Here is a 72,089-nt window from a genome sequence, read left to right as displayed (position 1 = left end):
GTCCACAATCACATCAATAATTCATTAAGTCCACCAATAATTTATTTTATTAATTTCGTATTCAGATAATCTGTTTAAACTCAAATTTAGGGTTGTTACAACTGATATGGTATTTGATGATACCCATATCAATTACCCGAAACCATACGCCCGATTACCCAAACCATATAGCTAAGAAAAATATTTTTTGTTTTCCCTTGTAACTTATCTAGTAATAAACTTATTTTTTTAGAATTTATATTTTCATGAAATTGACAAATACATATATATATATATATATATATATATATATATATATATATATATATATATTTCAACTATTTTATGGTGATAATAATATGTATGTAATTTATCATATTTTACTTTAATGTCGTTAAGAACATAAAATTTTATAAAAATTGTAATGATAAGAAAAAGAAATTCACTTAGAAATCCAAAAGGCTACTTTTTAACAATATTTGAGATTGAGTATGACGTTAATTTTAGCTGTTAACATTCGTGATATGTGTTAAAAAATTATTTGAATTAGATCCATGTATAGCTAACTCTAAATTCTATAATTTAGCTTTTTTATCGGATAACTCACACACTTTCTAATACTACCCCTAAATATGTATCTACCATGAGATTTGAATCTTCAAACACTTAACGAAGAATACTTTTTCTATACACCTTGATACCACTAGATCACAAGCCATTAGCTTCTAGAATTTAGTTTCACTTGGTTTCAACATCATATGAGTTCATTTGGAGTCTCTAATGCACCACTGTAAGATTAAATATATTACGTATTAATATTTAATCTATAGCCATCATAATCATTTGCATTATAGAGATCAAAATATATTAGAACCTATTATTTAATTAGTTGGTAATTGTTGATGGACCATATTACCCTTAGTAACTAATTAGGTTTCCTCATGGGTGCTTATATAAGGAGAGTTATGTGGAGGTTTAGGGGTTACTCAGTTACACAATTACACCACCCCATTAGCCATAACATCATCACGAAACCTCCTCTCCTAACCGATACCCTTTTCGGTTTCTAAGTCCCCATCATCAGTTAGCACCCTAAGGAGGAACCTGATCAAGATGACAGGCATGTCGAACTCCCTCACAGGATTCTCCTCTGCACTATCTGCTGTGACAGGTATGATTTATATTGTTTTCCTTCATGTATAAACAGAACTGAACCAACATGTGGTATCAGAGCATATGTTGATTAGTTAGTTCTGTTTTCATATCCATAATTCTGGGATTGAAACTTGGAAAACGGAATTTTTTTGAAACCTTATGAACATAACAACCGATTTCGAGTCATGGAGATCGACTCGAGATCTCTGTTTTCGGGAAAAAGATTAATTATTTGTTCACCGAATTAACTGGATTATGTTTTAACCGAAATCTATTTAGAAAAACTAATAAAATTCAGGTTTCGGGTTCCAGAATTTATGTTTTATGTTTTAGGGTTCATCATGTTCTTGAGAAAATTCGAAGTATTCTGTTATGTTTTGGAATGATTTAGGATTAATGGGTGTTTTTCCATGTTTGATCTAATTTTTATCTTTTAATTTTTATTCGAAACTGTTATTAGATAAACAGTTATTATTTTCGAAATATGTTGATAAAATTAGATCACTTTAAAACAGGAAATAATATCCCATAATCCCTTAATTTCGAATTTTCGGTTATGATATCACAATTAACAGCTGTGACAGGAAGTTTCGAGATCATCAGGTTGCGACTCGAGACCGTAGTTGCGACTCGCAACCACAACGTCATTACTCGAGACCGTAGTTGCGACTCGCAACCATAACGTCATTACTCGAGACCGTAGTTGCGACTCGCAACCATAACGTCATTACTCGAGACCGTAGTTGCGACTCGCAACCATAACGTCATTACTCGAGACCGTGGTTGTGACTCAAAACCTCATTATTTTAGGCTGTTCGATCCGCGCTAACGGGTGGTTTGCTATTAAATAAATAGTTTTGTAATTTACTTAGTTAACTAATCAGAATCAGATAATGTTTTGCAAAACCAGAATAGCTTAACTTGAATGAGCTTTTGATATATCATTTCTGGCCAAAGCTGACTTGATACATCTACTTATCATTCAAGTATTACGAAAGCTATGCTAAGTGTGCATCATAAGCATGAATGTTTTAATATCTGGCCAAAGCTGATTTAATTCTTTCATAGATGGCATACTTAGCAAGTGCATAACTAAAGTGATTGTTTCAATTTCTGGCCAAAGCTGATTTGTTACAACCACTTTGCACATATGCTTAAATGATTACACTTCTGGCCAAAGCTGTTTTGTTTTCGTTTAAGTAGAATTTTTAGTTAAGTCTATTATTTTGATGTTAGTAATAGAAAAATATCACAGCTTCATTATGTAAAATGGTCATTATTTTGCCTGCCTTAGTTTAATGTGCCCTTAGATCACATTAGGATTTCTTCCTTAGTATCATAACTTGCTCATCTTATTTCCACTATCAGCACCCAACTGCGGGATTCCACCTTTGACTGGTGATAACTTTGCTGCATGGAAGGATGCTCTAATGCTTACTCTCGGCTTGCTTGATTTTGATTATGCTCTAAGAGAGAAAAAAACCAGCGGACCTTACCACTCAAAGTACTGCTGCTGAGCAGTTAACTCATGAAAAGTGGACTAGGTGTAACCGCATGTCTCTCATGTTTATGAAGCAGTCCATAAGCAATGCAATCAGGGGAGCTATTCCTGATTCTGAAGATGCTAAAACCTACTTGGAACATGTGGAGGCGCAGTTCAAAGGGACGTCTAAGGCGCACGCTAGTACTCTTATTCTCAAGCTGGTGACAACTAAGTATGATGGGAGGAGCGGCATTCGCGAGCACATCATGATGATGAATGACATGGCCAATAAGCTAAAGGGGCTGGAAATGGAAATCAGTGATGGTTTCCTTGTTCATTTCATCATTACTTCGCTTCCTTCATCCTTTGAAGCATTTAAGATCAACTACAACACTCAGAAGGAAAAATGGACGATGAGTGAGCTGGTCGCCATGTGCGTACAGGAGGAAGAGCGCATGAGGATGGATCGCACTACTGATGTTGCCAACTTCACCACCTCCAACTCTAAGAAAAGGAAGAACAATTATCATAGGAAGGATGCTTCAAAAGTCCAAAGGCCTAATCCCAACTCTAATACAAGTACACCTTCCAGCTCTAAGAACTCCTTAGGCAGTATCCGCTGCAAGTTCTGTAAAAAGACAGGACACATGCAGAAGGAATGCCCTGACTTTAAGGAGTGGCTGGCTAAGAAAGGTAACGATTATTTTATGATACTTGAGTCCTATAATTTAAGTGTTCCTGCTAATTCTTGGTGGTTTGATTCTGGTTCTATGGTTCATGTTACCAATTCTACTCAGGGATTCCTTTCAATCCGGAAGCTGGAAAGAAACCAAAGAATGCTTAAGGTTGGGGATGATCGAGAATTAGAAGTGAAGGCCATTGGAACATTACAATTAGTTATGAAAACTGGTTTATGTATTAAACTTTATGATACCTTATATGTTCCTGAGGTAACTCGGAACCTTGTATCAGGACCAAAGTTAGACATGGACGGTTTTATTGTTTCCCATGGTCATCGCCAACTCTCTATCCATTATGGTTCTGTTCTTTATGGTACTGGTGTTCTGGATGGAGGTCTCTATAGATTAGAACTAGATGATGGCTTTTCCAAATCTTTGTTGTCATATAACATTAATGAATCACTCACAAAGATGGAAGAGAAACGAGACTTAGAGACTTCATCCATGTTGTGGCATCAGCATTTAGGCCACATTTCAAAAGAACGATTAAATCGTCTTGTGAAGGATGAAGTCTTACCTCCTCTCGATTTCTCTGATTTTGGAACATGTGTCAAATGTCTTAAAGGTAAAATGACATTAGCGAATAAGAAAGGTGCCACTAGGAGCTCTAATTTATTAGAACTCATTCACACTGACATTAGTGGTCCCTACCAAATCACTGGCATAACAGGACATACTTCATTTATCACTTTTATTGATGATTATTCTCGTTACATGTACTTGTATCTTATTAAGGAGAAATCTGAATCTCTAACAACTTTTAAAGATTATAAGGCTGAAGTTGAAAAGCAATTAGATCGTCAGATTAAAGTTGTGAGATCAGATAGAGGCGGTGAGTATTATGGAAGACATACTGATGTGGGTCAAGCTCCTGGTCCATTTTATGAGTTTTGTAAGGGCCAGGGGATTGTGAACCAATACACCATGCCTGGTACACCTCAGCAGAACGGTGTCGCTGAAAGAAGAAACCGTACCGTTATGAACATGGTGCGCAGTATGTTAGCCAACACTAACTTACCATTATTCCTCTGGACTGAAGCGTTGAAAGCAGCTGTTCATATACTCAATAGAGTTCCTTCTAAGTCTGTCCCTAAAACTCCTTATGAACTTTGGACAGGAAGGAAACCGAGTCTTAAATATATGAAAGTATGGGGCTGCATTGCTGAAGCAAAACTTTACAATCCTTTCCTAAGGAAACTTGACCCTAAGACAGTTACCTGTTTCTTTATCGGGTATCCTGAGAACTCTAAGGGTTATCGTTTCTATTGCCCTTCCCATGTCACCCGTATTGTTGAAACCAAGCGTGCCGCGTTCCTGGAGGATTTCAAGGTCAGTGGGAGCAGTACCAACCCTTACGAAGAATTGCAAGAAGTACAAGACACGGGGGGGAGAGACTCGTCGCTTACCATTACTCCGATTACTCCTCTTGTACCCAATGCAACTATTGTTCCTGAAGCTACTGCACCAACTCCAAATTCACCTCTACAATCAGAACCCATTATACCTCATGACGAAGGCACATCAAACGCTCAAAACCAAGACAACGCTGAACCCGATAATCCACTCAGGAGGTCATCCAGGCAAAGAAGGCCTCCTAATTGGGATGATTATGTTACCTACCTGACTGAAATGGATCCCGGAAAGCTCAATGATCCTATCTCTTACAATGAAGCCATTAGCAGTGATCAGTCTTCTGAATGGAATAAAGCAATGATTGATGAGCTTGAATCCATGAAGAAAAATGACGTTTGGGATTTGGTAGAATTACCCAACGGAGTCAAACCCGTAGGATACAAATGGGTGTTCAAAACAAAACTGGATCCGAATGGGAACGTTGAACGCTACAAAGCGAGATTGGTTGCAAAGGGCTACACTCAGAAAGAGGGAATTGATTATCAAGAGACGTTTTCACCTGTCTCTCGTAAAGATTCATTAAGGATCGTCATGGCCCTAGTAGCTCATTTCGATTTAGAGCTGCATCAGATGGACGTTAAAACCACTTTCCTTAACGGAGACTTGGACGAAGATGTTTACATGAAGCAACCTGAAGGCTTTGAGCCTGAAGGTCAGGAGCATCTAGTCTGTAAGCTGAAGAAATCCATTTACGGGTTAAAACAAGCATCACGTCAGTGGTACCTCAAGTTTGATGAAGTCATGAAGAAGCAAGGTTTTATGAAGAATCAAGTGGATCAATGCACCTACCTCAAGATGAGTGGGAGTGACTTTACTATACTTGTCCTTTACGTAGATGACATTCTATTGGCAAGTAATAGTTTAGACATGTTGCATGAGTCGAAGCATTTACTCTCGCATAACTTCGACATGAAGGATCTCGGAGATGCATCTTACGTCATTGGCATCGAAATTCACCGAGATAGAAACAAAGGGATCTTAGGATTGTCCCAAAGGGCTTACATAGATCGTGTCCTCACACGGTATAACATGCAACACTGCAAACCCTCCGTCGCTCCAGTAGTTAAGGGAGATGTTTTCGGTTCATTCCAGTGTCCGACAACAGAGGTTGAGAAGGAGCAAATGAGCCAGATACCTTACGCGTCAGTAGTCGGGAGCTTGATGTATGCTCAAGTCTGTACTCGTCCAGATATCGCTTATATTGCTGGAATGCTAGGCCGTTATCAGACTAATCCTGGCTTAGATCATTGGAAAGCAGCTAAGAAGGTACTTCGATATCTGCAAGGGACGAAAGACTATAAGCTGACTTATAGAAGAAGTGATCATTTAGAAGTGGTGGGCTATTCTGATTCTGACTTTGCCAAATGCAAAGATGACAAGAAATCCACTTCGGGCTATATCTTTATGTTAGCAGGCGGCCCTATCTCTTGGAAGAGTCATAAACAACAGTTGACCACAACTTCCACAATGATGGCAGAATATATTGCTGTCTATAACACAACCTGTCATGGAATGTTGATTAGAAACCTGGTCACTGGACTCAAAATCGTTAATTCCATTTCTAGACCATTGAAGCTTTACTGTGATAATTCAGCTGCCGTTAGTTTCTCGAACAGTAACAGTTCGACTGGAGCTGGTTTATATCTCGATACGAAATATCTATTTGTACGTGAACGAGTTGAGGAAAATAATCTTTGTATCGAGTATATTAGTACTAAGGATATGCTTGCGGATCCGATGACTAAAGGTCTCCCTCCTAAGGTTTATGAAGAACATGTTCGGAATATGGGATTATGTAAAGACCTTATTTGAGCATATTGTACTAGCTTATGTTTTATGATTAATGAAATTTCCTCAAGTTTGATTTTGTATGTCTGTTAGAATATGTTCAACCGGTATAATGGCATATAGACAAATAAAAGTTACAAATCAAACAAAGGGCTTACGCGTATTTTGATCATGATGATTAGGTTTTAAATTAAGGCTATAGTATGATTAATGGGGGTCCTGAGTCGCATAATGATTCAACGGCTGTATTTTTCTGCTATAGTACTTGTTTAAGGCTAAAATGAGTGTTAACTCCTGATCAGGCTTATCTAATACTCATAGTAAATGATTACTCGGCTAAGTGGGAGAATGTAAGATTAAATATATTACGTATTAATATTTAATCTATAGCCATCATAATCATTTGCATTATAGAGATCAAAATATATTAGAACCTATTATTTAATTAGTTGGTAATTGTTGATGGACCATATTACCCTTAGTAACTAATTAGGTTTCCTCCTGGGTGCTTATATAAGGAGAGTTATGTGGAGGTTTAGGGGTTACTCAGTTACACAATTACACCACCCCATTAGCCATAACATCATCACGAAACCTCCTCTCCTAACCGATACCCTTTTCGGTTTCTAAGTCCCCATCATCAGTTAGCACCCTAAGGAGGAACCAGATCAAGATGACAGGCATGTCGAACTCCCTCACAGGATTCTCCTCTGCACTATCTGCTGTGACAGGTATGATTTATATTGTTTTCCTTCATGTATAAACAGAATTGAACCAACACTTAACGAAGAATACTTTTTCTATACACCTTGATACCACTAGATCACAAGCCATTAGCTTCTAGAATTTAGTTTCACTTGGTTTCAACATCATATGAGTTCATTTGGAGTCTCTAATGCACCACCACAAAGTTGAAAGAAAACCAAGCCCAAATTAAGTTTGAATTTATTACTGAACTTGATTGTCAATTATATGATGGATTAAATTCTAGTTTTTGCTAGGTCATGCATTATTGTGACACCATACCAATAAATCATGATTCTTCCAAATGTATATAGCTTTTAGCTTTAAAATTTGATTCTTTTATACCAAAATGTTAAAAGAGTGTATGATATATTGATATCTACATCATAGTTTTCTTGATTTAAAGAATTTATAAAAAAAAAGTTTTGTCCACGTGAATTGAACAAACTTTATTCTTTCTTAAGATATATTAAAACATGAAAACTATGATGGCATTTTAACGTATAAAATAGTATGAAACACCAATGAATATCAGAGGATCTAAAGTTTTAAACTATCTATAAGTGGAATGTATCAAAAAAGTATAAGAACTCCAGTTGTCACCCAAACCTAAGGGGACCAAAAAGAATATTGGAACTTAGGCATCACATTCATTTTTCTTTTTGTTACTAGGTAGGACCATCATCAGTTAATCATAAAAGCCTCAATCTAAACATGTAACATGGTATCAAATGGCACAACTCAAGTGAGGATCTTTCACATTGCAATCTCAGTAATATAATAATAGACTATAATATTTTTAGGAATGAACAACTGATGTATCTTTTGTAAATATGATAAGTAAGATGATTTAATACACTATAATAATAACGGAAGAAGAGGTCTAACATGAAAAGCAAGAGCTTTTCAAATGAGCCAAAGACAACTTCCTAAAAACCACTTCAATGAATGGTTGTACGAGTACAATTTACTACCCTAGATTTCTATATCATGGTATCAAATGGCATAACTCAAGTGGGGATCTTTAACATTGCAATCTCAGTAAAATAATGAGTATAATATTTTTAGGAATGAACAAAGTGATATACCTTTTGTAAATGTGATGAGTAAGATGATTTAATACACTTTAACAATAATGGAAGAAGAGGTCTAACATGAAAAACAAGAGCTTTTCAGATGAGCCAAGGACGACTTCCTAAAATACCACTTCAATGGTTGTCTAGTTGTACGAGTACAATTTACAACTCTAGATTTCTATGGATTTAGGCAAGTCATCCTTGGCTATCCAAATCGCTCTTTGGTCTCATATAAGACCTCCCTTCCGTGTTGATTACCCTTCCTCATTACACCTTTTAAAATAGTAGTTGAACTCTAAACCACAAGAGATGACTCAATGTTATAATGTGGCACATTGTACTCTTAGTTGACATACTTATAGTCACCAAATGACATCTATATATATAGGAGTCAAGAGTGAGGAGATATGAAGTATCAAGAAGCATCGTTTCTAACATGCAAGTCAAGATGTCCACTTGTGAAAAAAATGCTTCTTTTTTCCTTTACGAACATTTGAGAGAAATCAACAACCCATAAAAGAATATATTCTGGTCATCAATCTATTTGATATTATCCATCTAGAGACATCTATTTAGATTGGATGTTCACTGATTTACCTAATAGACAGTATATAACACAACTTTATGTACCTAATAATTTTGACTTGCGTACAAATATTGACCTCCTACTCAAAGACATTCCTTTATGCCTTTCTTTTCCCTGTTTTTCCAAATGCTTAAGACCGTGGGGTATGGGGCTTGGGTTGGGGCGTGGGTTGGGGGAAAACGCCCAAGGCACCACCCCGGGTGGGCTTGGGTTGGGGCGTGGCCCCTTGGGGCTTGGGTTTCAAGCCGGGCATGGGGTGGGGGACCAAGGTGACATGGCGGTTTGTGAATGGCCAAAAGAAAAGATCCGTTGGGCTAGCCGTTGGCCAACGGCTATATTTAAAAAAATATATATATATTTTTTCTTCCATTTTTTCACTATAAAACTCACATTTTACTTCCATTTTTTACCACATTCAACCACATCTTCTATACATCTTCAATTCTCCTACTACAAAACGAAAAAAATGCATCCTTACAACCGTCCTTTTGACCCAAGCAACCCGTATGGATTCCAAGAAAATAATCCTAGCCCACCACCCACTCGTCCAATAGCTCGTCCATTTTTCATACACTCTCTTATGCCCGACATTGCGGGTTATGCATCGTATATCGGGAATCGTTTATTTACTAACTTCCCAAACACCAAAGATTCAATACCTACCCCGTTTTCCCAATCGCCCATCAACCTTTCACCAACCTCCATCGACCTTTCACAAAACGAATCCGTTCCCGAAACTCAACTACCCAAAGAGGGTCCTTCCGCATCGAAACCCATCAAAAAAAGAAGTCATAAGAAAAAAACCGAGTAGGATAAAGTAGTTGAAACCGCCAAACGGAAACAACAAAAATGGGTCTATGCTGAAGAAGTTGCATTGGCGAGGGCTTGGTGTGAACAATCTCAACATTCAACTTTAGGTATTCTTAACCTTACTTTATATTAATGGAATGGTTATTTTTTTATATGAGTTTGTAATATATTAATTTTTTTTTATTAAAATAGAAAATTCGCAACATCGAACCGCCCTGTGGGAATCGGTTAGTAGGAAATTCCATGAAGAAATGGGTAAGGAGACTTATCGTGAAAACGATAGCTTATCCTCAAATTGGAGCGAGATAAGCTCCCAACTTACAAAATTTAGTGAGTTTTTAAATAAAGCAAAGCAAAACTATAAAGGTGGTGAAACCGAAGCCGACGTTTTGACAAATGCAGTGGTCGCATTCAAATCAAATATGAAGACCGACTTCCGTTTCATGCATTGTTGGGAGATTTGTAAATTTCATTCAAAGTGGGCGAATATCCCCATTGGTAGCGAAACTAACTCGTCTTCCAAAAGGTCAAGGGCCTCGTCCCAAGCCCAATCTGATGCACGAGATCAAGAGTTTGAGGACCTTTTGGATGATTCGCCAAGCCCAAACCGGCCCGAGCATGGAAGAAATGCCTCAAGAAGACGTGCTAAAAAACAAACGGCATCGCCTTCAGCTGGGAGTTCTGGCTCGCGTAGGGGAATATACAGCGACCAGTTGGATACATTCAACGTATTCCAACAACAAAGGGCCGAAATACGAAGGAGCAAAGAAGCTAGAGATGCCGCTAGAGATGCCCTGAAACAAAGACGGGATGATTTGAAAATTCTATCCCAGCCGATTGATCACCTACAGGGTGACGAGTTAGAAATAGTCTTGGCGTTGAGAGAAGAGATAAAAAACAAATATAAAAGTTAGGATTTTTTTTTGTAATTTTCTTTATTTAAAAATATTAAAAAAATTAAATTTGTGTTTTAAATCATTTTGGGTCTGCCCACCCAGCGGGTCAGCCCAGCCGGCCAGCCCACAAGTCCACCGAACCCACGCCACAAACCCCCGCCCCGGTCATACCGTGTTCAATATGGGTTTGGCCATGTTTGCCACCCTATTCCACATGTCAACCAATACCCAACCCAAGCCCCACCATACACCATGGCCTAAACATAACTCACATAAGAGGCCCAAAACGATGATTGGTGTAAAATGTGTGTAGGGTCGACTCTTAATTTGAAGTCAACTCTCATAAATTTGTTCTATTTTGACATTAAGATTTTGACTGGACATAGATTTTCTTTGCTTATATCAATTTATTCTGTTGTAAATTTATTCTATTGTAATAATGTAATATTCTGTTTAGATGTAAAAAAGAACCTAATAGAAAATATTCGTCGAAATAGTTTTATAAATAATAAAAATGTGTATTTGATATGAAAAATTCGTTTGTGTAGTAGCATTTACACCAAAAAATTGTAAGAAGTAAAGTCTATTTAAGTAAATAAATTGAAGTTTAAAGTAACTTATTCTAGAACAAGATATATTTAAGACATAAAATGAAGTTTAAACCGGCCCAATCGAAATATATTAATCTTAACAAATATATATATGAAAATATTCCAAGCTTCTTGAGTTCAAAAGTCATTCAAGTTGGGGACCCCCAATTCCATCGAATAATGAAGATGCAAAATCTTCTAGAAAAAAATAAAAAATGAGATATAATAATAGTTGCGTATACTTATATCAACTCGTTAGATGACGTGACTAAATGAAGGTTTCAGCTATTCACGGACGGAACCAAGAAGTTCAAGTGGGTTTCCTGACCCGGTGACCCCATATGTCATGGCCACTAGATATTGTAGGGTTTTTTATATAAAATATATGCTATTAGAAAAAAAATAAGTTGGGTCTAATAGGTGTATTCGCTAATGAAAAGAAATTTATGATCATGCCAGATTAATAAAATTTGGTATCCCAACCACATGCACTCGATATAAATAATACACTTTACAAGAAATTTGAATGGTTAATGTCGATCAGGTAATTAAAAAGTTCATTTTCTCGTTATATTCTCTTCACAAATTTATAGAATATAAAAGTGCTTTTAGCCTAGTGATATCAACTATCAAAAGTTCCACTCTTATAATGGACAATGATATAGAATTCTAAATACGATTAAAAGGTGTGTTAGCCATTTTAAGAAATCGAAAATGGATCTACAATAGAGAGAATTGAGATTGTAATGTATTAACTACTAACGTATGCTTTAAGCCTGTAAGCAAATATGGAATGGGCTACTTATTGGGTCTCGTTGTGGGTTAAATTAATTCTTGGAATAATTCTAAACATCATGATCATACTCAGTATATCCACCAATAGCAAAGCTAATGTAGGGTCTGAGGAGGGTAAGATGTAGATAGTCTTACCTCTACCCCATAGGAATAGAGAGGCTTCTTCCAGTGAGACCCCCGACTCAATAGTAGTTTTGCATCAAGCCTTGTACATAAGGCACATAACACTTAGCAATCGGGACACAGGCCGATTAGTGCATGTACCATTTTGTCTTTCAGCTATTAACGCCACCACATGATGCATGATTAACCATCCCCTCTTTTAACGTTATTTTCACGAAATTAGTAAAATAACGTTAAAATTAGAGCACTTTCACTTTTACCTCAGGGCGATCACACATATATACATTATATGAGCATACCGCAAACGGAGCGTAAATAATGAGTATGATGATGATGAATAATTCTAAACATATGAACTGATAACCATTTACAACTTAAGCATGTTCAAAATATAATAATAATTACCTTGTGATTTTTTTATGCAAAAACATGCAATGGATTATTTAATTTAGGTAAACTAGTTAGTAAATTAGTGTGCTCGTATGCCATTTTAGAGCAACGAGCACACAATATTCTTAGATAAAAGGCGAAAGAATAGTTCGTTTTTCTTCTGGTCATTTTTCTCATGTTAGGCAGTAATTTTTTTTACCTTTAATCTTCTTTTTGTGGGTGGGTGATAAAAAAAAATGAATTAACGGGTGGCAAAAAAATGAATTAACTGAACTATAAATAACCAAACCAACTGAGAAACCGATGGTTCGGTTATGAATATTCATTGAAACCAGGTTTACATTAAAACCAACTTTATGTGTTTTTAAAATAATTTTATATGACAAAATAATTGTTTGTAAATAAAATATACTCATTTATAAGTTAAAAGTATGGTTGATATTTCATTTGACTCGTTGATATAACTGGAATTATTAATTGAATTCAGCTCGAATCCACCCATGTCAAAAGCATGTGGTTACCCAAACTAATCTAGTTGTTTATAACTGAAACCGGTCGGTTATAAAAATATAACAACCGAAACATCAGTTATAAGTTTGTCCTCAAGATGTTTTATGCGAAAAAACAACTTTGTGAGGGTGTTTGCGGATCAAAAACCAATCCGCCCCGGAACAAAAACTGAGAAACCGAGGACCTGAGAAACCAAGGACCCCTAACTAAAGATTAGAACTGTGATTAGTTGGAGTTTTTTTGGAAAGAAAGAAGCTCTCCAAAAATAGGCATATGCTATTTGAAAGCAACGAGCACACAGTATTCTTTAGTAAAAGGCGAAAGAATAGTTCGCTTTGTGTTCATTGCATAGCTACATGTTTTTTTCAATTGCAGCTGGGCTGGTTATATACACACCTCCTCCTTTCTAACTTATTTAACCACCCTATGTGGGACAAACCCAGCCCCATTCTCACTTGTATTTGGTTGTTATTTTACCGTATTTTGTAAGTTTATTACTTTGTTGCTCTAATCTTTCACTCCTTAATTTGTTAATCATCCATAATGATAATGATAAGATGAAAGAACTCTAAGGGCATGTTTGGCGAAAAAGCCAATAAGTCAAAATAATGTTTGGATAAAGGAAAAAGACTTTTCAAAATAACTTTATGTCTAAGGTGGAAAAGTCATTTTAAAAAGCTAGAATATCCTGATTTTTCAAAACTTTTTGACTTACTGGTTTTTCCCACCACATAAGCTAATCCAAACACTTTTTTAAAAACTACTTTTCAAAAAGTCATAAGTCATTTTAACAAAAAGTCATTTTTGAGTTAAATAAGTTTGGCCAAACATGCCCTAAAGCTACATATACCCAACATATGAACGCTTTATTTCGAATATAGCGACTCATATCAATGTAAAACATCCACTCTTTCTTATATCTAGTTCGAGTAGGAGTCTAGTGGTTATTTAATCGAATCAAAGCTGGTCGGTACTTATTATTTACTTGTTTGATTTCATGACAAATATTTGTTTTTGAAGGTGTGATAGGAAAATCTTTCAAAGTTTCAATTATGTTACATCGATCAACAACTCTTCAAAGTACCTATTCATATAATCGTAGGATCAAAGTTTGACTTGAAGGCAACCAACTCTATATTAAGTACCTCGCTTATTAGCGGTATGAGTTAACCCATTTCCTTGCATATATTGGACACTTGTATGATTAGATATTGTTAAGTTTTTCATTCGAGACCCTAATGGAAATACATACAAAATTATCATTTCTTATAAAGACGAGCTAGCTCGTCAAACTCGTTGAACTATGAGTTAGCGTAAACCAGCAAGCAAAGTACTACCTCAATCGTTAGTTCAGTTGGATATAATAAAATATGGTTCACTCGGTGATCGGTGTAGAAGCCCCAATCAAAGATAAAGAGAGTTAAGAACTAATTCACCTTTAGACTAGTTAGGGGACATTTGATCTTTATTGACTTTAGGGGCAGGCGGGGTGGTCCGTGATGGCCACCCCATCATGCGTTATATCACCACGAACACCGTCGCCCCTGTATGTATCACGCGTTAATTTTAAAACGCGTTGAATTGTTAACGCGTTGAAAACTTGAAAAAGTTCGAACGTTGTTGTTTTTGACATGCAAACTTACTTCTATTTTATTATTAAAACAGTATATGGCCGACAATTTTTAAAGCATTCTATTTCTAATTGGACCTTTTTACTTCACAAATTTCAATATGCTCAATGTCAATTCACATGCAATCTTGATGTCAAACAATTTATTGACCGTTCAAAGTATGATCATACAAGACAAATTCCAATGGGGTAATCACGAAAATAGCCATTGACTGGTCAATTTTTCAAAAATGGCCAGTTGACACGGCTCCACGAGCCTTTTCACAAATTCCAACACGGCTTAAAAGAACTTTCTTCAACAGCCACTCACCTTTTGACACGTGTGCACCCACTTTTTGAAAAGTTTGTCTTCTGACACGAGTTCAGTCCTGTCTTTTGAAAAGTTGTGCACACCCACTTTTTGAAAATTGAAGGTTCACTTTTGGACTGATTAATTGACCGTTCAATTTTTTCTCTCACTATTTATAATTCATTCACTATTTATTTGTTTGACCGTTCATTGCTAAGATCTAACACAAACCCCATATCAAACTTGTTTGTTAATCGGCTGTTGACGGAAGTCAATCGGAGGTGAAGAACTAAGTTGTCGGCCGGAGAACGTTGGTGATGGAGGTTAATGTGATGATGAATGATGAAGTGGAGAAGACGATGTATGGCGACAGTGATGAGCGTTGGTTAAGATGATCGGACAAGAAAGTTGTGGTGGTGTAAGGTGGTTGCGAGTCGGAACAGTGTGAGTCGGAACCTCTGATATGTTGAAGGAACTCGAAACCTGTGACGGCTTGAGCACTTGTCGGAAATGGCTCGATGATGGTGGAGGTTAGTCTATTTGTGGGTGACGGTCGGTATGGTGGTCGATCGGAGGGTGGTGGTGCTCGGTGAGGGTGGTGGTTGGTTGCAGGGTGGTGGTGGTTTACGGTGGTGGTTGTGGTGGGTGGAGGGTCGTGGGTAGAGGGTGGTGGTGCTCGGTGAGGGCGGTGGTTGGTTGCAGGTGGTGGTGGTTTACGGTGGTGGTTGTGGTGGGTGGAGGGTGGTGGTGCTCGATGAGGGTGGTGGTTGCAGGTTTGGAACAGACAAGTTTGAATGAAGGTTTGGTGTCATGGTGTGTGCATTCTTTGGAAACATGGAGCCGTTTCCGGCAAGTGATCACCTGTGACGGCTTGATCACCTTTTTAGAACTAAAATTGATATTTATAGTTGACTAATTCAGCAGACAAGATGAGAGAGAGAGGGGCTAAGGAAACATGGTGATGACAGCCCAGCACACGTGGCAAAACATGATTGGTCAGGAGGAAAGTTCTTAACTTTTTATTTGAGCCGTCTGGGAATTCGTGAAAGCCCATAAAATGGGGTGTCAACTGGCTATTTTTGCAAATTTGACCAAATCTTGGCTATTCTCGTGATTAGCCCAAAAAAAGTTAAATAAGATCACAAAAAATTTTCTTAGAACGTCACTCATAGCACTTGAAACAGTCTTAAAACCAACCAATAATGGCTGACAAAAACAACGTATACTGCTCTCAACCAGTTAGTAAATCATCAACGTGGATTCTTAAGAAATGGAGAGCACCCAGACAGTCGGGTGAATCTTCTTCGTCTGAAACGATTGTGCCGGAAGAAAACAAGTTTATAAATAACCGTCAAAGCTTGCACTCAAACAGAGCCGGAAGATGGGCAATTCCAGACGACGAATCTGAGAATTGGTCAAAAGATGTTGCAACATTTTACAGTAATGGCGACGCCCCATTCTGTTATTCAGCTGTTTTCACTCGTTATGTGGAGTTGGACAAAACATTTTGGGGTACTTTGTTAGGCTATCGTTGTAATGGGTACCTAACAGCAACGATAATTTCATTATAAATTTTTTATTACCAAAATTTGTATTTTTTCGTGTTTATTAATATATAAATATTCATTAAACAGCATATTGAGGGATGGACTGGACGACTAATGGCTTGGAGAAAAAGAAATTTACAAAGGGATCCGACGTTAAATTTGCGGTGGACAATTCTCCCACCTCAATTCTATGACACGTTACTACAATCGGTTCCTAAAAGCGTGGTTGGTTATGGAAATGGTAAAGAAAACCCATTTCCTTCCTTTGTTGACGTGGATTTTGTGTTTTTCCCACTGTCGATTGACAATAACAAATGGATGTTAGTACGGTTAGAGTTGGCATCCCAGGAATTAGTTTTATACCCGTTTGAAAACTTTTGTGGACGAGGAGACAAATTTAGGGCAGTTATTATTCCACGGTTGACGAAGCTTAAGGTGTATTTAACTGGGTTTCTGGTGCATTTGAAGTATTGGAAAAAGACAGGAAAACCAGAATGCTGCATAACTCATGAGCTAAACGATAACTACGTGATTTCTAACAGGTCAATCGTAGGAAATGAAGCTGTCTATCTGTGTATGCTTATAGAGCATCTGGTTACAGACAAACCCATTAACATTACTGGAGACGTAAAGCAAATATGTTTGTCATATAGACGATTCATGGCTGATAAACTGTATTTTTGGCGGTGTTTACCACGGCCAAATGTTGTTAAATAAAATAACTCTTCTTTGTAATATATTTAATATTTAACATTAAATCTTCCCATTTTACCCTCTTCAAACCTATAAATACATACATTACTCCCTCCTATTAAACAACATTCTCATCCCAAAAGTTCACACTAAAAAAATGGATTCTTGGACCGACGAGGAAGATATTGCTGCTGTCGTTTCGTACATTGCCGCTCGTGAACTGGGCACTTATTCAGTTTCCGATCCTGCTTTCTGGGAGCAGGTTTTCAACAATTTCTGCATTCACCTACAAGAGACGTCCCGAAGCGTCCAGGCGTTGATGACTCGTCTTTCTTTTGTACGCTTTAAATGTACACGTTTTTTAGGAAGGTGCAAAAATGTGAAAAAAACAAATCCGAACATGGAAGAAAAAGAGATCGTAGAAGAGGCCCTGCTCGACTACGCAATACTTTACGACGAGGACTTTGAACACCTTTCAGTGTTTGAAATTTTAAAAATCTATCTGTAATTCACGAAATAAGTTTGTAATATTTTTAGATTGTATCGTGCAAGTTAATGTTTGGGCCAAAGAGCCGTTTGTCGATATGCAACGTGCAAAAATTAATTAATATTTTAATTAATTAAACTAATTAATTAAAATATAAATATAAATAAAAATAGTAAAAAACGGCCCAAAACAAGCTATAATGTTTGGGCCAAAGAACCCACAACGTTAACTTTATTGTTAACTTTATAACATGCAAAATTTTATAAGATCCAAAATATTTTTTATATAAATAAGAATAAAAACACTAAAGAAAAGATAATAAAAAACGGCCAAAACAGGGGCCTCAAGTGAAAATTTTAAAAAATGGATAAGAAGGGGGTTCTTTTTTAAAGAAACGGCCCCTTCGTGGATCGAACCTGCGCCCTTTGTGTGAAAGCCAAACATGTTAACCAGTTTATCCTTCTACTCGGAGCTGATAACATTGTTAACTATTTTATTTTTATACACTAGTTTAAAACGGCCCAGTTGACAATTCTTTGCAGTCCACATTTAGGCCAGGTTGGGCTTCACGTTGGGCTTCGTTGACAAAAATTGTTATACACAATTGGGCTTCACGTTGGGCTTAACGTTGACAAAATATTTTTTATATAAATAAGAATAAAAACACTAAAGAAAAGATAATAAAAAACGGCCAAAACAGGGGCCTAAAGTGAAAATTTTAAAAAATGGATAAAAAGGGGGTTCTTTTTTAAAGAAACGGCCCCTTCGTGGATCGAACCTGCGCCCTTTGTGTGAAAGCCAAACATGTTAACCAGTTTATCCTCCTACTCGGAGCTGATAACATTGTTAACTATTTTATTTTTATACACTAGTTTAAAACGGCCCAGTTGACAATTCTTTGCAGTCCACATTTAGGCCAGGTTGGGCTTCACGTTGGGCTTAACGTTGACAATTCGTTGTACTATTTTATTGTTAACTTTGTTAATGTTATACACTACCATTTTCGTGGCAGTTAACAAATCCCAACTTTATAACATGCAAAATTTTATAAGATCCAAAATATTTTTTATATAAATATTAAACATAAACATAAAAACACTAAAGAAAACATACTAAAAAAAACTAAAACCAAATCCTAATTGCCTCCCACTCCGAAACATGCTTGAACTCCTGTCCCTCGTCATGACGATAGTTGATCAGCGCCACCGCCTTCTGATCATCCTCATCAAGGTCCGGCATTTCTCTCTCCACCCTCTGGAAATACCGGTCAAACCTCTCGCATTCCAACCGGACCACACGAAACCTGGAAGATAAGGCGTCCACGCTTCGGTTATGGTCCGGACCACGAAGCTGGCCAAAAATCTGTTGAACACGAACCCAAAGGCCCCCCTGTCCCCGTGGTGGAGGATTGCTCACTGCCTCCTCCCAGGCTTCGCACAAGGCGATGTCGTCAACTTCAGTCCATGCATTTGCCATGTGAACGGATGAACGGATTGTATTCAGAAAATATGAAGACTGTTAACGGGGACGGCGTGGAGAAATGAGAACTTTGGGGGGGTTTATATAGTGGGTAATAGGTGTGGAGGTAATAATGGCAATGGTTGGCCGTTTACATGGGAAGATGGAAAGGCAACGGGTAAAAAGCCCGTTTAAAAAGCCCAAAACAGTTTATTTATTTATTTTTTTCCGTTAACTTGTTAGTGAAAAGCCCATATAAAAAGCCCAAAGCAGTTTCGTTAGCTTGTTAGTGCACAGCCCGTATACATAGCCCAAAACAGTTATGTATTTTTTTTCGTTAACTTGTTAGTGAACAGCCCGTATAAAAAGCCCAAAACATTTATGTATTTTTTTCGTTAACTTGTTAGTGAACAACCCATATAAAAAGCCCAAAACAGAATTAAAAGTGAACGGAACACATTAACAACCCAAACAAATTTAAAACACATAATTTTTATTATTAATTAATACAAATTACATAAAAGATATAACATGAATAAATTACAAACAAAACTTCGTCAAACCGCTAGTAAAGTGATTCAATTTGATCCATAACATGTAAAAATTACAAACAAAATTTCTCATCGGGACCCTTTCTCATAACCGCAGAAACGGGTAGTAGAGAAAAAAGCTCGGTCTCCAAGAAAGCAGTCTTCAGATAACTTCACCAAACCACTGCTTAGAACTTAGAACCTCCCCGAGAACAAATTCAAAGTTAGGAGTGAATCAAATCCCTTCTTCTGGAATTCGAGTCAAAACGCTTGTAGGAATGATAAAGATGCGTCTTTTGCTCGATAGTTCCATCCGCACTAACTGGGTAACTAGATACGGCATTTCTGAAGAGTAAGACACTCCAATATGATAAGCAATATCAAAACCGAATTTGATAACTAAAGCCAAGGAACACGTCACTAGCAGATACGTGTGATTTCATAAATATTTCTAGCATTTGATACACAAAAACATCTATGATAATCACATAAAGAAAGCAAGAAGATAACATTTTATTTGAGATTTAAGTATGTTAGAGGGATTCGTTAAACAAGCAAACCAAAAAACAAGTGGGTAAATATATAGTGAGAACATAAGGTCAAACGGCTTGAACAACACTTTGACCCGGCTTGAACAACACGTTGACCCGGCCTTAGACAGCTGTACCGGCTTCAATTCAGTTCAAACGGCCTGAGCCAGCTGAAACGGCTCGAACCGTATGTTGAAACGGCCCGGACCATCTGTAACGGCTTGGAGCCAGCTAAAACGGCTTGGAGCCAGCTAAAACGGCACAAGCAGTTTACGGAAACGGCTCGGATGACAGTTGTAACGGCTTGGCTAGATCGTACGGTAACGGCTTGGCTACCTCGTAAGAACGTGGCTTGGCTCGTTGAAGGAACATGGCTAAGATCTTTCCACATGAGCCGGTTGTAACGGCTTGGCTAAGATCTTTCCACATTACCAGCCACGTGTCGCTCACTGATTGCTTCTCAAGCCGTTACATGGATTGTCGGACACGTGTCAAACGGAGAGTGGATGGCCGTTAAAAAAAATCCTGTGCCGTTTCAGGATATTGAAACGGCTCGGCAAGGGGTGTCCGGTGGCCATTTTCGCAAAGACGGCGTTGCAGTGGCCAATTTGATGATTTTTCCAATTCCAATTCTTGTGATGTTATTAATGAGTCTGACAATCTTTTAAATCACATGCAAACATCATGAATTAACTTTTATCCTAAATGGAATTTAAAATAAAAAATTACAAAAATTAGTGAGTGATGGAATTGTATCACTAGTGACCACCCCCACTACAATTCTATCACTAGTGATAGAATATTGGGTGATGACATGACATGAGTTGATTGGATATTGGGAGTGATAGAATTCTATCACTCACAAACACCAATCAAGTTCCGCCATGTCATCAACCATTTTTCCATCACTCACAACTTTTTTTAGTGGGGGTGGTCATCACTCACCATCACACCCAACAATTTTCCCCCAACCAACAACTACCCTCACAAAATAAAACATAACGGTGTGAAGAAAATAACAAAAATTTGATTTCTTGATATTATCACGCGTTGAACTTTGTTGTAGGGGTGGAAAAAATATTCCATCACGTGTTATAAGTGCTTTTCGTGATAGAATCACGTACCGCCCCCTCGGCCCTTATAAAGTAGAAATGCATGAAACGATCATGAGCAACTTGCTTATACACATATGTCAAACACATGAATCTACTCAAGTCATCAACTAGTTAAACATTAAAAGAACAATCATGTCCAGTACAAATTTAAAAGTCATATTGAACATATTTGTAGAACAAAACCTACACTCGATGGTGACCAAAGGTAATTAAGTTATTGATGATTTAAAAGTCATATGTACATTGTATTTTATACACTTAATTGCAGCATGTTATCTATTTGTAAAATGTATTGATATTAGTACCATTGCAAAGATTAAATACAAATAGGTTTTAACATACAAAATACCCTTAATATAAGAAGTGAAGATTTTTTCCCTACTACTTAGGGGACTAGGGGTGGTTCACTAGTGATGGATTCTATCACTCCCACTCTCCAATCAAATCATGACATGTCATCAACCAAATTTCTATCACTAGTGATAGAAATGTAGGAGGGGTGGAATCACTAGTGATGGAATTCTATCACTCCCAATTTTTTTAATTTTCATTTTAAAATTAGAAATTAAAAATAAAACACTAAATTATAAATTCCATTAAACTTTAAAAATAAATTACATAACCAAATAAAAAAAAACAACTAAACCGGTGGCATCTCCCAACCCCACTTTGCGCAAATCGCGCGCTTTTGTTCAATGACAACTGACTTGAACGGTTCGTCGAGATGGGCGTGGTTTTCACACAAGATTTTTAAATCATTTTGTCTTTCAATCGTTTTCAAGTGTTCCTTGTACGCCTGCTCCCGTTCAACTTTTAGGGACATCATTGTTTCTTTTCTTTGTTCGGCCTTCTTGAATTGGGTCATTTTCTCCTCTTCGATTCTAAAGATCGACTCCGCCACCGCCTCCTTCCCTTTGCTTGACGATTCACCACCTCGTCTGCGTCGTGGCCTTGTGGGTGTATCTTCCTCAACGGGCTCGTTAAGGGGTTGATCGGGTTCGTCAAGAGGGTCGTCGTTTAAGTTCATTTGGGGCAAGTTATCCGACGCGGAAGTCGTGTAGTTCCCCGACTCGGATGTCTTTGATCTTTTCGAACCGCCTCGTTTTTTTGGAGCCGTAGGACCACGCGTGTCAACCAACTCAACGGGGACCCACTTCGGGTGATGTCTCGCAACTTCCCATGCCGCCACGTGTGGAAAAGTTCTCTTATGGTACGTTGTGCAATACTCTGCGGTGGCTTGTTGCATGATCGTCGCCTCGCTCGCTCCACTTTGTGGGTTTCGGCTCTACAAAAAAAATAAAATGTTATAAAACTGTTTTTTTTATAAACTGTTTTTTTATATAAAACTGTTTTTTATAATAAACTGTTTTTTATATAAACTGTTTTTTTTTAAAACTGTTTTTTATATAAACTGTTTTATTTTTAAAAACTGTTTTTTTATATAAAACTGTTTTTTTATATAAACATGTTTTTTTATAAACTGTTTTTTTATAAACTGTTTTATTTTTAAACTGTTTTTTTTTAAAACAGTTATTTTTTTAAACAGTTTTTTTATATAAACAGTTATTTTTTATAAACTGTTTTTTTTAATAAACAGTTTTTTTTTTATAAACTGTTTTATTTTTAAACTGTTTTTTTTTTAAACAGTTTTTTTTAAACAGTTTTTTTATATAAACAGTTTTTTTATAAACTGTTTTATTTTTAAAACTGTTTTTTTTAATAAAAAACATACCTTTTGAATGAAACAAGCGTTGAACTTGCTAATTTTCCCGTTCAAATCCGTCCACTTCGACGTCATTTGGTCCATGTTTCGTATCCTTGCACCGGGAAGTTTCATAAAATGATTAATAACCCGTCTCCAAAACGCATCCTTTCGTTGCTCGTTCCCGTGTTTCTTACTCACCGAGATGTGCAAATACGCCTTCGTCAACGAGACCTCCTCCTCGCTCGTCCAAGGTTGTCGGCCGATTGGAGCGATTTCTTGAACCTCAACATTTTGTTCTTCTTCCTCTTCCTCCGCTTCTTCTTCCTCTTCCTCTTCCTCGTCCTCGTCAAGACTTTGTTGTGGTTCACGTGGTCCATTCCACGCTTTTGCAAAATGATGAATGAGGGTGTTGTCTTCTAGTAGTGGGTCGAGTGTGTGGGGTTGGGTTTGATACGTTTGCGATTGAAATTGGTGAGGTTGAAACGGTGGAACGAACGGTTGGTTATGGTACGTTTGCGATTGAAAGGGTGGATATTGTTGGGTTTGAAAGGGTGGATATTGTTGGGTTTGAAAGGGTGGGACTTGGTCGGGTTCGTCTTGCAACCTAAAGCGTGCGGGCTTGTGACGCCCTGCTATTTCGTACCTTCTATATTTGGAAACCTTTGTTTATAATCCTATTCTTGGAAAATTTGCGTTCTTCTAATCGTTGCTTCGATGTAACCTTGTAGAATCCGAGACCTGAATCACAATGAAATTCTCGTTTGAACGATATATTATTCAAGGATTCTTTATTTATCGACACTTGATACTCGTTAAACTAGTTAAAACTCTTAAAATAATGAGCTTCGGAAGCTTCGTGAAATAAATAATCATTCTAAGGTTTTTATCCTAATTTAAATTCGTTGTTTATCGATTCTAATTTATTTAAATTAATTAAATTTATTAAAATTATTATAAAAAAAAAAGTTTATTTTATTAATAATCTAGTTAGTCTCATTAATTTTTAAAGTTAGTATATACAAACTAACCTAGTTAGTTTAAACTAAGAAGTTAGTTCCTTTAAAAATAACATAACTTGAGTTTTAATTAAAGTCAAGGGGTGTTAAAGTTATCTTCTGAAACTTTAAACTTACAGGGACTGTTTGGGTAATTGCTGAAAGTATAAGGTATAAAAGAAAGGAAAAGAAAAATAAATAAACAAAAACTGCTGACCACGGGACTCGAACCCGGGTCACCAGTTTCAGCAACTGCACGCACAACCAACTGAGCTGGGTCATCACATTGAACAAAACTCGACCCTAATTTCATTTAAGCACTCCTTAAAATGGCCTGATCAGCGCAAATAAACCTTTCAGCTCGCTATTTGAGCGGGTTTTTGATGTTTTTTTGAGTTTTAAACTTGTTTAAGCATTAATTACTCACCCAAAACCAACCCTAATCACTTCATTATAAATACCCAAGGCCTCCCAAGTCTTTTGCACTTTAGAAACACTCTCAAATCTCTCTCAATCACTCAAAATCGTTGCTGAAAGTTCAGGTTCGAGCAGATTCATCAAGCTTTACGAAAATGGGCATAACTTCTTCATTTCTTATCCGTTTTGGTCCATTCTTTTTCCAGAACGCTTGGCTTGACCTTGGCCTTGATTCTAGGGGTGTTTCACAGCAAACAAGTCCCTGGAACTCCGGCAAAAAGGCTTCAAAGTCTACTGTTTAAGTTTATTTTCATTAATCTTTGGTTAGACATGAGTTTAACTCACTCAAACCTATGTCCTTATGCTTATAACCACTCCTATGGTTAGTTAGGCTTAAAAACAAGGTTGAGACATACAAAATCAGAGGATAATCCTCAAATACTTTCTGTTTTGTTTAGGGTTTTGACCCACAAGTCATGTTCAAGCTTCAAGCTTGATGAAGGAGTGATTATGGATCAACTTGGGTTATCCAACATAGAATCCTCACATGATTTGATGATTTCTCATAGTATAGTTGTTCTTATTATTGTCTTAATATTGTTCAAGACCCTCCTTGTTTGTTTTTTACATCAAGTGTAGTGGTGAACACATAAGAGGTGCCTAAATGGGAGCTTGGTCTTCCTACCTCCTACATGACTTCTATGACACATTTGAGGTACCTAAATGAAGATTAAATCTTCTACCTCATGCTTGAAATACTTGTAGTAAGGACTTATTAATATATACTTCATAACCTAAATAATACTTATGTACATTCGAACCTTTGATGTTGAATTTATGTTCATTTGTCAAAGTAGTAGGACATCATCTAGGACCTAAACCTTGTTATGATTCTTATGAGTGTTCAACTCATGAAAACATTATTATAACCCTCGTGGTTACCAAGTGTCATACAAGTGTCATGTGTGAAGATGATTATGTTGATATAATACTTTCATGTTGTTTTATTCCGAATCTCGACTCTAAGCATACTTGAACTTTAACCCTTATACATTCGGACTCTAAATCTCTACTCGTCAACAATTGGATAATCGGAAAACATATGCAAACTTTGTGAGTATACTCGTACTTTTCCCCTTTTTACTTTTACCACTTTTGGGGTGTAACATGTTTACCTATTGAAACTTACACATGAACTTTTGTCTAAACACATGAACATTCCTATAACATGCTTGTATATGTGATGGCTTGATACTTTAAATTTGGGTGATTCTTATGTGTTGAACTTATCATTAACTTCGTACGAGCCAAACCTTGACATATGTAGCGCTATAGGATTAACGACCCGCCTCTACTGAAACTTTGGTTATGTCATGAGCAAGTTGCGTTTTCTTGGTTTGATTTGTTAGACACATGCCATATTTAATGTTTATCTTGAATCGCATGCTTGCTATGAGGAATTGTTCACACTTTTATCTTATGCTATGTATGTACCAAACTTGTATACTCGCCTTTGCTTTTGCATTGAACTTTATTTTAAACATGTTACAGGTTGAGGATGATGATGCTATGAAAAGAAGTAGCGTTGATGCCTAGATACACATATAGACGTTTAGGTTTAGTATGTTGTATCAATTTTGATTATGTTGTTATGTATTTCCTTTGAACTTGTTGTTATTTGTATTTCTTGTATTGTTGACAATTTACTTATGAAATGAAACCGATTTATTAAATATTGTCACAAATAGCGTTATGAAGTCTCTTGCAATCTTCACACTTCGTCTCATCCCGATGTTTCCGCCATTGGTTGGGGTGTGACAGGGCTCACCAAGATTCGCTCGAACCTTGGGCCTTATTTTCTTCGTACCCGAACCGCCACCTCTTTTTTTCGATCCACCACCTCTCTTGCTTGAACCTTCCATATTTCTTGTAAAAATGAGTGTGAAAATCGTTGAGAGTTTTTTGAATTTTTTGTGAGAATTGTTGAGAGTGTGAGAATTGTTGAGAGTTGTATGAGTTTGTGTATTGAAATATGTGGGATTTTATATAAAAAAAACAATAACCAACGTTTAAAAAATTAGAAACGGTAAAAAAAACGGTCAAAAATATACAAACGGTCAAAAATTCACAAACTTCAACGCGTGGTGGAGTTAACGCGTTACAAATGTAACGCGTGATTGGATGACCGGCGGCGGTGTGCAAATCGTTTTCAACGCGTTAAACTTCTTCATCACGTACCCGCCCCGAGTGGCCTTAAGAATGACGTTTAATTGCAAAATGTAAAAAAATATATCGTAATTTTATAGTAGTAGAGTAATTACAATTACTCTACAAAATTACTCTACTGGTGTAAAATCACAATTTTTTTTTTATTCGAGACGTGCTTAATAAGTATGGGAAAAATTATCTCCTTCACTTCTTACGTTAAGGATATTTTGATGTCAAGACCAATTTGTATAATAATTTAACCCATTAGTACCAAATATGCTAAGTTTATTTATTGTTATACGTTGAAGGTCACGAAGAAAAAGAGCTAAAATTATAATTAGTATTGTTGAGCTAAAAAGTAGATAATGTGATGCAAATTAAAGTCATTTTATACATCGATTTATTATAGATTATATCACTTTACTTTGACTTTGTTAATTGTTCGTAGATTAAGAAGAATATGGATGGGATGATGAGGAGCAAAAGAAGTGTCCATGAAGAAATCGGTTAAATCAAAGTTGCGTAAAGTGAACTAGAAAAGAAAAAATAGAAAAATAATATTTAGGTAATGTGATGTTGGGCTGTTGGTGTGATCCAAAGAAAATATGTTTTGGACTTTTGAATTAATAATCAATTGGGCTTAGCTCCAATTGTTGTGCTGGATTGCTGGGCATCGCATGGAAAAAAAAAAAAAAAAACACATAGTAAAAATAAATGGGCTGAAATGCTGAATCGTTGATGAACGAAATAGTAACAACCAAACATTGGTTAAAAAGACGGGATGCTTTTCTTTTTACGTATTTTAACATAATATATTATGTATTTAAACAATTGAAAGTAATACCAGAGTGGTTGATTAGGTTATAATCCCGTGTATTACAGGAGTTGATAAATATAATGTTTATTTGTTAGTAATAAAATGTTATGCTTTAAAATTGTCAGGAATAGTGAACCATTGTTATTGGTGAAAAAGGGCGGCAAACTATTGCCATGTGGCTTCCACTAAGTCCTTTATTATTTTTAAGTTGCTTTATTTTTAACATGAGTATATATATAGTTGAAAGAAAAGCTTAGTATTAAAATGGTGTGCGGTGGAGTGGTTGATTTATGATAAACCTAATTAAGTGACCCGGGTTTAAAACTTGGGAAGGGCAAAGTTTTGCCTCTTTTTGCTTAAAACATTAAATTTAGTATCCCTCAACTTTATCCGGTTTTTTCTTTCCTTAACTCAGTTTATGCTACTACTCGACTTTACTTAGGTAACCCGGGGCACTCCGTTATTCTATAACGGAAGTATAAATCAACGCGTGATGGGCCGCCGCCGGTTCTTCTTCAACGCGTTATTTTATAACGCAAACCCCGATTTCGTGATGTATTTAACGCGTTATGGTTTATTTTTGTGAGGGTATTTGTTGGTTGGGGGGAATTGTTGGGTGTGGTGGTGAGTGATGACCACCCCCACTAAAAATGGTTGTGAGTGATGGAAAAATGGTCAATGACATGGCGAAACTTGATTGGTGCTTGTGAGTGATAAATTCTATCACTAGTGAACCACCCCTAGTCCCCTTATAGTTCCTAAAGTTTATAAATGCTTTTTCCTTTGAAGATGGTGTTTTTATCTACGTCTCCATATTGTTTTATTGAGATCGTGTTATGAATATTATGTACAGGTAACCGAAACAAAAGCGTATGTGCTATCAAACTGAGAAAAATTTGGTTTAGTGCCCCACAACGCGGACGGAGCATTCCACTAGTTACATTACATATATGATATATACCTTCATGTATATTATTCCAAGTTACATGTATGTATATTGAAATATATAAGCGTGCACTCTTCACTAAGTTATTTGATGTATATCGTGATGCATTTTGTTCAACAAGTCAGTTATGTTACACTAAAATAATCAACATAAAGGAATTAACAAATATGAACTATAAAAACTTGAATGTCTGTGAGAAATCTATACTATATAATAAAAGAAACCTGATTTGGGACACATGTCATTCAACGTATTTTTTCCTATTGTAACTAAGATGTAGAGGTCTGTGAAAGGTATCTTCACATTCAGAATGTCATAACTTTTTTTTTAAAAATTTAGATTTACTTAGTTGTCGTATGGTGTCTCATGTCTTTATTTTTATTTGTTCACTTATATATATGTTTCATTGGTTCAATTGTACATGTAAAGTATTACACTATACATAGTATTTTCTCAATTGTACTTAATTGGTTTTATTAATTCAATTTTTGTCTATTCATTTACATTACTTTTATCTGTCTAGAAGTCCCTTTTTCAGAACTTTCAAATGGTATGAGACATATTACATTATCAATAGTTTTTATTGGTTTCCTTACTAATTGTGATAAAAGTAATAATTTCGTACAATTCATAGTAGGTTATAGCTTTGAATACGAGCATACCTTATATTAATGTTAATGATAGCGAAAGTGAGGAAACTATATTTGGATGGTAGAAAATATAATATTATGCCAACATTAACCCGTCAGAATAATCTATTATCAGATAAAATCAGACACGTTACCTTTGAACAAGAAAATGTCACTATAAATATTAGTAGTGGTACAAAATTTTAAATTCCTATGACAAATCCTAAAACAAATAACAGATCATATTATTATGAATGGCTATTCAAACTTCAATATTTATTTCGTATTTGGTCTGCATATTACTCTATATTATATATACTTAGATCATATTATGAACATATTTTTTTTACTTCACATTATAATTATGATTCACCCCGTGTATTACACGGGGCAATAACCTAGTAAATTAATATGCAAAAAAAATAAGTATTTAATTTGCTTAAATGTTTTGACTAAATTTTTAGTGGATTAAATGGTTTAAAAGTTTTTATTTTGTAAGACCATGTGTAGTGGTGGATAAAAATAATGCTCTCACCATGGGGTATTATCTGACGTGTGTCATCCCAGTCAGCATGGGGCATTATAGCATAAAGTGGTGTAGTGGGACATTATTCTAATAACGCCCATGCAATCATTTCCCAATTATTTTTTTTTTAATTTAAAACATAAAAAACTTCATTAATTTAAAATAAAAATTACACTACTTGAAATAAAATAAAAAACTGGAAAAAAAGAACAGAAAAAAAAAAACAGAAAAAAAAAACCGAAAAAAAAATAAAGTTAAAAAAAAAGAACATTATCTAGAGTCCATATTTTTCTCTAATTTTTTGGCGACGCATTTGCACAAGGATCAACGCATCGCCTTAGAGGTGGTCGATAGGTTTGGACAACAACTCAATGTCCTTTTCCATTTGCCTCGCCTCTTGCATCTCGTTAAACTTTTTGGATTCGGCCACTCGTTCTTTCATAATCTCATAACGTTGGTGGCCGAGGTCGCGAATGTCTTGGAGACGACGGTTCATCTCCTCGAAATCTTCCTTTAACTCGAGATCGGAAGACGACTCGACCGTTTTTTTCCCGGTTCCCTTTCTTCTACCGGTGGGTCGGGTCAACTCTTCTTGAATTCCCTCGTCAACGTCCACCACCTCATTTAAATCGACATTGCGGGCATCCGATGTCGGAGCTGACGGGTCAACGGAGGATGATGTTTTTGACCTTTTAGCTCAACATCTACTACTAGACGTCATTGGATTAACTAGCGCCCACTTTGGACTTTTTCGTAGTAGCTCCCAACACTTATAGTACGTGAAAGGGCATTTCGTCCTCTCGAACTCCTCCAAAGTCCTCGTTAAAACCCCGACGTCGCTTTCACCGCTCGGGCGAGTATCGTAGTTACGTTGGTAAACTTCTTGGAACGCGTGAGACTTGTTGTTGATGTCGGTCCATTTGCTAGAAATGGAATCTTTGTCCCGATGTTCGCCTTGACCCCACGTGCTAAAAAAGAGTGCACGAACCCTATCCCAAAAAACGGGACCCGTTTGAAAGTTTGCTACAAATTAAAAAAAAAGTAAAAATATAAGTTGTATGTAAAAAATAAAAGTAAAAAATAAGTAAAAAAAAATAATAAAAGAGTTACCCGTTTCTTGCGGGGACACCAAAAGGGGGTCGGAATGGATGCATGATTGTATAAAAAAATAGGAGAAAGTGGGTGTTTTTTTATAAAAAATAGAAGAAAGTAGGAGTTTTTTATAAAAAAATATGAGAAAGTGGGTTGATATATATATAGTGGGTAAAATTTTAAATTAAAAAAAAATTAACACTTTTGACCGTTTGGCAACGGTACAATCTCGATCCCCAACAATTTTTCAGCGTTTTAATTAAAACGCCATGTTGATTTTTTTTCGAAAATAACGCCCGGTAACGCCCTATGTAATGGCGGCCGGGGCGTTATGCAGCGTTTTTTTTGAAAATTTTTTAAAAATCACGCCCCACTACGGGTGGTCTAAGGGTGTAATGGATGCATGCCTAATAAGATGGGGCAAGCTTTTCACTTACCTAATCATAATATGCAATGTCATTTCCTCTTTCATTCTCTCCTCTTGTCCCAAAACACAAGGGGTGGTTTCTCTCAAAGTCCAAACCATTAAAAAAAACATGTTATTTGTTGAGAAGATAATGGCCCCACCACTTACCCCTCCCTGCAAGCAGCAACAACTCACCGCAAACTTGGTGATGGCGGTGGACTCCCGTGCGGCAAAAGGGGTTGCTGATCTCTTTGCCGAGACCACCCCGAACGCCCTATGAAAATTTGTTCGGCCTTTATGCACGTTTTGCTATTTGGAATTTATTTGAAATGAACAACGGTGCTAACAGATACAACACGGGAAGAAGCCACTGGTGAAATATAGGCATTAACAGGAAATCGCAACACATAATTTGAACGGGAATAACAATTTTATTAACAGAAAGCTCTCTCAAAAATTGATTATATTTAATAATAATTAATATGATGAGTTAAGTTATTGAACAAATGGTCTTAACATACAAAATACCCTTAACATGAAAGTGAAGGAGGGAATTATTATTTTTTTGTTGTGAAATTTCTTTCCCCATCTTATAATCACGTATTTTAGTCTCACGCCGTCGACTTGCTGTGGAAGAAATTAGGGCGCTAACATTTTAAAAGATAGAAATCTTATAGAAAACACTTACGATTGTATTCTTTTGGTTTCTTGTATCATTATATTTTTTTCAAGTTAATTTAATTTTGTTGACCCAACCAGCCTCAACCAGTTTCTTAAGAAATCAATAAATCAAGTTGATAAATATCTTATAACCAAACCATGATAACACAGAGAAAAAAAAAAAAAAAAAAAAAACAAAAAACAAAGAGTAAGTGATCATCATTGGCCGAAGAAGGGGTGGTAGTGGAGGTATCTGATTTTTTCATGAATCAGAACGATATATAAATAAATAGTATAGTTTTAAGTATATGACGCCTACTCCGAATTCCTACTCCCTATTTGGATATGATGAACAGCTGGTTGAGCAAGTAGACTACCTACTTTCTTTGTGGATGGTGACGTTGACCAATAAAAAAAACCATCTAAGAGCTCACTTGAAAGTTTTTCTTCACCATAACAAACACATTTTCACGTGGATTCAACCAAAAAAAAGAGAGAATTTTTGTTTTGTTTTCGGCAAGAAAACAAAATCATGTCATGGAGCACATATGTTGAATACATGTTATAAATTCTCTTCAACTAGTTATTTTCTGTCCGCGCGTTGCGGTGGGACCCAATGACTACAAAAGGCGTGTTAGTAACGTCAAACAGATACCGAATATCAAAACATAAATAAAATGACGTGGTAAGGATAATCACTTCGTCATAAAAAAAAACAATTTTAAATAACCTAATATATAATAATAGTACCCACACGTCCTACACGTTGGAAATTCGGTTGTTTTCAGTTCAGTTATTACGGTGCTAACACGTTAAAATATGGATAAGCTCGGTACCGGTAACGGCAACGAAAGTACCAATCCGGAAAATCATCGAAATTAGGTACCGGCACCGAAAATGCTCGGTACATACGGTATGGTATTTGAAGGTAAAATCAATAAATACAGGTATGGTGCTAGACCGGTGTCGAACCGAAAGTAACGATTCTGAAAACGCCAAAAGGTGGGTACCAAATTGGTAACGAAAATGATTTGGTATAGTAAATTTGGTACCGATACGATACCGGTTCGTTTACAGGATTTGATACGATTTGCTCATCAATATTCTAAATATCCTAGTTAATTTTACATGATACAAGTCATTCATTACAGAAAAAGACAAAAAAGAAAGCAAAATAAGTTGTTGTATATATAAAACCTCATTCAAACGAAATACATTTTACTTATTGTGTGTATGAAAAGTAATCTAAACGGTGCAATTGCTTGCATTGCTGCGTTGCTACAGGATTTGACGAGCTTGGTACCACCAACCGGTACCGAAAATACTGTTACCGAAATCCCCAAAAATGGGTACCGGTACCGAATACACCTAGTATGGTACGGTTCGGTACTGGTCGGTACTGGTACGGCACCGGTATTTGGGGGTAAAAACCGGTGAATACCTGTGCAGAACCGGTACCGAAAATACACCGGTTTGGTAAATTTGAGACCAGATTACTTGCATTGTTGCGTTGCTACAGGATTTGATGAGCTCGGTATCAACCGGTACCGAAAATACCGTTACCCAAATCCCCAAAAGTGGGTACCGGTACCGAATATACCTAGTATGGTACGGTTCGGTACCGGTCGATACTGGTACGACACCGGTATTTGAGGGTAAAAACCGGTGAATACCTGTGCAGAACCGGTAACGAAAATACACCAGTTTGGTAAATTTAAGACCGGTACCTATACCCGATACCATTTGCTCATCTCTTAATGATGTTACTATTCATTCTATTCTAATTTTAATTTAAAAAATAAATAATAAATCACATTACTGTTACTGTTCATTCACTTTCAATTTTATCATATATAGATTAACGGTCACAATATATTACATTATAATATACTAATTATACAAAGTATATAACGGAGAATAGTGTCAGATAGACATATACAAAGTACATGGCGGAGATAGTGTCAAACAATTGTCTCACACTTCCCCAATAGTCAACGCAAATTACGAAATAAATAATCCCACATAACTTAATTTGACCGATAATAATCCAAGTCAGTTATTGGCCGATAATAATCCGAACTGGTTAATTTTTTTTTGTCATCGTTTTAGTTTTTTAGCAAAATTATGGTAGTGTTTTGTTTTAACTTGTTAACCAGATGTTATTTTTATCCGTGCCAAGAGATGCCTAGCACTCACTCATTGGTCATGACAAATTACAGTTTTGCCCTAAGCTAAAAATTACAGTCTTAGCATCGTTTTTTTCCTAACAATACTATGATAATGTTTTGTTTTAACTGGTTGAAAAATATTCAGCCTAACGTCCTACAACGCGTCAATACATAAAACTAGTAATTTACAAAATAATAAACAGAATAAAATAATATGTCTATCGCTTTCATAAATCCACTCAAACGTTAAAAACCACACCATTGTAATTTCAACATCACATGTTTGTTAAGAGAAAGCTGCTGATAGGGACGACGCATGCACATCAATTATTTAATTATCTTTTTTCAAACACTTCACATTTGCCGGCCTGTGACACCCTTCCGTCACAAAAAATAAAAAAGAAAACAATAGTGGCGCCAATCAAGCTGCCTACAAAATGAAAACCTCTAATGATGATTATTTAATTGTATTTTCTATACACAAGAATGCAGGATTACATGTGAATACATTTTTCATCGTTAATCGAGTTTAGCTAACTTAAGACTTGATTGTCTATCACAAACATCATACGATGAATCAAGTTTAGCTAACTTAAGATATGATTATCTAAAGTTACATAGACATATCTCAATAAATGTATTTAAGCTTAGTGGTGTGGTCTCACCCCCTACCATCTCACCCATTTTGGCGCCCCATGACACCCCTACAACATCCAGCCTTCGCCCGTGCGCCGGGGGGGGGGGGGTATTCTTGGCCTCCGCCAAAGCCATAGCGAGCGTGAAGAGGATGAGGCCCACTGATTGAACCAATTAGATTTGAGTTTTTTATTATTTTTTTAATATGGTTAATACAGAGCTTTATATGTGACGTTATTCCACACCGTGCAAGTTAACGATAAAGACCCCCTGACTTATGTGTCGCCTACGTGACATGATAAAACCCCTAAGGGTTTGAGACCACACCACCCAACCTTACCGTCCAATTTATTCATATTTCTAAATAAGCGTTTACATTTTACTACTTTTTAATATAATTAGAGTTAATTGCCCGGATGGTCCCTGTGGTTTAACGTTTTTTCATGTTTAGTCCCCACCTTTTGAAAATAGCAGGTATGCTCCCTATGGTTTGTTATTTTGTTACTCGGATAGTCCCCTGAGTAGATGTCAAATAGTTTGGAAATAGCAGGTATACTCCCTATGGTTTGCATTTTGTTACTTGGATAGTCCCTTGAGTAAATGTCAGGGGACTATCCGAGTAACAAAATGACAAACCATAGGTAGCATACTTACTATTTCCGAAAAGTGGGGACTAAACGTGAAAAAACGTGAAACCACAGGGACCATCCGGGCAATTAACTCATATAATTATTAGAGTGAATTGCAAGTTTTGTCCTTTATCTTTAGGCCATTTTGCAAGTTTGTCCTTTATGTTTAAATTTGACGAGTTTTGTCCTTTATGTTTGAAAATCAAGCACGTTTTACCCTTTGGGGCAAAACGTGCTTGATTTTTAAGGACAAAACGTGCTTGATTTTTTAAACATAAAGGACAAAACGTGCTTGATTTTTAAACATAAAGGACAAAACGTGCTTGATTTTTAAGGCCCAAAGGGTAAAACGTGCTTGATTTTCAAACATAAAGGACAAAACTCGTCAAATTTAAACATAAAGGACAAAACTTGCAAAATGGCCTAAAGATAAAGGACAAAACTTGCAATTCACTCTAATTATTAACTAATGTTTAGAGGAAAGTAAAACTTAAGAGGGAAAGTAAAATATTAAAAAACATTAATGTTTAAAAAATAATTAACATAAAAAAAACACGAAAGAACATATATTAACGAGTTTACAAAAGTAGTCGAACGAATAAGACTCTTATTTGTGTTTATTCATCTAGTTTATCAACCGAAATATCATGTTCGTGTTTCGTTTATTAACTAAGGGTGTAAGGGGTGCTCACCTCTTAGGTGAGTCCCCCCTCTTACACACAACCAACCAGAATAAGGCACGTCAACTCCCCTCTAACACTCCCCTAATACCCCTTTTTGATGGCGGCACTCACCTATTAGGGGAGTTGGTTTAAAAAAAAAAAAAAAAAAAAATTTTTTTTTTGATTGGTCAAACTCACCCTCTCTCCTCTCTCTCTCCTCCCCTCTCTTCGGCAACCACTCACCCATTTCACTCCCTCTCTCTAACTCACCTAAAGGTTGGCAGCACCCCCTAATAGGGGTTTTGGGTCACCGATGGGGTCCCCGAAGGGTGCCCCGATCACCCTAAAGGAACAAACATACAAGACTACCAACTTCGATCATTAACTCGGTTGTTAAAAGCCTCAGTCAACCTGTTATCGGTCAAGGGTGTTAAAACGTTCGTCACCGTTAGTTACGGCCTACAAAACGACGAAGTTTTTAACTTCTGCTTAACAGAACGCGTGAGATACACTCACACAGACGTCATCATTTCCATTATTATTAACATAAAAGTTGGCGTTCATATATCAGTGCTATAATCCACACTCTGTCTTCCCGGACCCAAACTCCGGCAATGAAGCTATCGGAAAACGAAGCCGACGTCGTCGAAGCTTCCAACATCCAGCTCATCACCTCTCTCCTCAACTCCATCCCTCACACCGTCTCCTTCAAAGGCAAATGGTCCCTCATCGGAACCAAACTTTCCGATCTCAAATCCCATCTTTCCGACCTCTCCGACCTCCCCTCCACCCCTCTCTCCCTCTCTCTCCTCACCTCTCTCTCCCACACTCTCTCCCAAGCCCTCTCTCTCTCCCTCACCTGCCACACCACTCACCTCCCCGCCGGTAAACTCAAAACCCAAAACGACGTCGATTCAGTCTCCGCCAAAATCGACTCTCATATTAAAGACTTTGAAGTTTTATTAAAAAGCGGTCTTCTCGTCCCCGTACAAGACGACGTCGTTTCAGTTAGTTGTTCTGTTTCGGTTTCTAAGAGAGAACCGATACGAGTTGAGTCGAGAAACTTGATAACTCGGTTGCAGATCGGTTCAACCGAGTCGAGAAACTCGGCGCTTGACTCGTTGTTAGGTTTGTTACAGGAAGATGATAAACACGTGTTGATTGCTGTGGCGCAGGGAGTGGTTCCGGTGCTCGTGCGTCTACTGGATTCCACCTCCACATCTGAAATCAAAGAGAAAACTGTAACCGCCATTGCTAGGGTTTCAACTGTCGATTCAAGCAAACACGTGTTAATCGCTGAAGGTCTGTTGCTCCTTCATCATCTTCTTCGTGTAGTTGAATCCGGATCCGGATTCGCTAAGGAAAAAGCGTGTGTTGTGCTTCATTCGTTATCGTTCACGAAGGAAAACGCGAGAGCCATTGGATCACGAGGTGGAATTTCATCGTTGTTGGAGATTTGTGAAGCTGGAACACCTAATTCGCAAGCTATCGCAGCCGGTGTGCTGCGAAATCTAGCGAGTTTCGCGGATACTAGAAACAATTTCATCGAAGAAGATGCGATTTCGGTTCTGCTAACCCTAGCTAGCTCAGGAACTGTGTTAGCACAAGAATATTCGATCGCGTGTTTGAGTAATTTAGTTAGAGATGATGATGATTTAAAACTGTTGATTGCGCGTAAAGGCGCGATCGATTGTTTAAGAAGTTTTTGGGACTCTGCGACTGCGGTTCGGAGCTTGGAAGTCGCGGTTGAGTTTTATAAAAACTTAGCGTGGGACGAGCGATTGGTGGAAGCGCTTATTTCGGATGAATTTTTAATAAGGATTGTTAATGTGTTAAGTTGTGGTGTGTTAGGGGTGAGGATTCAGTCTGCTAAGGCGATTTGCAGGCTCGGTTGTAGCGCCAAAGCGAGAAAAGAATTGGGGGAATACGGGTGCATTCCGCCGTTGATAACGATGTTGGAAGGGAAATCGGTTGAGGAGAAACAAGCGGCTGCTAAGGCGTTATCGACAATCTTGGTTTGTTCGGGGAACACGAGGATTTACAGGAAGGAGCAAAGAGGGATAGCGAGTGCGGTCCAGCTTCTAGATCCTACAATACTGAACCTCGATAAGAAATACCCTGTTTCGATTCTATTGTCGTTAACCCATTCGAAGAAATGCCGCAAACAGATTGTTGATTCGGGCGCTTTGGCGTATTTGCAAAAGCTTGTGGAAATGGAGGTTGATGGTGCGAAGAAGTTGCAGGAGACCATTAGTCATGGGAAGCTATGGGGTGTTTTCGCAAGGCGGTAACGATTATTGATTAATAATTCTTTTCAAAAAATGTATTTAATTGTGGTAATGTGGTTTGTTCATAATTTCTTTGTGGTAATCTTTAGTTAAGAAGTCAATTCATTCTTATTAGTTTAGAGCTACTGAGATATCAATATGCCTTTAGAAAATTCTAAAAATTTCTAAACCTGTGTTTGGTGACCTACCTTGGATTAAAGTTGTAATATTTTCAACCAAAACTTCAATAATCTAATAAATATAGTAATGAAATTGATTTTCTTTTTGATTCCTTTATCTTCTTTACTTACTTTCTTTAATACTTCTGTTGGTGGGTATTGTCACACTTGTTTTAATTGTTGTGTATAAGTTTCAATTGCTTGAATTAATAGAGCGATTATTCGGTTACATTTTTATGCTCAACTTGCATCAAGAATAACTAGAAATTTAATGAACCGCTTTCTATAATTGCATAGACATTCATGTACCTTTACATACACTTAAAGTCACTTCTGTGCCAGCAGGCTCATCAGCTCTCTCCTGGCATTATTGGTTTTTAATTATTTTTGTTAATTGTTAATGTCAGCTCAATGCGTTAATTTATGATAATACACATTATCTTCTCTGCAGTGGGGATTGTTGGTCATAATTGAGCTCTGAAATAGATATATATATTCAAGAAAGTTAATATAAAGAAGGAGAAAGCTAATATGAACATTATGATATAAAAAGTTGGATACTTTAATGAAAGTAGTATGATGCTTCCCTTTTTAGTTGACCTATTTTGCTTATATATATTGTGTTAAGTTATTCTTTTCTTGAACTCTAATCATGATATGAAGTTTTAATAAATATGAATATATACCAATAAAGGTTGGTAAGGATGTAGGCCATGTGCAAATATGGTGAGGTCCAAGACAAAATACAATATATTGGATTATGAATAATTGACCCAATTCTGTTGATCAAAGTGTCCTCATTAGCACCTATGGTTGTCCATGTGCTTTTGTTCTATGCATGTCCAGCCATCTTCTTTCTTTGTGGCGTACTCCAAACAAATATGGACCTACATGATTTGGATTGTACTTGTATGTATTAATGAGTTGTACAGTAAAAATCGAACGACATCGTATGCTTTTGTTCTGAAAATGTGTATAACGCATTTGTGGCGACCGAACAGTACATAAGCTATAAATGCATCCGAAGGACAAACTCAACTTTAGGATCCAAGAAACCTAAATACCTGACACGATGAACACCTCTAATTCAGTTTTGTTCAATGAATTTGGGCCGACAAACTCAATCCAAATGCATGACATCATAAACATCATTGTTTTTGCTTCTTAAAAATGAAAACTGATTTTTAGATTATTAACCGTTGTAAGAGCAATAAACTAATACCCTAGGCAAATCTTACAAACGTCGTAGCAAGGGTGGCCCTTTTTTCTGAACTAAAGCCAACTCTAAAATAAGGCCTATATAAGAGTACATCATTCATATCATAATATTTTTGGTCGAAAAGTTGAACTGACTGAAAACACGGATCTTGATTGATTACATTCAAATGGAAAACACAACAAAAATATTGTGTACCTTAAACTATGTGTTGTGGAATAAATAAATTGTTGCCACATCACTATCATGTCACTGCCACGTAGGACATTGAACAATAACTAAATACCCAATAACTAGGTGTTGTAGGAAAATTACCCAATAACTAAACCCGGTAAATATAAGATTAGAGAAAAAATTAAAAAAAAAGGAAAATGATTTGATTGGTCAAAAGGGGGTGGACCCCAGCTCTCACCCGCCTAGCGCCCATTATTAGATTGGCGAGGGTGCCCTTGGCGCCCCCAATAACAGGGCGGCGTGGTGTTTCTGTCCTTAATGGGCTGACGTGGAAGGCTCCGTTAATCCACAATGGCTAGCCTTAGAATAGATGATCATCTTCTTCATATACTTTTGTACCGTCATTCAGAAGATCACATTTGAGCCGTGAAGATCAACACATGAGTTGGGGAATGGGAGTTTACCTTTGAGCAAATGAAAATTAGAGTAACAAATACACAAGCTATAGAATTCAGATTGCCACTTGAAGCTACTTTTCATAATAATGAAAACACTCCACATGTACATGTAATGTTAAACAGAGAAAGCACACATCATAAAGTATATAGCCTAGCATATGAAAAATCAACTTATTTAAATAAACTAAAAGACATGTGGTTAAAATGTCAACCAACAATTACACCCAAACACCATCTCTGCCAACTTGTTACAGAGATTTAAATAAAAAAACTATGAACAGTCAAATGATTTGTTGAACTCATGCATTGATTATTACTTAACAATGATTGATTAGCAAGTACCATTCTCTGTCAGTTAAGAGGATACCTAGACCAATATTAGATTTTGACAAAAATCAAAATGCAACATCAATGAAAACAGACCAAGGCAAATACACATAAAATGGACAAGAGAAACTTACCACCATAATTAAGAAACGATTCACGAACTTTTAATATTGTGCTACAGATATCAAAAACTAATAATCAGTAAAAAGACGGGAAGGGGTATTTTTTTTTTAAGTTTTTACATTTTGAGATATAATACTAACATGTTACATACTGGCCAAATATAACCTATTGGATTCAGGTCCAAAGATTCGGAATGTGTGAGCCTGTGAGGTGCATTATGAAACCATGCTGAAGTGCAAGATCTCATGAAATGCATGATTATGTGGCACCACTCAAAATGGAGATGTTAACGTCAAATCGGTTATACCCTTAACGGGCCCATGTCTCCTTAACAATGACAGTAACAATACCTTCTATAAGTACTAGTGACCTCATGTAAGTTAAGATCGTGGGGTATGGTTGGGCGGGGGTTTGGGGCATGGGTTGACACGTGGCTTGGGGGGCTTCGCCAGTGGCGAAGCTTGAAAATTTTCACCGGGGGGTCGGAAGTCACCGAACCTAAAAATTCTATATAAGTAAATGTTTTTTTTTTATAAAACCGGGGGGTCGAAAACGTATATACCTAAAAATTTTTACACGAAACGTACATACATAACACTATTGAGCGAAAAGTTCGGGGGGTCGGGCGCCCCTCCCGGCCCCTTAAAACCTACGCCCTTGGGCTTCGCTAGGCGGACCCACATTGAAGACGGTATGGTGGGGCGGAGGTTTGGGGCGTGGGTTTTGTGGGCTTCGCTGGGCTGACCCAAACCGCTGGGCTATTTGAATATTTTTTAAAACAACAAATTTAATTTTTTTAATATTTTTAAATAAAGAAAATTACATAAAAAAATTCCTAACGTTTATATTTGTTCTTTATCTCTTCTCTCATCTCCAAGACTAGTTGCAACTCGTCACCCTCTAGGTGATCAATGGGCTGGGATAGAAATTTCAAATCATCCCGTTTTTGTTTCAGGGCATCTCTAGCATCTTTGCTCTTTCGAAGTTCGGCCCTTTGTTGTTGGAATACGTTGAATGTATCTAACTTGCATGCAACGTCATCCAACTGATCGCTGTATATTCCCCTACGCGAGCCCGAACTCCCAGCTGAAAGCGATGCCGTACCCGATCTTGATTTTTGAGCGCGCCTTTTTGCGGCATCTCTTCCATATTCAGACCGGTTTGGCGAATCATCCACAAGGTCCTCAAACTCTTGATCTCGTGCATCAAATTGGGCTTGGGACGAGGCCCTTGACCTTTTGGAAGACGTGGTCGATTCGCTTCCACTGGGGATATTCGCCCACTTTGGATGGAACTTACAAATCTCCCAACAATGCATGAAACGGAAGTCGCTCCCCACATTTGTTTTGAATGTAACCAAAGCATTTGTCACAATATCGGCTTCGGTTTCACCACTTTTTGGGTTTTACTTTGCTTTATTTAAAAAACCACTAAATTTTGTAAGTTGGCCGCTTATCTCGCTCCACTTCGAGGATAAGCTATCGTTTTCACGATAAATTTTAATCTCTCTCTCTCTCTCTCTCTCTCTCTCTCTCTCTCTCTCTCTCTCTCTCTCTCTCTCTCTCTCTCTCTCTCTCTCTCTCTCTCTCTCTCTCTCTCTCTCTCTCTCTCTCTCTCTCTCTCTCTCTCTCTCTCTCTCTCTCTCTCTCTCTCTCTCTCTCTTTTACATACATACTTTCTCTAGTGATAAATAAATATATATTCTCATGCTGGATGGAGATCATAGAGAGAAATTCCTTCCTGTGTGAGGCTAACGGTGTCATGTATTGTAGGTCAAAGGTGCAATCACACTTCATTGGTGCTCGAAGAACTCTTATGAGGGATTCAACGTCCAAATCCCATTTGGTATCGCGTCTTGCTTCTACACACATGTAGTAACGGTGGTACATGACTATAATACATATACATAACTACATGTATAAAAATGAAAAAGAAACATAAATATTAACTGTTTTGCTATCATATTTTTTGTTTCAAGGCGGTCCCAACTGTTAAACCTTCAAACTGTGAAAAACAAATCGACAGAACCGTTTGGGTCTTAAACTGTCCGACCTTTTTAGTTTGAACAATTTGGTCGGTTTTAACGGTTTTTAAACACCCATAATTGTAAACAAGAGAATAACTCTACGGTTAACCTCTTACAAAGTCTCCATAAGGGGAAAAAATAACAAATCGATAATGGTAACCTCTTACAAAGTCTCCAATAAGGGGGAAAAAATCTATAAATCGATATTGAATAAAACAGAGTGGATAAAATAACAAATCGATAATGGTAACCTCTTACAAAGTCTCCAATAAGGGGAAAAAATTCTATAAATCGATATTGAATAAAACAAAGTGGATAAAATAACAAATCGATAATGGTAACCTCTTACAAAGTCTCCGTGAAAAAAATAAAAATCTATAAGCAACTTTTTGAATAAAACTGAGTGGATAAATGTTTTTTTAGAATAAACCTATTAGGCCCAAATACATTGAATCTGTGTATATGATTATGATGTATCACGGTTTACGAATTAAAGATATGATCATAAGCATTTGGGCTTTCAACTGGACTCTTTCAACTAGTTCTTTTGGGATTTTGAAGTCGAGCATTTTGATTGGACACATAATCAGGATTAGATCAATAACAAATTCTTATAAAAATAAAAAGTCGTAAAAATGCTATCAAACGGACGGACTTTGATTGACCCCATTCAAGGGTAGTGGAACCGTCTCATAGAACTCTACGATTTGAGATTTTAGGTTTTTGTTTTTTGATGGTTGGCTTGTAGATTTTAGACTTTTTGATTACATCATTGTGTCTTTTTATTTTAACATTTTGTTTTTTTTTTCTTCGACATTGTGTTATAATTTGCGATTTATTGTGTCTTTGTACACTTCTTATTTTTAGAAAATTTTATAGAATAACTTTGCCCCCACACAATCATATGCACATGCTTTTGGAGATATCCTATTTTAATACCAAATGCAAATACTAAAAATCGTATCCTTAAATTAGGATGATTCTAATTTTGACAGTGATGTTAAATCCTCAAAATTAAACATTGAACCATGCAATGTAAATTAGGAGTTTGTTTTTCTATTTACCAAAAGTCAATTACTTTTGCATTTATTGACCCTTACTATATATAGTACCAATCATTACAAGTCACACTTTATGGCTAAATGGGCACCTCGACTCATACACTTTAGCATTAGCATTAAAAACATACAACGCATTAGCATTCTTTTTAAATAAATAAACACTTTAGTTTAAAGAAAAAAAAACATATAAGTTACTACTATCACTAAGTCTTCAATCTTCATAACGCTATTCCACATTTCATAAGGTCATTTCACATCTCCATAACACATATAAGTAACGTCAGGCTTTCTAAACCGGTATTTGTCGTGCTTTATTTGCCGAGATGACGACAAGAAGCACGTAACAAAATACGGCTATGTAACCCAAGACCAAGGAAGAAAATGCTTTGTGACAAAATTTCCCAAAGTTCTCACAAATCGGAATCCAACCCGCGTGGCTATTCCCATACTTGCCCACTTGAGCAAAAGCAGTCGCAGCTCCAGAACCGCCCGCCAACAATATCGCTAATATCTGTATGAATACGACGATTTTAATCACAAATAGATTAAAAAAAAATAAACATTAGCTAACAACCAAAACAATTATGAGGCAATATCCATTTGTTTTTTTTTTTTTTTTTTTTGGTATTAAAATCCGAATTTGTGGATTCATAGTGAGGAACTTTAAAGGAATTGCGTAAAAATCGCAGGTAAACAGACAATAAGCTGTGTCGCAACCTCCTTTTGAATATCAAATCCAATCCATTTACGAAAACCAATATTTGTTGTTTTTAACTATATCTTGGATTTAGGATTTAGGTGTTTATTATAATTGAGTTACCAAAATAAGAAAAGAAAAAAACAAACCGCTATCAAATATTGGCCACAAATCTTAGCCAAACATAATAACTTTGAATCGTTAATCATATACGGCTAAACACAATAACTTTGAATCGTTAATCATATGCCATTATTGATTAATATGCCAAATATAACACGGTGAATAGGAAACTGTCTTAACAAATCAGGAAACCAATAAATCTATAACTACTATCAAATCATCATAAAAATATTAATTTAAAAAATAATAATTGCATTTTAAGTGTTCTAACTTTTTTTTTGGTTAAATATACAAAACCTCCGAATTTCTAACGATCAAACTCAGAAATAACCAATTACAAACAAGTAGCAGGTAAAGGTAAACGTGTAAAAAGTTGCACCGCAAGTAGAAATATAAATAAATAGTTAAAACATATTAAACTATGCATAAAATGTATAAACATTACCAGATCATGGAGGAACAAGTAGAAATAGTTGATCGAGTTGGAGAATTTTCGGCCGAGTGTCACAACCGGCAGCAACGACAGTACCGACAAGGCGCAAGCAACGACATTCATGAACATAAAAAACCTTCAACAAAAAAAAAACATCATTGTAACATACGTAACAAGCATAATTTGCATATAGAGAAACAAAAGATTACTTGAAGGCAGGAGAGTAGGTGTAACGTGCGTCCATATCGGTCCCGAAAAGCACCTTCGACTGACGGCTATTGAGCAACAAAATGACGGCCGCAATTGAGGTGGCGGCCGCCATGATCCTGAGCCAGATTTGGGAAGCCATGAAAGACAAATGTGTGATTGGTGAAGGGATTGGTTGGAGTTTTAAGTTGGCCGAATTGTTGTTTTCGGTTTCCATTGCTCAAAGAAAAAAAAGGCTTAATTTTTTAGATGGGTTGCAATGTTGCATAGTTTTGGTGGCTGGGGGATCATTTATAGGGGTGGTTAGTGAAGTTAGAGAGATGTCGTGGGTGAGATTAAAGTGGGAGTGATGGGCAATTTTTGGACACGTTCGTATTTCAAATATGGTAAGAGTTTGTATTTTAATTGATTATCAAGTTTCTAAAATATATTTTTAACACTAGTCACAAGTTATATCAAGTGGAAGAACCCTATATTGATATTGAAAGAAATCTTTTTGTCTTAAGCCAGAATGTTTGTATAAGATTTGTGTTCCCTCAACAAGCTTTTAGAGTCCCTTGTGCTCTGATAACAGACGGCAAAGAAAGCTGTTTTGTGACATAAAAACAGAAATGCTACACCATTGCTTTTAAATCTCAAAAAAGTTAATTGTTTTGTTTGGAATGATAAAGGAACGTGATTCCTTTATGCGGTAATCTTTCGATAAGAGGAGTCGTAGTTTCTTCTACGACTTGCTCCTTTTGCGTTTCAGATGAAGAGGAGGTCAGTCATCTCTTCTTTGTGTGTATGTTCTCGGTGGAAATAGAGCTGGTTGTGCAAATGGAATAGGCTATCCCCTAGCAACCTCACAGTGAGCCGGATTTCATTCAAATGATAAAAAAAAAAAAAAAAATCACAAATGTTGGATGGGATTGCCAAGTTAAAAGGATCGAACAAGTGGAGGAAAGTGTTGGAGGCCGTGTTTTACTCGACGTTGTGGAGGGTTTGGAAGGCTAGAGACGGAAAGATTTTTGAGAACATTTCGTCCCGAGGGGGGGGGGGGGTGGACGCTATAAAAGAAGAGACGTTTACGTGGATTAAAAATAGGTCACCAATAAAGAGCCTTGAGTCCTTGCGTTAATGTGATTTTAATGTTAGAGACGTGATTATGTAATTTTTGTTTTAGAACTCTCAGCTTCTTGTTTGCCCTTTATATCTTTTTTATTTTTTCAATAAAAATGTTTCGTTCGAAGAAAAAAAATGGTTAAGTGAGAAAATAACAATTAATAATGTAAAGAGCATACAAATAACTCCAATGGTGATACGTTTCAATCATAAAATATTGCAAGTAGCAAAAGAGCATCGACAGGGTCAAGGATGAGTAAAGTTAAATGCCAAATACCCTAGAATGATTATTTCCCTTTTCATTTAATGCTGATGCGAAAATCAAATTATTTTATTTAATATGAAAAGTAGCAACAAACAGAGACACATATCAAACGACCTGCATGGTGCGGTCTTGAGGGTAACCCGGTTTTACCCAGCTGTTACCCCAGCGAGTCTCTCGTGTGAGGGCAGTATGGTTTCCGGGCGGAAGTCAGCTTGCGCGGCGGCCGGGGCCCAATCGAACATCGCGTCTGAGAGTGCGGGGCTGACGGGGGAATGTCTTCGACATGAACCCGGTGACCAATAGGTCCAGTACATAGAAAGTCACCTTCCAAAAAAAATATCAAACGACCTGCATAATCGTTTCGCTTTTTTAGTACCATATTCTTTGTAACAATTATATAAAACTAATTATATTACAATGTTTTTTCGAATCTAGTTATTTTGACGTAAAAACAATTAAAAATCATAATCCACTATTATAAAGTTAGCACGATAGAATCATAGCTATAAGCCCTCCTAAGAAGGAAAAATATGTAAAAAAACCCTTATATTAATACCGGTGTTTCGAAAACCAGCCGGTTAAATGATGAATCAACGGCGTTGTTGATTTGATTACAAACTAATAGACCACACACAAACAAACGTACTAGTTTTGTATGAACAAGACAAAACCGATCAAACCAATAAAAACAAGGCCAATGTTGCCTTTATTTATGGACCGACTTGTTAAGCCTCCGGAGTTTGTGCTTAAAACATTGATAATAGTTGTTGCACATGCGAGGAACTTATGCTTTTACGTAGTAAAATGGTTTGGATATCTTTATTTGACAACTTATGCAAATCTCTGTTTGTCTACACGAAAGATATCACGCCATAAAGAATGTTTTACCTCAAAATCATAAAGCTTTCTGGACACACTCGCTCATGAAATGATAACTTCATAGTTTAGTGCGTTTGGCAATATTGGTTGGTCAATGATTTTATATTTTTGTTACAAACTAGCTATCCGATTGTCAAAAGACATTAAACAACAAAAAAAATATCAGTCTATTTTAAAAGCTATTAAGTCGCTACTAAACAACAAAATATATTTATTAGTAATTAACTACACAACAAGTCCGTAAACCTTTTCTATTCTTATTTCTAAAACATGTTTAACACTTAACAAAATTGCAAATACGATTGTTACACAACTCATGACCACACAATTATAACAACATTGCAAGGACGATTGTTACACAACTCATGACCACACAATTATAAGGTTGATTGTAGTATCTATATAAGTCTATTAATTCATTTAAGAGTTTATGGGACCATTTACTACATTTGTATTTTCTTAAATCTACACTTTATCCTTTCCATAAGTTATTTCCAGATTTGATGACTTGATGTTGCGATTGGCAATTTCTTGTGTTCCACAATAAAGGTTGATAAATAATATATGGCAAAGTTTGACTAGTTTGATCGTGATTTTTGAGATGACAATTAGTGGTTTCACGTGTCAGCAAATGTGTATTAGCTTGGTTCGGTCACAAAACTACAAAAGACTTGTGCCATAACAAACAACCAATATCTTTTTATGTCTCTCAATGTAAAACTAAATAGAAATTGTAAATTGCCATTTTAGTCCCTAAGTTTTTTCCAAATTTGTCATTTTAGTCTAAATAGTTTTTTTTTTTTGCCTCTGGGTCCCTGACTTTTCCCTTTTGTTGCCATTTTGATCACATACACTAACTCCATCCAAAAACTCCATCTTTAACCAGAGGTATTTTGAGGATTTTCATTTTAAATGTTTTCAATTGTCATTTTGATCCAATTCCAAAAAATCAAATAAAATTCCAAAAAATCAAAAAAATTCCAAAAAATTCTAAAAAATAATAAAAATTCTAAAAAATCATAAAAATTCTAAAAAATTCTAAAAAATCCGTTTCGGCGCGAACCGTTTCGAACCCGAACCGTTTCGACGCGAACCGTTTCGACCTATACCGTTTCGAGCTGAACCGTTTCAAGCCGAACCGTTTCGACCTGTACCGTTTCGAAGCCGAACCGTTTCAACCCGTACCGTTTCAAAGCCGAACCGTTCAAGCCGTACCGTTTCGAACCGAACCGAACCGTGCCTTATCGAACCGAACCGTTTCGAGCTGAACCGTTTCGACGGTTCGGGTCGAAAAGGTTCGGTTTGAAACGGTTCGCATCGAAATGGTACGGTTCAAAACGGTTCGCGTCGATAAGGCACGGTTCGCTTCGAAAAGGTATGGTTCGAAACGGTTCGCGTCGATAAGGCACGGTTCGCGTCGAAACGATTCAGCTCGAACAGGTTCGGGTCGAAACGGTACGGGTCGAAACGGTTCGCGTCGAAACGGTTCAGCTCGAAACGGTTCGGTTCGAAACGGTTCAGCTCGAAACGGTTCGGTTCGAAACGGTTCAGCTAGAAACGGTTCGGCTCGAAACGGTTCGGCTCGAAACGGTACGGGTCGAAACGGTTCGCGTCGAAACGGTTCGGCTCGAAACGGTTCGGGTCGAAACGGTACGGGTCGAAACGGTTCACGTCGAAACGGTTCGGGTCGAAACGGTTCGGGTCGAAACGGTACGGGTCGAAAAGGTTCGGGTCGAAACGGTACGGGTCGAAAAGGTTCGCGTCGAAACGGTTCGGGTCGAAACGGTTCGGGTCGAAACGGTTCGGTTCGAAACGGTTCAGCTAGAAACGGTTCAGCTCGAAACGGTTCGCGTCGAAACGGTTCAGCTCGAAACGGTACGGGTCGAAACGGTTCGCGTCGAAACGGTTCGGCTCGAAACGGTACGGGTCGAAACGGTTCGCGTCGAAACGGTACGGGTCGAAACGGTTCGCGTCGAAACGGTTCGGCTCGAAACGGTTCGGGTCGAAAAGGTACGGGTCGAAACGGTTCAGCTTGAAACGGTTCGGGTTCGAAACGGATTTTTTAGAATTTTTTAGAATTTTTATGATTTTTTAGAATTTTTATTATTTTTTGGAATTTTTTTGATTTTTTGGAATTTTTTTGATTTTTTGGAATTTTTTTGATTTTTTGGAATTGGATCAAAATGGCAATTGAAAACATTTAAAATGAAAATCCCCAAAATACCCCTGGTTAAAGATGGAGTTTTTGGATGGAGTTAGTGTATGTGATCAAAATGGCAACAAAAGGAAAAAGTCAGGGACTCAGAGGCAAAAAAAAAAATTATTTGGACTAAAATGGCAAATTTGGACAAAACTCAGGGACTAAAATGGCAATTTACTCAAATAGAAAATTAACCGGGCATTTTTAATACATAACTATTTTTTTTTTGAACGGCAAATTTGGATCACTAGAGTATCATCGTGCCACCAGCAGAACCACCCGATCATATCCATCTCCACTAGGCAATAATGTTTATACACCAATTCAGGAGGAAACCCAATAAATCTGGGAAAACCCCCTTTGTGAGAATCGAACCCATGACCTAATGGTTATAAACCTTATCCCATCCTGAAGATACCACTAGGCTATAATGCCATGGGTAATACATAACTAATTTTAAACAAGAAAATGTGAAAACAAGTATAAAATGTGACTTTGATTTTGTTGAAATACAAGATCCTTAATAAAGTCTTATCTTTATTTTTTTCAAAATAGTAAAATATAATTTATAAGAGATAATAACATAAAAATGATCCTTACGTTTTAGTATCTAAGGACGAGCAACATAACATATTAAGATTTAAGCTACCAAAAACTGTTTGATTTGGATTTGCTTTGGTTGTATCGGTTTTGGATATGAAGTATGAACCCGGTTATGAGGCATTTCATGGGCCAGAGACTGTACTAGTTAGGGTGAGAGAGGCACTCCCCTCTTAGGGAAGTCCCCTCTCTTACACACACCCAATCAGGTTATGCCACGTTAATTCCCCTCTTAAACTCCTCTCACACCCTCAATTTGATGACGGCACTCCTCTCTTAATCTCTCTCATCAACTCCCCTCTATCTCTCACCCAATCTTCTCTCTCTCTCCTCTCTTTCTATGCGGTGAACCCTCCCCGATCCCCCTCCCCAATTTGCCTCACCGCGGGGATGGCGACAGTATTCCCGCTCGGGGACTTGAGTCACCGCCCCACTCCCCGCATGGTGCCCCATATACCCTTACTATAGGCCTGTGTTCAACATACAAAAAAAAGTTTTGAATTTAAGAAATAACTAGAATTACGACCCGCCGCAATGCGGCGGGGATTCTTTAGTTATAACTAAGTCGATTTAGGACCCGCACGTTATATTGAACCTGTCAAACGGGAAAAAATATACGATGTAAAAACGTTCACCCACACACGCACGTTGCGTCGTGTTAACTCGCAAAATTTAGAACGAAACATAAAAACGTTAAACCAAAGACGCACATTGCGATGTGTTAAGTCACAAAATTTAGAACGAAGCATAAAGCGAAAAATTTGCGGAAAATGAAAACTATAAAGGACCAAAGTTAAAAGTAAAAAAAGTTGTGAGGATAGATTGTAAAAGATAAAAAGTTTTGGGTTAAAAGTAAAAAAAACAAATAGTTTTGGGTTAAAAGTAATTTATGAAATACTTTTGGGTGAAAAGTAAAAAATCTATTTTTTTTTTTAAAAAACCCCAAAGCCAAGGTTACAACAACCATATGTATAACCATTTTTTCTTTGAAAAAGCCCCCAAAGCCAAGATTACAACACTTCGCAAAAGATGAAAAGTATAAGGGACCAAAGTTGCAAAAGATGAAAAACTTTGGGTTATAAGTAAAAAAATCAAAGTGGTTAAATCGTAAAAGATGGAAACTTTTGAATTAGAAGTGAAAAATCAAATTAATCAAAGGAGTTAAATTGTATAAGATGGAAACTTTTGAATTAGAAGTGAAAAATCAAAATAATCAAAGGGGTTAAATTACCAAAGATTAAAACTTAAAACTTAAATTGTCAAAGATTAAAACTTAAGGGTTAAAAAGAAAATTTCCAATTTTTTTTGAAAAACTCCCAAAGCTAAAAGTACAACTACCTTAAGCATAATTATGTTGCTTATTTATAGGTTTTTAATTAAATATTAAATTTTTAAGAAATTACAAGTATAGGGACCCAAACATAACAAGTCTTGTAGTTCAAGGCTTGATTTGTAACATAGAAAATCGGTGATATGTGCATTTAAGTTTTGTATGTTATGTAACCGTTACGAGGTGTATGTTTAACCAATCAAGTGAAATGACCCTTGTTTATTTATAAACCAGCAATTATACGGAAATGACATATAGTTTGATTATTTACTGAAAACCAAATTTTATTTCTTTGTAGTTCGTCCAATTTAGCATTAGAACTTGTTTCTTTGAAAATCAAATCATATTTGAAAAGAGATATATGTTCTATAATAATGTGTTATCAGTTATCACCACTCATCTTCGAGTTAAAATATTTTCATAAATCCAAATTCATGTATAACATAATCCATTTTCATGAAATTCAGAAACGGAACCGTAAAACACTAAAACTATAACATGTATCCAGTTGGGACAAACTACTATCATACATCTCATGTGTCCATGGCTTTATAGCCTAGTGGTATCTGGGGGTGGGATAAGGCTTTAGGACCAATAGGTCCTGGGTTCGATTCCCACAAGGGGGGTTTTTCCCATATTTATTTGGGTTTCCTCCTGAATTGGTGTATAGGCATTATGCCTAGTGGAGATGGATATGATCGGGTGGTTTCACTGATGGCATGATGATATTCCAGTGGTCCGTCAGTGATCCAAATTTGCCGTTCAAAAAAAAAAAAAAAAAAAAAAAAAATCATACATCTCATGTCTAAATGTATGATAGTAATAATATGTCCCAACTCTTTCGATGGTCAAATAGTAAGCACTTGTTTCCTTCCTAAGAAGGGCCTAAGATTCAAAATTTTCTTCCGTTAATTGGTTTCCTCACATGACTTCTTTAGTCTTGAAGGTCATACCCGACACAAGCTACGATTTTCCTAATTTGATGGTTAGTAGGGTTTTGACGAAGTCCCCTGAGTTAACGAATTCTCCTGCATAAAAAACTGTCATTTATCTAAAAGTCAACTTTTTCCGAATTAGTATTTTGGGTATTTTTCATCTACCTCTTGTTTATCATGCAACTCAAAATCCCAAAATGCATTTCTAACTAAAAGGACACACGCCTAGTTTTTAAATAATTATATTGGTTTATAATGTCATCTTATAAATTTAATGATAAAAAAGCTAGTACAATTATTTTTAGTACAATTCTTTTTGCTTAAAATAATTATGACATATTTTTTTGTTGTAAAAGTCTCGACTAATTATAGTCTAAGGATCAGAGTCGGTCCTGAGGTGGGCGGGGAGGACCATCGGTCAGAGCATGTTTTTATCGCGGGGCACTTTTAAAATATTATCAGACCCATAATTTATCAAAAAATTGAGTGGCTCAACGCTTTCTCTCTATGCATAGAGCGCGAGTTCGATTCAATGACTCCCTTTTTATTATTATTCCCATTTTCCCCTGTGTTAAAGCAGATTGAGCCCACTCAATATGAACTTGGTTATATTAATGTTTATAAAAGTCATGTTGTCCATAGAAAACATGTAGTTAATTCTCTATTTCTAAAGAGGGTGGTATTTTGGTGTCAATTTATATGATTCTTCATTCCTAATGGGCGTTTGTTTAGGCGTACCAAGATGAAATGGAACCTTTAACAGTGAATTGGAAGAAGGGTATGTTAATGCTACAAGTAGTGAGACCAAATTTTGCATTGTCCTCCTGAAAAAATGTATATGTGTGATGATGGAGGAGTTGTCGATAATCCTTCGATGAATATCCCGTCGTTTAACTTCTCATTGTTAAGGCCTAAAGGGCATGTTTTTCCAGGCTTGGACATGGCACCTGAATTCTCAGGGCCGGCCCTGCTAAGGATGATGCTTTACATAAGAACTAATAGTTTACTACATGTTGTATATTTAGTCTAGAACAAGTAATTTGAATAAAATTAACAAACCTGGAACTGAATTGGAATTCTAAAGTTTATGATGAAACCTGGATTATACTCTGAATCGTGTAAAAACTATCAGATAAACCTATTTGCTGGTTATACGTAATGATTTATCGAATTAGATAGAGAATTACTCCTGATGAAATTCAGATTTGATGTTTATGTGATGTGATGTTGAATAATGATCGCACTACACAATCGTAACCGTCGGGTTTTTTTTTTTTTTTTTTTTTTTCTTCTCTTGTTATGCGTATTATATTGATCGAGTGAAAAGTTAAAGTCAAAGACTTCAACAGGCCTCCACGTATACAGCCATCATTGGCCAAAAATTCCCAGCAGATTAATGGACAAATCACTTTAATGGACTAAACAAATCATCAGCCCAAAAAACATAATAACTTTAATGGACAAAAACATCCGTTAACGATTTCATAATATTATCCATGTAGTGGATTTTTAGCAAAATTAATAATATAAAATATAAGTTTAAGTTTCTATTTGTTTTTTAAGAGGTAAAATGTCTGCAGACTGCGTTGTGGATTATATCTGCAGACTTTTGTAGAAGAAAAAGTGGACCAAACGTTTGCAGTCTACATGAAGAAGGTTGTTTGTTTATTACTGTTTGTAGACTTCTAAAATAAATTAAACTGGTAGTGGTGTACGGATGGTGGTGGTGGTGGTGGACGGCGGTGCGGGACGGTGTTGGTGGGTGGTGGACGTGGACAATGGGCAGTGGTGATGGACGGCAGTGGTGGGTGGTGGACGTGGACGGTGGGCGGTGGTGGTAGACAGTGGTGGTGGTTAACCTTCTGCAGAGCTTAGAAAATCTTAGAGTGGTTGGGCCAAATCTGCACCAAGAAGAGCTCGCGTAAACATTTTTTGACGAAATGTCTTCGAAAAAACAAACACTCTGCAGATGGCAATATCTGCGCGTGCTCTGTGCGGCGTAGACAGAAGAGCCTGCACAAATCTTAAAAAAAAAAAAAAACAAACACCACCTAAATAATTATCTAATTAAACAAACTAATAATCAATTAAGAGGATCAAATAACATTCGTGTTAAACGAGCCCGCACTCTCGCGTCATATAACTCGATTAATCACCAAAGTAATTATCTTGATCAACAAGTTAATCTAATACCCTAAATTACCCGTCGATAGCACTAAAATTACCAGCACTACACACAACCCATGGGTTTTTTTTTTTACTAAAATAACACTTTTAGCCAGTATTAAGGTTTTCTAGTAATAGATTCAAGTTTTTTTTAGTTTCATTTTCGCTACACGTTGGGGTACAAAAGAAAAAGGATGATACTCTTGTACAAAAGAACGATTTTGTAGTTAAACGTCTAAAAATAAATTTTAATTCTTTTTTAACATCAATTTTTTTCACATATATACCACATAATGTTACACTACAAGGATTTAAATTCTCATCACTTTTATGGGGGCAAACACCATACTACTAGACCAATACATCATGGGTAGAACTTTAATAGCTAAAAACTTATATGAAGCGTAAACATGATTAGTGTATAAGACGAGAAGCAAACATGTATGCTTAGGGTGAAAAGGGCACGGGCATCTATCTTGGAGCTTATTTAGTCCCATGAAACCAACCAATAGAAAAATGATACCTTATTTGAACCCATCCCATCTCGTTTCAACGGGATGAGACACCCATTTAGTTGAATCTACTACCCAGTTCAACTCACTATCTAATAACATTGTATTGCATCACCATCTAGCACACCCTTTACCTTTCTAGTAACTTGTGCAACGTTGAATCATTCTATCTAGCATGGGGTTCGGAAACCCATGATTGGTCCCGTAAGCCCATCTTGCAAGGGTTACGATTATGTTACCTTGTAATCTAGTGAACCCGCTCTCCCATCTTAAAGACGCCCCATCCAACCTTACAAATTACATCAACTACCAATAATATGCTCACCATGGTTCCTTATTAGAAAATTTTAAAATGTTATCAACTCTATTCGCAATTTGGGCTCTTTTGGAATGAATAAATTATTAATAATATGCTCACAACTATTTATGAAAAATAAATTATTATTATTATTATTATTATTATTATTATTATTATTATTATTATTATTATTATTATTATTATTACTATTACTATTACTATTACTATTACTATTACTATTACTATTACTATTACTATTACTACTACTACTATTTTATTGTTAATGTTAATATTAAAGAACAACTTGGTGGCTACACTTTTAGTCTTATCATATCATCTTTTTTTTACTTTAATCCTTTCACTTTTAGTTTTTACACTTAGACTCTTTAACTTTCTAAAAACTTTATGAAATGTCATTTGGACCCTCTTATAAATGTGTATTTTTGTCATGTCAGTATAAACTCAAGTTGGTTTACACTTCAACGTAAATTTTGTCGGGTCAAATATACATTCTCGAACTTATTTTTATGTGTGTTTTCAGTTGTACATTTTGACGTAAATTTTGTTCGGAAACGAGTGCAGTCAAATATACTACATTTTCATTAGACGATATAAATTCGAGTTACTTTACGTTTCGACGTTGCGACAACACGCTAGAGAAATTTACTAGTTTACATAAAATATTATTAACCAACATAAATGTGGGGCTTATAAACGAAAAGCCCAAACAACTAAGAAACATGACCGACCGGCTACAGGTCTAGGGACCACAACATGATTCGCCTCTTACCCAAACTTGACCACGACACCGCCTTGTGACCCGATCACGACGCAAAATGTTCAAAGCATGCATTACAGAAAGTATCTTTTACCTTTACAAATATCAACAACTCACAAAATCTTGACTTTTGTTGAGAAAATTCCAAACTATTAACTAAACTAATCTAGATAGAAAACAAAGAATGTGATGTGGTTTGTATTTTAAGTTCCAACTAGGTGGTCAAAATGACATTTCAACTTGAATTTATACCGACGCGTACATGCATAAAAATAAGCACTTAAAACTCGAGGGGGGTCAAAATGACATTTCATTAAGTTTTTAGAAAGTTAAGGAGGTACAGGTGTAAAAAGTGAAAGTTAAGGGGTTAAAGTAAAAAAAGACAAAAAAAAGTTACTGTAGCGCAGATGTGACGAGCACATACATGAAAATAACTCAAAACTACAAAGTCTTAAGTTGAAGTAAATATGTTCAGTTACACAAACATGCCCAACATCCGAAATTAGGAGGGGCAATGGTGTTGAGGAAACTGATTTATTTCTTGAAAGAATGTACAAATTTACATCTGGTGACAACAAATTCTAACTTGTAAATGAAAATCTATACAGCAGTAACGGAATTTTTAACTCCATCACCAGATAAGATTACTTTTATTTAAAACAATATTTACAGAGATTGTAATCAAACAAGATAACTCGACCTTTTAGTTGCTGATGTCGAAGTACTTGGGATCCGACGGATGATGATATTCCACATGCAACTGCAGTTTCAGACCACCAAAGTCTCATTAAAATAACCCAAAGAAAAAAATGTTTCGGGTCAACCCAACCCAACCCACCCGACCCGCCCAGTTTGCCAACGTAGAGATAAATGATACAACTAACTACCTTGCCTTCATCAGCATCAGAGTGGCGTTGAGGAAACACAACCCGCATGTCATTATACAAATAGAACCGTCTTTCTGCTCCAAGGTTTTTGGAGTTCGTTTCTGGTACTGATAATGGATCTGATTTGCACCTTTGAACGGTCCTCGAACTTTTCTTTAAAGCCGGGCAAAGAAAACGCAGATGGAGAGCATAACGTAAGACCCCTGTGTTATTCGAGTTCTCATTTGCTTTTGGTGAATTTCGCACAGAAGATGCACCCCCTGTTTTAGAAGCTGGTGTTGTTGACGCTAAGGTCACCTTCTGCCGCAGAAATGTCTACATAAAAATAAATAAGTTAACGATTGTGTGTTTTAGTTACTCGCTTACATTATTACATGCTTCACAACAGTAGGGCAATAAAAGAAAACTAACCTTGGTGCCAGCTGGCATGTCACTCAAGTCGTAGTTACAAAGGAACGTATGAATTGGAGTCTTTTCGGGATTGCTCAGGACCTATAGAAACCGTTTAAGCAAATAAACATAAAAATCGTTCCTTTTTTGCTTATACTTCAAAAGCATAGTTGAGTATAGACAATTTTGAACATACCAATTGTATGCGACCTTTCATAGGGACCCGCAAACGACTTCTTTCTACTTGTGGATCGTCAATGCTAAGGCTCCTTTTCATTTTTTGACTTTTAGGTTTGTTTGGCGAAGGTTGACCAGCAAGGTCAATGGATGAGTAGTAAAGCAAGAAGTTATCCCCGTCCACACTTGTTACCGCAAATGGAAGTTTCTGAGGGTGTGGTGAAAAACTTCCTCCGGTAACGTTTAAAACCGCAAGAAACCCATCAATCTTCTGCCAATATCAACAACACCAAACGGAGATAAAATCAAAATCGCGTATTCATGAAAACCAATCAACAAATTAAGTAAAAAAGAAAAAAGAAAAGCTGACCTGGCTGACTGCGGATGAAGCTAAACGACCCGATAATAACGACTCTTCGAAGGACCCAATCCATGACCGTCTCACTTGTAGTCCACTGGGGGTCCTACATAACTTCGGAGATTGGGTCAAGTAAGACGAATCTTGACCCCAATCACCCGACATTTCGATCATCGTCTCCGGGGTATTCGGAAAAGATTTTCTACCGATTCTAAAATCTTCTTGTAACGATAGAATATCGGAAATGGTTCCGTCAAGAGATAACTCTAACTCCTTCATGGTTAGATGATTATCGTCTAACTCATTGGTCAGAACCCTAGACGGTTTTGACGTTCTCGAGAACTTTGGACCGAGTGGGGATAAAGACAGAGGAGACGATACCGCTTTTCTTGAAGGTATTGCTATGGGCGAATTCAAAGACCGTAATGTTGATTCTATGCCATCTACTCCTGGTGAAGATGATAAAGAACTAAATGACTGATAATCTGTGTTCTCGAGCACAGGACCGTCGGTGAAAAAAACAGAACTTTTTCCGAAACTTACGCTTTCCCTGTTCTTGCATTGTTGAAAACTAGTCGGTGACAACACGATAGGTGTCACGATTTTGGGAATCACGATTTCAGTATTCTTATGATCTTGAAAAGCGGAAACAAGATCGTTATCGGAGCTGGTTTGTGGCTTGTGGTCGAACTGATTTGGTAAAATCAAGCCGTTTAACGGTGATGATAACCTTTTCCTAACTATAGCTCCACTGTTCTCTGGGACATTATCAGTAGTATTATCAGTCTGCATACCATCAAATACAAAACCAGAAGAGCTTGATGATTTTGATTCAAAGCCGACAATTCTGGAAACGGCAGTTTGAACATTTCGTCCGGTTTTGCGAGTGAGCGTTGTAATCTTATCCGACGAACTAAGTTTCTGCCAGTTTACGTGTTTATCTCTGTGTAAATTGGAGATATCTGTGGAACTGATCACACCTGGCACACGAGTGACGTGCATTCCGCTCATGTCACAGCTGCTTAATCCGTGAAAATGAGGCGGTGACTGGACTGAAGTGCTGAACGATGCAGTTACTTCTTCGGCAAGTTTGCTAGACGAGGCTTGAGGCAAGCCCATGGTTATTTTTTTTCTTTTCTTCTTCTTCTTTTTTTTTTTTTTTTTTTTTTTGACTTCCTAAATCTATGAAAAGCGTTAAACTACTAACCTAGTTTACTACACCAAAGTTCTAACCGGGAATTTAAATTATCTATATAGATCTAAGACACACGTACAGCAGAAACTTAACATGGAAATCTAGCTATATTTCATACCTACATAAAACTATTCACTATCTATCGGTTCTAATTAGCATTCCAATCTTTGCAACAGCCTCTTCAAATCCCAAACCTAACCCAAATGTCCAAATAGCACATGTAACACAATCGATAATTCCTTGAAATCGGTAACAAGAATGAGATCGGAAGTCCATTGTTTATTCCAGAAAACCGAGCTCAAAACCTGGAGTTACATTAAACACAATCAAATCTAACAGCAAGCATCACATTTATCCAAGTGAAAAACATCAAATGGCATTGCAACAAAAGGAATTTCAAGTTTAACTTATTCTCATTTAACAATATCCATTTTCAAACATTAAAAACAGAATCTGAACTTCATTCAAGTACACAGATCAATGAAGATGCTAAGTGAAAACAGAGAAACAGATTCAAAACAACATATTGTAACGCAATAATTACTTCAAAATCTATAGAATCACAGCAATCCGTCCTGTCAATACAGCGTTTCACACAGATAATCAAATCATCCTTATTTTAAACCTAATTTCTGAAAACTGAAACAAACAAAACATCAAATGAACTCACAGTTATCTGAATCTAGATACACCACAACTTCATTCAAGCACACATATCAATGAAGATGCTAACAACAACTAATGCTAAGTGCAAATAGAGAACCAGATTCAAAACTGCAGGTTGAAACACAATAATTACTTCAAAATCTATAGAATAATCACGGAAATCCGTCATGTTAATATAACATTTCACACAAATAATCAAATCAACTTTATTAAAAACCTAATTTCTAAAAATTAAAACATACGAAAGTCAAATTGAACTCAAACTTCAGTCGTTTACGGCAAATTAAATCTACAACATCGAGATTAAACAACAATAGTTTTCAATTCGTCACTTGTATGTACAGTAAACACGCATTGATCAAAAGCAAAATCAACGCCTCAATTAAAAGAAAAACGAAAAAGAGGATGATGATGATAATCAGAAAAGAGAAAAAACGCAACGAACCAGTGCAGATTACGATCATGTAATTTGCGATTGTGAATTAAAGTGGCTTATGAATATGAATGAATTATAAGTTAGAATTAGGTTTTTTTGTTGTTAATATGGAGGAATAATAATCGGATGAAGAGGTATTGGATGAGGGGAGGGTTTTGATGATGAGGAATAATAATAATAATATAATTATATATTATATAATAATATTAATAAATAAAAGAAAATTAATAAAAGAAAGAAAGGGTGTGGATTGGGAACCGTAAGGCTATGGGCAGCCCCATGTGTATCAACTTGCGGTCTTTCTTTTTGTCTGGCCGACTCTTTCTCTAATTACGGTAAATCTAGTCAATGCTATTTTTTTTCTTTTTTTTTAACAGTAAATTTGGATCATTGACGGACTACTGGAGTATTATCGTGCCACTAGCGGAACCACCCGATCATATCCATCTCCACTAGGCATAATGCCTATACACCAATTCAGGAGGAAACCCAATAAATATGGGAAAACCCCCTTATCCTTGTGGAAATCGAACCCAGGACCTATTGGTCCCAAAACTTTATCACACCCCTAAGATGTTACTAGGCTATAAACTAATGTTCTATATTTTTTTCTTTTATTAATTAGGATGGCTTTAGTTATTCTTATCAAGGTTCAATTAACCTAGACCAAACTTATATTTAGATTTATATCATATGAGAATGAGATTTGAGGTTCATGTAATTTAGTGGAAGAGTTGTGGGAAAAATTAAAATTCATGGAAAAATATGATGAGAGTGATTTAGGTGGCAATACGTGTATCTGTGTAAGTGTTAGCGGTGAGAAATTAATGAGTCTATTTATGTAGGTAAGTGTATGACAACAAAATACATGAGTTGGACGCACTATTATAATGGTTAGACGTGCTCATGCGCCATTGTAATTGGGAGAGGGGTATTTGTGTAATCGAAACTAATTACAATGAGAAAGGTCGATGCATTCTTTTGTTGCTTTGGAGTGCATGTCCTTGTCATGTCTTGTCATGTAATAAACTTGATGGCCAATGCGGTATTCTATTATGATCTTTGAATCGTATATTAGGTCATCTAACCGGGTACTACTGAGAATGTTTTTTATTTGAGTTGGTGTATTTCATTCTATGATTATATTGGATGTCTTAGTCTTCTATAGTTTGATTCTTCTTATTTACGCTAAGGGTGGTTTCCATTTGAATCCTAGCATTTCATTGTATGATTATGATGGTCACACACTATGAAAAAGTCTTGCCAATAAGGTACTGATTACCTCTTATGCTCAATAAATAACCTTGACAGTGATTACCAAACCATCTCACCGCTATTGTTCATCACCAAATTATCTCAATAATCTATGTATTGATTATCAAATCACCTTACGAAATTTGCTAGTGATCACCAAAAGAGGTCGTAGATAAATATCTATTGGTTCCATGGATCGATTGTGAATCAGAGATGAAAGTTCATTTCAACTTTATTTTTATTCACACATGCATATACTGTGTTTTTGCTTAAAACGGTACAAAATATCATCTTTACACGAAGATTTTTTTAAAGCCCCCTTTTGAGTTATGTAATTTGAAGAACCATTCAATTGTTTGGAAACTTGGTTGTTCACAAAGGAAAACATATGAGTTTTTGCTAACCTTTTAATAAAGTCTTATCAACTCTCAACATATTTTTGTTAGACTAAAGTTTTATAAAATCCGGTACATTATTTCTAGAAAATTACAAATTATATATATATATATATATATATATATATATTAAACCCATTAAGTCTAACCACCTTCCAAATTGATATCCACCGTTAGATCTTGCTGAGATGAAATCTGGGCCGTTTAAACTCACTAAAATAACCGCTTTTGTGGCGGTTCCAAGAGGTTATGGTCGGTTTTTGTATCTGGTGGTTACCTCCATCTTTTGCTACCCACTATCTCCATAACTCAACCACCTAAATGTCACATTTAACCGTTTTAAGTATTAATTCTCTCTCATGTCCCTGAATCTACGCTCCCCTAACTTCTCTCTTTGTCGGTTACCTATTTTTCGCCAATTTACAGCGGTTGTCTCTCCCCTAACTTCTCCCACGTTCGTCTGCCACTGTGTATAAAACTATCACCTGACATCCTCTCCAATCCATTATACACCATCCTCTCGAATTCTCTGCTCCTCTCTCACCAAGAAAACCCAAATCAACAATCGAATTTTCTCTGGCCGTCTCTCCTCCAACCAAATCCAAATCAACAATCAATTGTTGATTTGCATCTCTAACCCAAAAGGCATAGAAGCATCTAATTGTTTACACCCAAATTGGAAAAATTAGGGTTCGCTTTGTTAAATGTGAAGTGAGTCGTCGGCCACTCATGTCCACCGCCACCATCGCTACCACTGAAGTGAGTCGCTGACCAACTGCCACCACTCTCCTATGGATGCCTAACATCCATCGCCACCATCGTTGTTGGGGTGAGAAACAACTGCATTTTAATCTTATAATGAATTTGATAAACACATAATCTTAGATCTAAATGTGCAGGTTTGTGTTGAAGTCGACGATTCTTGCGTCATTGGATCAGGAAGAATGAACAAGGACGACGGGCGGTGTTGGTGAAGATGTAGGATGACGGGTGACACTGGTGTTCTTCCCATAAAAAAACACAATCTCGGTTCCGGTGAACGTAGGGTTCCTCCATGACCTCATACAAAGGTGGTGATGGAGTCTGAGTAACCAGCAACGATGGTTAAAGGATTCAAGTGGGTGAAGACGATCCAACATGTTTTCTGGCGAGTCTCCTGTAAGTTTCTTGTGTTTTTCATGTCTCTATTTTAACCCATCGGTGTTAGTGAAGGAATTTAAGCGGCAAAGACAAGAAGCTAGAGTTCCGGCCAAGTACGGCAAGGTTCCGGTGACCTGATTCAGGTGTGAATTGTATCATCCGAACAAAATGGTTAAAAATTCGAAATGATATTTGTGTGAATTGAATCTTTATGCACTTTGTAGTTATGGCGATAAAGCTGACCGGCTCAACATTTTGCAAAAACCGCTACGGTTTCGGGTGCGTTTAATTCCAATATTGATTTTGCTTTTCCTTTGGATGGTGATGGTCATGAAAGGTTGGTGTTCTTTTTCTTTTTTTTTTCTAATAACTTTTATATTTGTTATCGGCTTTTTATTAAACACGTGATGATTACTTTAGCATATTGATTTTTGGTCAAAAAATGTAAGTGAATTGTTTCCATTATATCTGGAGTTTTATGCTAAGAAGGTTGTCTACTGAAGTTTAAAAGGTAAATGTAGTTTTGGTGATGAATGCAGGGACCTATGGACTTCGTTGACTTCTGCTGAACCAAGAAGAGAAGTAGAACAAGAATGGTTTTTGGAGAGCCAGTGATAAGGTATAGGGGTGGCATTGATGGTTTTGAAGCTACTGCTGTTGAATCTGATCAGAAACTTGATGTCACTAGGTTAGTGTTCTTATAATCGATCATCCTTTTGTTTTGTAAGTATTGTTATGATTTAAACATGAAACATATCGCGGGTTTGTTAACTTTTTTGGTTTGTACGCAGTGATTCGGTTGCGTCATACTCTCAACACCTTGAAACGAGGAATGATTTTGGGGGTTCTTGGAGATATAGCCGGATGTCATGGAACCGAATTTGGGGGTTCTTGGTGGTATATTGGGCTTCCATGGAAAAGAAGGCGTGTATTAGGAAGCCTACTCATTTGAAGGCATTCACTGTCAATTAGGCAAGTAATTACAACCCATTAAAGGCATATTAGTCTTTTCAACTTTTTGTTATAATATGTTTTTATTTATCTATAGTAATGTTGATAATATATTGTATTTATAGGTGAAAGAGGAAGTTGAATCAACAATATAAAAACATATAGCTTCCATGAACTGGTGGAATGACAATTTCTTCACTTCAGATCAATTATCTTGATTGTTGTGTGCTTCTATAGCATATACTTTTACTCGGACTATATGATGGCCTTGTAAGAAACCATTTACATATTATTGTTACTTTCAATTCATTATTTATTAACTATATTTATACATTATATTTATGCATGCTAATGATTTTTAATTGCAGGTGGTGTTAATTGTGGTACATGGTGTGTGCAGCCGATCCAAGACACTGTGGATACTTGACATATTAAGTGTCTAAGATAATACAACTTTTATTACTCTATTGAGTCAATGTTGTTAAGCGATTTTGGTGCAATTATTTTAGTATGAAATCTTGATTAGTGGCAAATTGGGATTAACGGTTTTTCTTATAAGACTGCATAATTTTGTTGGGATTCTAGGTGTTGTTAGTTTACAATCAATGTTTGTGGAATTATTTATTATCGGGTTAACAGTTTACATTCTCCCAGCACATGTATTCAACTTATATTTGAACGCTTATGGATTTTGTTGTAGGGGTTAATCGAACTCTTCAGTTCGATTTCGCGGGATGCTACAAGACATGCTGAGTAATGAATTCAATGTTGGTGCTTACAAGGTGTGTCTTTTGTTGCGTGATGGTATTGAACAAGACCTGCCATTCCCCAGTTTGTAAAGAATTTGTCAAATCTCATCACCAGGGGCTTGTATTTCTCTAATTTGGTTCTCTCAACAAAATTATGTATCCTTTTTAAGGTTATGTTGTAAATAAAAATTTTGTGCATGTCATTTGGTATAGATGTGAATCAGCACAGTATTTTGGAATTGTTATTAAGTATATGTTCAAACACCAGATTCAAGTAAAAGTCTTAAGGTTTGGCATGTAATATGCAGATACTGGTTGAGAAAGAATAGTTGGAGTTCTGTGGTGGTGATCACAAGTTATTTCCCGGTAAGTTGTATCTAAATTTGTTTTATATATCATTACTGGTATTGAATCCTTGCTGTATTTGGTTTCTTTCTTTTCTATAAAGGTGGGACGGTATTCTTATTAAATGCCTTCACTTGATTATATTTGCTTGAAAGTTTGACACTAACTATCTAACATGATAGAGGTGGAGATTGGTAAAATGGGGAATGATCTTATAGAGGTATTGTTTTTTTTGCTGTAAATTAACTTTAGTTTCTTACGATCTATTATTTATGTTGTAATATCTATTATTGTTAGTTTGGTACGACCATTACTATTACAAACATTTTGTTATTTGGTTGCATATAATTGCAGGATGGAGGCTGGTTTTGGGGCTGGATTGCTGGTATCCTTTGTTAATGGTATGAGGGGCTTTAATGTAATTTTGGCTGGTGTCAACTTTGCCATCTTTAGTGGTTTAACTTGGCGCTTATAAATGTCGATTCCTGCTTGCCTTAAAGTCCATGTGAAGACTGATAACCAGGGACGAACCTGTATGCATAATGTCTATCAAGTGACACTGGTAGAAAAGTTTGTGTTGTATAGTTTCTGTTATATGACTTTTATGGTTTGTCATTGAAATCGACACATGTCTTACATCGACGTGAAGGATGTTTAATTAACTGGCCCAAGGAATAGAGTAACATAAGAGGCAAGTGGTAACAAACACTCTTATGTATATTGATTAGACTAAGATTTGGTTTTTTGTTTATGTAGGAAATAATTTCTTATTTCTTTAGATGAATCGCTTTCGGTTATATCTTGAAGTATGTTGGGTTTTTATTGCACTACCTCTATCTTGAAGTAAGTTACGGTGTGTGTGGAAAGTCATTGCATCTGTGTATAAAGAACTGCTGAAATATGGTACTCATATCGAAGACAAGCTGGTTTGTTCGGTTGGGACTGGGTCTTCGGCCTCTTTTTGGTATGAGGTGTGGGCTACAAAAGATTCGGGAATTAGTGATTATTTGTTGTTTTGTTTCATCTGATTGATGTTAGTTTAATAGTTTGTTCATATAAACAGTCATTGAATTAATATCAGTTGATTTTTATAATGTGTCATCAGGTTGTTGGTATTTTCGAGTTTTTCAATGGCTCAAAAGAGGTAGAAAAAAAGACGTTAGGGGCTCAGATGTTAAAAAAATTAGACTAAAAGGGTAAATGTGATATAACCACAGGGGCCAAAATCGTAATTTACTCTTTTATGTATTACTTAACATGTATCCTCTTGACTTTCTAAATTTATTTGTTTGTGGTTGTGTCAAGTGTTTTAATTGGTTGGATTGTTGTCGTATAAAAACGTTAACAGGTCGAAAAGAGGCCACCTTTGAGGTTAAAGAGAACGATCCAAAAGCTGAGAAAATATTGGCAGTAAACCAACCATATTTGAATGTTACGGAGTATTACACTTTCCTCCAATGTTGCCTATCGTTTACTTTTTCATTAAAATGACACAATTTCATGTTTTACCACTCTATCAGTTTTATTTTATATTGTTTTGTGGTTGTACACTCTTCATGTTCGTTTTACTTTTATAAATTAAAAAACGGTGCTTTTGTTTATAATGTTCTTTAGACTTGTGTTCACCTAACGTGGGTGTTTGGGATTGTTTATTTTGAGCTGCTTTTAAGTTTTTGACTTCTTAAAAGTTAATATGTCATTTTTGTAGTGTTTGGATAATGTGTTTTGAGAATGCGTTTCACTGGTTTGAAAAGAAGAAAAAGAAAAGTTTGATGGTTGTAATATTTTCAAATAGAAGACAGAAAAGAGGAAAAAGGAGAAGCAAACCGAAACACCATCAATATACATTATCTTTGTTTGTTATCTTAGCGTAACCCGTCTAACAGACGGGTATTAAACTAGTTAGTTTGGTTTGTATGTATATATTTATAATTTTAGTTAGATATGTTTCTTTTAGTTTCATTCTTAAGCTTATATGTATATATTGGTCTTGTATGATTTATATGTAGATGTCATGTATATAAAACAGAGGACTTAATACACATGAGTTTACAGTTTCAAGAAAGAAAAGACAGACTGTATTTTATAAACAAAAGATTTGGCATTAAGTGATATATTTATTGGGTTGGCTTTCTTTTTCTCTTATCCGAAATCAAAGGCTACAAAACAATGAACGCTCTTGGTCCACTATTTAAATCCACTGGATTAGGATTAGGTATTTCAAATAAAATATGTTAATATTACTTCTTGTGAGGAAAGTTTCAACAAGAAGTAATATTTTTTTTCTTAATGTTTTTATAAATTTATTCAAAATTTTATCAACTTAAAAAGAAGAACTCAAGTTCTAACATTGTTCTGGTGTTATAAACTTTTTCACAATCAGATAAAGGTAAGGATATTTATACAACTTGATTAGATGTGTTTTTTTTTTCTATGTTATAGTAACAAAGTTTTATAACTATTTGTAGATCATGTAAATGTGAAAGAAAAAAATAGTTATATTATAGTAACAAGGTTTATAAGTTATAACTATTTGTAGATTATTTTGTTTTAACAATTTTGATTTTTTTTCAGAACAATGAATAATCTGAAGGTTAAATGATTCTTTGAGTTAAAAAAAAACCCTCAAGTGACCAGACGGTACTAAAACTTGTTTATTATTTGATTTTATAACATTTAACCAAAAATAACTAATGAATTAACGATGTATTGATTATTAACAGCCATATATGTTTACTTGAATATATTTGTTAAAGTAATCATGACCATGTGTAGTGGTTAAGAAAAATAATGCCCCCACTATGGGGCATTATCCGACACATGACAGTTCAGTCAGCATTGGGCGTTATTGCAAAAGTGGCGTAGTGGGAATAATGCCCAAATAATGCCCCTTCCAATCATTAAACAAAAAAAAAAAAAAAAAAACCAAACTAAATTCTCATTGGCCAGTCAAAACCAAGTCAACCCATCACAAACCAAAAGTGGCGTTTTTATAAACACGCCTAACCCATTTTTTTTTGAAAAATAATGCCCCATAATGCCCTATGTAATGGGGTGGGGGGCGTTTTTTTTTGGATTTTTTTCAAAAATAATGCCCCACTACGGATGGTCTAATAAAGGCTAAGTTGAAATAGGTGTACGTTAAAAACTTAATAAACATATTCTTAAATACTTATATATTTTTACCTCTTAGATAAACCGAAGACACCTTACCACTATTATATTTCTTGTGACTAAGTGTATGTTAGTTACTTAATTTTCAATTTACAATGGTAATATAAAAAAATCTAAAAAAATGGTAATATTTTTTTTGATTTAATTATTAAAACAACATCTTTTTAACATGTGATGGTGAATATTTTTAAAGTTGTGGTTAATGGATAGAAACATGCATAAGTTGTTTTATTTACTTTCAAATATACTTCCTTTAAGATAACTAACGATATATAGCTAAAAAATGAATTTGTTTTTTGATCTTAACAACAACTTTTAACACTGTTGTTACTAAATTCATATTCGTTTTATAGCAGTTTAAAAAACTTAAGGGTGTAAGGGGTGTAATTCGGGGACCCCATCGGTGACCATATGTGCCGATTAGGGGGGGGGGGGGGGCTGCCAACATAGGGGTGAGTTAGAGAGAGGGAGTGAAATGGGCGAGGAGCTGCCGAAGAGAGGGGGAGGAGAGAGGGAGAGGGGACCAATCAAAAGTTTCTTTTTTTAAAAAAAAAAAAAAACAATTCACCTAAGAGGGGAGTGCCGCCGTCAATTTAGGGTGTTAGAGGAGTTTAAGAGGGGAGTTGACGTGGCACACGAGGATTGGTTTGGCGTAAGAGAGGGGACTCACCTATTAGGTGAGCACCCCTTACACCCTAATATCATAAGCGTTTGGATGTTTATAAAAGGGTTCATTCATCTCTTACTACAGCCTACAGGTATGTTTGACATCTAACTTTTAGAAGCTTCTATCTTTAAGCTTTTAAGAAAAAAAAAAAACGCATACTCAATAAAAAGTCTTGTTTGGTTGAAGGAGCTTGAAGCTTTTAAGTTAGAAGCTTGAAGCTTTTTGTCGACCCCAGCCAGGTGTTGCCGCCCCTTGGACCCTGCTACCAGGGGCGCTGCCCCCGGACCCCCGCCAAAATCGTAAAACTAAATGGCTAAATCAAAAACCCATATTGTAAAAATGAAATTAAGAATTTCTTACATTGACCGAAGCCGATTTCTTCAACGATTGACGAAATTTGAATGATAGAAACACTTATCAACGATCGAATCGAACGGATCGAGTGATTATCTTCAAAATCACGGGAAAAACGAGATTTGAATGAAATTAAACTGAGTTTTCTTCAAAAAAAAAGCTGAAGAACACGTTGATCGGGTGTTTGAATCATTAATTGATGACGAAAATCACATTATGATGTAGTGCTTATTAATATAGTAAGTGAAGAAAAGGTTGAAGATGATGAGTTTTGAAAATAGTGAGTTTTGAAGTTATTGAGGAGAAAAAGGAAGAAGAAATGATACGAGTAATCCTCACTCTATTTATTTATTCTAAAAGATAATTTCTAAAACATAAATAGAAACATCTGTCTACAAATATAATCATTAATTATCAATATCATAAACACAATTATTTGTGGTACGTGTCACGACATCAACCTTTAAGATTCTAAGAATCATAAACTAACATGTAAGGCTATGTGGTATGGTAGAGACCCATCCTTAGAGGATGATTCGTTATTTAAGCGCTACGTAGGATGAGTGTGAGGATGGAGCAAAGCGGATGAAACTAAGGAAATGAGGGATGAGCCTAATATATATATATATATATAGGGGATGGTTCATTTGAGAATAAATTTAATGTGAGAAGAAAAAGAAGAAAGGGCATAATGGTAAAAGATTAAATAGTTTATAACTTCTCCCATTAGTTATGTTATCTCTCATTAATAAAGTTAAAAACATTTTATCCTACACATTTCAATTATCCTACATATATCTTACATTTACCGAAATTTACCCTACGCATATCTAAATTTATCATACACATTTAAGAAATTTATCCTACACATACTAAAATTTATCCTACACATGTCGAAAATTGTCCTTCACCCTAAATTATTTTATCTTGGAAGACTATATTTAAAAATAAGTTACAAGTTTAATTGGTTAGCTAATTAATTACAATTAGAAATTTACCTATATGCCCTTATTTACAACATTAAATACACATATAAAATGAAGTAAAATGGAACATTTCTATTGACTTAAAACTTGTTCTTTTTATTCTTACAAAAAATTTTTATTCTCATTTGAACCCTCCAATATATATATATATATATATATATATATATATATATATATATTTTATATATGAGTTGTACATATATGTGTGTGTGAGGATGGTTTTGTCTTGTAGTGGCCCGTCTCCAACGTCTGGAGGTCGCCGTTCAGGACGACGCCGGTGGGTGGGGGAGAAATGGGGGCTGGTGCGGTGACGGTAATGGATGGGCTGAGGACGACCCCACACCTTCCAGCCTAAAACTTACGCCCTGAGTAAGCTACCGATCATATTTGACAACAAATCATATATACATGTGTAACTTTAATAGAGTTAATATGGTTGAAGTTTTTTGTATCACAACGAATGATAAAAGAAACTTCAATTTTGTAATACTAATCTGGGGTGGAGATATAATAGAAAGTTTATTTGGCTAAGAAGGCTATGAAGTGATCTTGACCATCCATTTAGTTAATCAGCGGCTAAGATTAAATCAGGGAAATTGAAGGGAAGAAAAGTGGCGCGTGAGTTTGTTTAGGGGTATTCTAGTCAATCAAAGCCAATAGTTTCTCTCTTCTCCAATTTCCCCCCATTTTTTAAACGTTAAAAACCCTTTCATACGACATTATTTTTTTATAAAAACTTCACCAAAAAAACGAGCGTTTTTTAATCTTTAAAACGAGTACACTATTGCTATATTTTCAAAAAAAAATTTCTAAAACCCAGTTGCGTAAAACGCAATGGAAAAAAACCTAAAAAATAACATTTTTCTAAAACGCAATGCACCAAAAACACAAAGAAATGTCTTATTTGTAAAACGCAATGGCCAGAAAACACAAAGAAATGTCTTATTTGTAAAACGCAATAGCCTAAAAACTCAAAGAAAATGTAATTTCTAAAACGCAATGGACTAAAAACACATAAAAATGTGTTTTACCTAAAACGCAATGCACCAAAAACACAAATAAATGTCTTATTTCTAAAACGCAATGCCCAGAAAACACTTAAAATGTTTGTTTTCTAAAACGCAATGGACTGAAAACACATAAAAAAGTGTTTTACCTAAAACGCAATGCACCAAAAACACAAAGAATTGTCTTATTTGTAAAACGCAATGGCCAAAAAACACTTAAAAATGTCGCATTATAAAACGCAATTGCCTAAAAAACAAAAGAAAGTGTTCTCTGCAAAACACAATGGACTGAAAACAATTAAAAATGTGTTTTACCTAAAACGCAATTACTAAAAACATTTCAAGAATGTGTTTTTCTAAAACGCAATAGCCAGAAAACACATAAAAATGTTTTAGTTCTAAAACGCAATTGCCTAAAAACACCAAAGAAAGTGTTATCTCTAAAACGCATTGAACCATGCATTTTTATTACAGCTCAACCCCAGCCAGGGGCTCTGCCCTTTGGACCCCGCCAGGGGCTGCCGCCCCTGGGACCCCGCTACCAGGGGCGCTGCCCCCGGATCTCCGCCAAGATCCTAAAACGCAATGACTAAATCAAAAACCCAGATCGTAAAAATGAAATTAAAGAATTTCTTACATGGATCGAAGTGATTTCTTCAACAATTGACGAATTTTGAATGATTGAAACACTTATCAGCGCTCGAAATCGAACGGCTCGAGTGATTATCTTCAAAATCACCGGAAAAA

At 36.2% G+C, this 72,089-nt stretch overlaps 4 protein-coding genes, 2 long non-coding RNA genes and 1 other non-coding gene across 9 annotated transcripts; 3 read left to right on the top strand and 4 right to left on the bottom strand.

Moving 5' to 3' along the window:
* Positions 1–13,312: 13,312 nt before the first annotated feature.
* Positions 13,313–13,433, bottom strand: LOC118482553. Its single transcript, XR_004868586.1, has one exon. It is a non-coding gene; the product is annotated as a U5 spliceosomal RNA (small nuclear RNA).
* An 8,564-nt stretch (positions 13,434–21,997) lies between these two features.
* On the bottom strand, positions 21,998–23,249 carry LOC110876903. The gene is made up of 2 exons (XM_022125059.2): positions 23,090–23,249; positions 21,998–22,642 (listed from the first exon to the last, which is right to left on the bottom strand). The coding sequence occupies exons 1-2, from the start codon at positions 23,192–23,194 to the stop codon at positions 21,998–22,000; spliced, it is 750 nt and encodes a 249-aa protein (XP_021980751.1). The 5' UTR covers positions 23,195–23,249.
* Positions 23,250–36,377: 13,128 nt separating this feature from the next.
* On the top strand, positions 36,378–38,402 carry LOC110879950 (vacuolar protein 8). Its single transcript, XM_022128501.2, has one exon. It carries the CDS (start codon positions 36,468–36,470, stop codon positions 38,142–38,144), a length of 1,677 nt encoding a protein of 558 aa, XP_021984193.1. The 5' UTR covers positions 36,378–36,467; the 3' UTR covers positions 38,145–38,402.
* A 5,327-nt stretch (positions 38,403–43,729) lies between these two features.
* LOC110879951 (CASP-like protein 1F2) lies at positions 43,730–45,418 on the bottom strand. The gene is made up of 3 exons (XM_022128502.2): positions 45,147–45,418; positions 44,950–45,073; positions 43,730–44,195 (listed from the first exon to the last, which is right to left on the bottom strand). The coding sequence occupies exons 1-3, from the start codon at positions 45,359–45,361 to the stop codon at positions 43,974–43,976; spliced, it is 561 nt and encodes a 186-aa protein (XP_021984194.1). The 5' UTR covers positions 45,362–45,418; the 3' UTR covers positions 43,730–43,973.
* An 11,268-nt stretch (positions 45,419–56,686) lies between these two features.
* On the bottom strand, positions 56,687–60,488 carry LOC110879952. 2 transcript variants are annotated; one of them, XM_022128503.2, is made up of 6 exons: positions 60,330–60,488; positions 58,036–59,523; positions 57,685–57,936; positions 57,510–57,590; positions 57,099–57,413; positions 56,687–56,971 (listed from the first exon to the last, which is right to left on the bottom strand). In XM_022128503.2, the coding sequence occupies exons 2-6, from the start codon at positions 59,140–59,142 to the stop codon at positions 56,915–56,917; spliced, it is 1,812 nt and encodes a 603-aa protein (XP_021984195.1). In that variant the 5' UTR covers positions 59,143–59,523; positions 60,330–60,488; the 3' UTR covers positions 56,687–56,914. The 2 variants fall into 2 exon arrangements, with proteins under 2 accessions (XP_021984195.1, XP_021984196.1); XM_022128504.2 differs by having other exon boundaries at positions 57,685–57,933.
* Positions 60,489–62,320: 1,832 nt separating this feature from the next.
* Positions 62,321–64,081, top strand: LOC110879954. Its single transcript, XR_002559095.2, has 5 exons — positions 62,321–62,798; positions 62,869–63,252; positions 63,334–63,446; positions 63,649–63,797; positions 63,901–64,081. It is a non-coding gene; the product is annotated as an uncharacterized LOC110879954 (long non-coding RNA).
* A 107-nt stretch (positions 64,082–64,188) lies between these two features.
* LOC110879953 lies at positions 64,189–66,243 on the top strand. 2 transcript variants are annotated; one of them, XR_002559093.2, is made up of 5 exons: positions 64,189–64,330; positions 64,429–64,842; positions 65,118–65,175; positions 65,258–65,374; positions 65,509–66,243. It is a non-coding gene; the product is annotated as an uncharacterized LOC110879953 (long non-coding RNA). The 2 variants fall into 2 exon arrangements; XR_002559094.2 differs by having other exon boundaries at positions 64,429–64,979.
* Positions 66,244–72,089: the final 5,846 nt, after the last annotated feature.

The sequence above is a fragment of the Helianthus annuus genome, chromosome 9 (assembly GCF_002127325.2).
Source record: "Helianthus annuus cultivar XRQ/B chromosome 9, HanXRQr2.0-SUNRISE, whole genome shotgun sequence".
In the NCBI taxonomy this organism is placed as follows: Eukaryota; Viridiplantae; Streptophyta; class Magnoliopsida; order Asterales; family Asteraceae; genus Helianthus; species Helianthus annuus.
Note: the sequence above shows the minus strand (reverse complement) of the source record. Positions and strands in the feature narration are given on the sequence as shown.

Bases quoted from the DNA above. Each gene is read 5' to 3' on its own strand.
- LOC110879951 (XM_022128502.2), bottom strand. From the start codon at position 45,361: ATGGAAACCGAAAACAACAATTCGGCCAACTTAAAACTCCAACCAATC. The intron at 45,074-45,146 runs GTAATCTTTTGT...TTTTTGTTGAAG, and splicing joins ACCTACTCTCCTGCCTTCAA to GTTTTTTATGTTCATGAATG. The intron at 44,196-44,949 runs GTAATGTTTATA...GTATTCATACAG, and splicing joins ACTTGTTCCTCCATGATCTG to ATATTAGCGATATTGTTGGC.
- LOC110879952 (XM_022128503.2), bottom strand. From the start codon at position 59,142: ATGGGCTTGCCTCAAGCCTCGTCTAGCAAACTTGCCGAAGAAGTAACT. The intron at 57,937-58,035 runs GTCAGCTTTTCT...TGATATTGGCAG, and splicing joins CTTCATCCGCAGTCAGCCAG to AAGATTGATGGGTTTCTTGC. The intron at 57,591-57,684 runs GTATGTTCAAAA...CGGTTTCTATAG, and splicing joins TGAAAGGTCGCATACAATTG to GTCCTGAGCAATCCCGAAAA.
- LOC110876903 (XM_022125059.2), bottom strand. From the start codon at position 23,194: ATGAAACTTCCCGGTGCAAGGATACGAAACATGGACCAAATGACGTCG. The intron at 22,643-23,089 runs GTATGTTTTTTA...TTTTTTTTGTAG, and splicing joins ACGCTTGTTTCATTCAAAAG to AGCCGAAACCCACAAAGTGG.
- LOC110879950 (XM_022128501.2), top strand. From the start codon at position 36,468: ATGAAGCTATCGGAAAACGAAGCCGACGTCGTCGAAGCTTCCAACATC.